Below are 72,089 nucleotides of genomic sequence, written 5' to 3'. Positions count from 1 at the left end.
ACAGGGGTGGCTCGCGGCTTGACCTCGCGGCTTGACTAAGTCGCGAGATCCAGTCGCGAGATAACCGTATGGCCAGTTGTCCTGTTTTGTCCTATAGTGCTTCAGCTTGCATGACTGTTCACCTTCCAACATGCTTGGCACGTGTGCTGCGTCTGGCGGCTTGCAGCCGCGAGTCACCTGTGAGTCCCAGTCGCGAGTCTCTGTTTTCTTGCACACTCTTGAGTAATCTTCACTCTATCTCACTCACTACCCTTACATCAAACCCACCTAAATACAGGGTTACTAAATGCTGAATTACAAGCAAATTTGATACGGAATAAAGCCAATTAGATGGTTGAATAAATTCAACCTTACATTAGCCTCCACTCATTATGTTCCAAATCCTAACCCCATCAAAGGGTTTTCTAATAGGCTATTCTAAACTCACACACATACTAACATGCTTCTAAACACACAACATGGCATATCATCCCCAAACTCTAGGATTCATCTATCAAGGCATTCACTCTTTTATCCAAAGATAGCAATACACAAATAACAGCAAGAGCATCAACACCTAGCAGTAAGCAATAAATCAAGCATAGCATCATAGCACTAATTAAGCATGTTCATCAACCAAAATTATGTTAAGCAACCAAATCAAATTCATGTTCATGTGGTTATATATGGCTTACCTCACTTACCTCATTGCATCACAGCACCTATGCATCAATGCATGTTCATGTTCAAATGCGTGTTCATAGCGTTCATCCAATCATAAACCCTAATCATGTAATCTAATCAAAAGGTATTTAAAACATGTTATGCTACTGACCTAAAACTTAAACATGTGAAAAATGAACTAAATAGAGCCTAAATAAAGGAATATAAAGGAGAGTCTGACTTTTATAAAGGAATATGAAAAATATCTAGGGCTTCGAGTAGTTGTGGGTAGAAACATAAAAGAGAGTCTAACTTTTTCTAAAGGAGAGAATTTGGGGTAAACTTTAAGGTTAGAAGGAAAAGCTCCTATCACAAGTGAGAAGAGAAGTATTATTGAAAGCTATTATCTAGGCCATTCTAACCTTTGCTATGAGCTGCTTTAGACTACTGGTGGGTCTTTGTCATGACATTGAAGTGATGATTACAATTTTTTTGGGGGGGCAACGTGGTGATAGGAGAAAGATTCATTGGAATAAGTGGGATACCCTATGTTTACCAAAGTGTAAAAGGGGTTTGGGCTTCAAGGAATTGAAAAAATTCAACGAAGCAATGTTAGCCAAGCAAGTTTGGATATTACAACATGATAAAGAGTCATTAAATTATTGAGTGTTTAAAACAAAATTCTTCCAATCGGGGGATTTTTTGATGCAACAGTTAAATTGGGCTCCTATGCGTGGTGGAGCATTCTCAATGTTTGTAAAGTTATTGTTGAGGGGGTTAAGTGGAGAATTGGTAATGGCTATCTAGCTCAGATTTATCATGATAACTGGTTGCCTGATGAGGTTATTTCTCCATGTACTGATCTACTAGAAACTCTAATTTTGATTCGAGCATCAGAACGGATTGGGACTAGTGCCATTGTGAAGATTATCAAAGTCCCTTTCCAACGACTATTCATGGTTTGAAATCGGAGTTAAAACAGTTGAAATATCCAGAAAACCGTGCAAAGCGCATCAATACACTTCTCGAGGCCATAACTTTTGACCCAACCGTTGGATTTTCAATTTCTTTAGTGTTTTGGAAACTGGACATCTATATCTTTCCAAGGACACCTAGATTAGCTCAATCGAGTCCTAGAAGACCTTCAAATACGCATTAGAAGATGGACTAAGAAAAGTTAAAACTACTGATATCAGTAGAGTGGCTTGCGGCCTTACAAGGTGCGCCAGAAGCCGAAGGGTCAGTTTCCCAATATAAATGCCCCCAAACCCCCTATTTAAAAATTTAAAAAAAAAAAGAAAAAAAAAGAGAGAGAATATTATGGGCAGTTAATGGGCTAATTCTCTCTCTCCTCTCTCTAATTTCTCTCCCAAACACATCCAAACACCTTTGATTCTTCTCTTTTTCCACAATCATCAAGGTATTGTTCTTGCACTCAATCTTCCTCTCCTTGGTTCCATACCTTGGATTTGAGGTTTAGGGGTGTGGATGTAGCATTTTAGTTACAATCCACACCCATTTCATTTTCTAGCTTTTCCTAGCTTTATCTTGCTTAATAAAATGTTTTATTGCTTTTCCTAGCAGGTTCTTGCTTCCTAGCATGTTTTTATAGTTTTTAAAGCTTGTTTCCTTGCTTATGCCATGATTTATCGCTCTGATTTTGTTGACCTAGCCTTCTTGGGCAAGTATATTTCTAAATTTAATGTTTGTGCTTAGATCTACATGCCTATATGTTCTTTGCCGCCCCTATGCTTAGATCTATGTGTTTATGTTCTCAATGCCATGCTTGTGTGCTTAGATCTATGTTGGTTGCTATGCCATGTGCTTCTATAGCCCCTTTGTCCCTTCATATCTCTATTTCTCGTGTTTTGGCCCTTATTGGTGAGGTGTAGATCTAGACCCTGTGGTCTAGGCTTACATCCACACACCTAGGCCTACATCAAAGGGTTAGGATCATTTCCTTTATGCATGTCTATGTTTGCTTGCTCGCTTCTACGCTTTACCTGCATGTTAGCCTCTCTAGATCTAGACTTTGCGATGCTTTGTGCCCTCCATGGGCTTGCGTGGTTACATCTGTCCCTCCTAGGGTTTGTTTGGATGTAATCACTTGTGAGATGCACCTCCGTCGTGTTGGTGTGCTTAATACATACCTTTTTCTGCTTCGTGCGATGTTGATATGCTTGCCTTGCTTGCTTTATGCCACCTGTTTTTCTTTCTTCACTTTTATGCATCTTTGCACGCTTCCCTACATGTTCATGCATGAGTCTATGTGTTGTCCATACTTCAATCCAATGGAACAATGGAAACTTGATCCAAACCTACATTTGTCCTCCTAGGATACCCCTTTTTGTTTAATAACATGCTTGTTTACCCTTTCATATGCCTAGCATGCTTTGTTTACCCCCGTTTGGCTCTCTTTGTTAGTGCATTCTTTGCATGCGCTCCATATTTCCCCTATTTCTTCCTTTGCTTGTCTATTGGCTTATTTCTTTTGTCTTTGCATGTACATGTATGGAGCATGGACACTTGGAGCAAAGGTGCGACCTCCTACGCGTGAGCAAAAAGGGCAATAATGCAAGCCCACAAGGGGCAATGATTAGTAGATTAGGGGGCCTAGCCCCTCCTGAGTGGTTTCCTTTCTGTCTCTCTTTCTAAGCCTTTTCTCTAGAGCATGTATTAGGATCCCCCTCCACATAACCCTTTTACCTTTTTCCTGCTCCTTGCTTGGGCCGCATTCCCTGGGTATGACAATGTCTGTTTTACATTTCTTGTACCTTGTTGGGCCATACCTTTGGAACGTTGGCAATGTCTGATTCACTTTCTTGTTATGTGGTTGCATTGTGCATGATGTATGTATATCTATATCTACTTGTATATGGGAGATTTTGCTCTTTGTATGATGAACTCTCATGGCTACGTGAGTGACCCTCTCTAGTCATGAGAGCTCTCAATCTTGTAGTATGGGTATGTGCTCAAGGCGATTGCCATAGGTGCATATTCATGCTATATTGTGTGCATAATCATCACGGCATGATTGTCCAATCCATGTCACCCAGTGACACTGGTTTCGCCGTGTATGCGACATGCATCAACACACTTGATACTTTGAAGGGCTTTGGCTCGTCTTAGTACAAGCATGTTGATACACGCTGTATACACAGATGCGAAACTCTATTGGTTCGCCATAGCACACCAAACGCGAAACTCTATCGGATTTTACCATAAAAATGAGGCATGATAATAGCTTAATTTTGCATATTTATATCATTATTAGAAAAGCATTATCATACTTATTTTGAGTTAATTCATGACTTTTACAGTTGATTTTGGAATAATGCTAAATAATCAATTTTGTGCTTAATCGAATTTTAATGCGTGAATTTTTCTTTTGTAGGATAATGAAATTAAATAAGTGGATTTGAGCAAAGAAGAAAGCTAATGGACTTTAATTTTACAAGGGCCATGATGAAGTCAAGGAAGGCCAACCCAATTAAATTCAAGTCCAATTGGAGCAAGGAATCAAAGAAAATTTGCACCTAATCCAAGTCCAATTCGGATTAGAATTCCAGTTTGCACACTAGTTAGTATTTGGAGCATAACCTTCGACTCAGATATCCAATCACGATTATTCAAGTTGGTCTGGAAAGATAACTTAAAGGGCTACAACGTTTTAGTTTACCAAAAGTCCTAATTCTGAAGTTAAATGGGCCAAAAACGTCGGTTAAGTGAAGCCTAAAAACCTGGGATTTTCTCCAAACGGGAGTTCAACTTGTAATGGGATTCCTTGACCTATTTAAAGGCTCTTTAGGGAAAAATTCAGAGGGAGCTGCTGTAGAACATAATTTAGGTTTTCTTAAAATTTCTTTACAGTTTTTAGAGTTTTATTTGTGTTATGGCTTGCTAGAAGCCTTGCTAAGGCAAGGGGTGAAACCCAACCGTTTATTGGTATGTTCTTAACAATTATTTATTGGTTTTAATGCTTATGTTTTTATGTTTTTGATTATTTTACTCATCTAGAAAAGTGTTTAGTTCTATATAATCCTTTGATTTATCATAGACTCCGGGCACGTTAAATGCTTAGTATTCCTTGCGAACTAATTCACTAGTTTTGTTTTGCCTAAAATCTCTTAATTGCATGAAACTACCTTAGACAATTAATTCTTGAGTTTTTATTGTTAAATCATCCGACTAAGATCATCTTTCGTAGGAATTTTAGTTGAGTTATAAAATAAATATTGTTAAGACTACCAATAGATGTGTTGTGTGTGGATCCCTAAACCTTAGCACCTTAATATATTGTTATTTTCTCTCAATTTAAATTACTTTCACTAAACTATTAAAATCTCTTCAATTAAACTTTATTATTTTAGTTTTATTCTCTTGTGGTTTGCTAATCAATTCCCTTTTCCCTATGGATTCGACTTCGGACTTACCAAGTTATTACTTTGCGACATTCCTGTACTTAGGAGCATTATTTAAATCGCAACAAGGCACCCTGTTGCCATATTCTCACAGTGAAAGCTTGGTAAGATTAGGGTTTTGTGTGCTATAATGCACCTAGGGCGAAGCGCTACCGGGTTTCCGCCATGAAAATAAGGCAAAATGTTGCCAGATTTTCACCGTGAAAATTTGAAATCGATTCCAAATGCACTAAGAAAGCATCGACTAGGACCATACCCATTCTGGAATCAAAACTCAAAGCCCAACACATTTAAAGCCTCAAAAGTTAATGCCAATAGCTTGTTTTCAATTGCCAATGTCTAAAAATTACGGTTTTACCAAAACAAAGGACTGTCCTTGGACAGGCGTTGTGAAGTGCCTAACATCTTCCCCGCACGTTACCAGACTTCTAAACTCAAGAATCTAGACTTTTTTACCTATCCATATTAAATTAGGAAAAACAACATTTTTCTTAGCCTAGGATCAGTAATAAAATCAAATAGAGTCAGGAGACCAATCACACCTTAGAAAAACCCAATGATTGGTGGTGACTTCACTTACCCTTGGTAGTATCCTTAAAATCGACTAAGATTCTAGTCACACACCCGAGGTACGACACACCTCCATATCATTCTTGCACAGGCCGAGAGATGAAGGCGCGCGAGTGTCGTCATGATGGTGGTCGAGCAGTCACGAGGCATCGACAGACTGGCGACTCCACTATGGACATTTAAAGAGTTTAGCCTTTAGAGCTTTTGATAGGATCCTAATATTTGGACATTGGCTTTCAAAAACATTGAAATTGGCATTAGCCTCTAGGGCTTTCTTTTTGAAAATTGCTTTTACTATATCCTAGTAAACTATTTTCAAAATTCAAAATATTTTCCAAAAATGTTTTTCAAAAAGATTTTCCAAAAACCATCATTGAGGTATTTTTGTATGTGTGAAGCTTTCCTGCTTTCCAAAAGCATGCTTTACAACTTTCCTTCACATGTACAAACCGAGGGTAGTAAGATTTAATTATTGCTGAACCTTTATCTGTGCATACATCTGTTGTGCCTGGAAAGTATTTCTCCTTTCATTTCAAAATGCATGACATCACCCTTCATATTGAATTGAACCCAGGCTCAACGTTGAAGGCTAATGTTGGATGCGCATACCCTAGATAGTTACTGGATGCCGAATTGTAGGCTTTTCTTAGGTCCATGGCTGGACATGATTATGCTGAAAAGGCCCCCTTGATCCACTCTATCCCACAACTTCTATGAAGGGAAGGATTAGATGATCGAGGTCCCTCCTAAGAATAGGACCAACTTACGAATTAAGCTATGTCTCATATAGTTGGCCTAGACTATGTCAAACTCATGAGGACTAGGAAGCGCCAAATCTGAATGAACATCCCAGCCTAGGGTAGGATATCCTTCATAGGATTGTTTTCAAAATGAGTCAAGGGGAAAGTATCTAGTTTCCGTTTGTAGGTTTGCTCCTTTTGCTTGCATCAAAGAGTCATGCTCTACTCCAAGTTCTATCCATCCTGTTTACACAACATCTGTGATTAAACCCTAGGGAAAAGCAACCCCATTGCTTACACATTAGATCAAACTCGGTCTCCAAGGGTTGCCAAACCTATAAGGCCATTCATGCATACATTAATGACCTTGTCATGTAAATGTGTACAAATAAAATTTGTGGCAAGTAGCTAAAACTCCGCACCAAAGAGGACATTGCCAAGAGTTCAAGATCTTCCCCAAGAAGGCAAAGCCATTCAGAATGAAGCCTTTTCATTGTAAATTTGAATTTCCTTGTACTGTAAAAAGCCACTGTTAGAGCCATTGTCTATAGCCCATGATCTTGGGGCATTGTAAAAAGCTAAACTTTGTAAAATCATTTACATGTAATCAAAAGAGAAGGGTCCATCTTGCAATTTCGAGCATGATATGAAAGTTCCGGTTACTTGCCAAGCTTGTGCATTAATTCTGCATCACTATAGAAACTCACCATGATAAATACCCGATCAAGGGTCCAAGCTAATATTTTGAAAATGATAGGTGCATTTTAAATGAGCAAGAACCTAAATTAACGTCTTGATCATTTTGTCTTTCCACATTGTCAAATTCTCAAATGTACCCCATTTGTCTCTCATCCCATTCTTTTCCTTTCTATGATCCTAAAGAGAAACGATTGCTCAAAGGAAACTGTCCAAGTTACCATCACACTATGATCTTATCATCACTAGATCTCATGCTAAAGAGATGTCTACTAGTGGTCCTTCCCCCATTGAGGAAAACACTCATGAGATCACTCTTCTAAAAGAGCAAATGGCAGAAATAATGTGCATGATGCAACTATTGGTTGTAGGAGGGAACCGAGATTTATCTGGTCTCATTCTAGAAGGCTCTGTGCCCTATTCTGAAAATGAGAACTGGCCACCGCTAGATTTGAATCAGGGCCAAACCACACCACCATTCACTCCACAAGGGAATAACTAGGAAGTAGATCCTTTTAAGGATAAGACCTTAGAGTCTGGCTACGGTTAGGTCAAAAGTCAAGTTGAGACCTTGACTGAGAAAATTTGTATCATAGAGGGCTCTGGCCCCGGAGGAAGTTTCGATCTAGACAGTCTGACCAATTTCCCTCAGGTCATTATGACTCCCAAGTTAAAGGTACCTAAGTTTGTCAAGTATGATGGCACTGGAGATCCTTGCGCCCATTTGTGCATGTTCTGAAGGAAGATAGCTCCTTATGGAGACAATCATCCTCTACTCTGCCAGATTTTCCTAGATAGCTTGACTGGCCTTGCAGCCATATGGTATGTGAGATTGGAAAAGACCTCCAGCTGGAGAGAGATGGCCAATGCATTCCTGGAATATTACCGTTTCAATACTGAGATAGCTCTCGACCACACAATTTTTCAGAGGATAGAAAAGAAGAATGGGGAATCTTTTCATGAGTATACCCAAAGGTGGTACAAGCTAGTTGCCCAAGTGCTTCCTCCTATGATGGAAGACGAAATGATCAAGTGTTTCATTGATAACCTTAAGCCTCTTTACTACAAGAAGATGATTAGTGCCTAAGTCACCCACTTTGCAAGCTTGATTCCTATTGGGGAGTGTATTGATGAGGGTATTAGGAGCAAGAAGATAGTCAATCCTGAGGCTTTGAATTCTATGACAATAGGTGAAGAAGGCAACCAGACGCAAAGGGAAGGAAGCCGATGTTCATATGATCGACAAAGCACCTAAAGGACCAAGGGGTGTCGTTTTTGCTTATACAGCCCTAAATGCATGACCCTATTAGCAACAAGTTCAGCCGGCCCAGGCACCTTACCGAGCATTCAATTAGAGGGGAAGGCCTAATCAACCCCGATATCCCAAGGTGAAACCACAAAAATTCTCTCTGTTACCAATGCCCATGGTAGAATTTTATGCCTATTTGTTGGAGAAGAAGCTAGTGACTCCATTATTTGTGAGACCCAAGGACGGTCCTCCTCTACCCGATTTCAACCCATCCAAGAAATGTGAACACCATTTTAGAGTCGAAGGGCATACCTTAGAAGAGTGTACACAACTGAGGCATCGAATCCAAGACCTCATTAACAACAAGCTAATACAGTTTGACAACACAGCTAGGCCGAATGTCATCACTAACCCCTTGCCTCCTCATCAGGAATGCTATCTCTACAGTGAAAGAAAGGATTTCAGATTTCTCATCCCTTTTGTTCCCTTGGAAAGCCATGCTATGGGCCCTAGCCCAAGAAAGTCACACTGTTCTGGACAACATAGGAGCTCCAGGCTTCAATTAGGAAGTCTGCTCATTCGGTCACAGTAGGGACCGACACGCCCTATTCAATTGTAGAGTGCTCCGAGCACAAGTTCAGAGTCTAGCTGACCATGGTATCATCTGGATCGAAAGCGAGGTCACGTGAAGGAGTGATTGCATGGTAGCCAGCCTATGCCCTTTAAATACCTAAATGGGAACCAGTCACAGCACTATGACGGTAGGATCAAGGCAAGACTGGGACAAATACTTGCAAGAGCACTTATGTAAGATTCCTCTAGCTCCTCCGACTTCAGTCGTTATCGAAGAGATTACAGAATCACCTGTGGATTTAGGGGTGCCAGCTCCGAAGAAAGGACAAGCCATGCCAGCCACTGAAGGCTTTACTCCTTTAGTCTTGGCATTGCCTGAAGTTAGAATCATTTCCAAGATTTATCCAGAAGGGAACTTCTGTCGTCCCCGCCATTCAAAGTTTCAATTCTCTAGTTCTGCCAAAGCCTATCTAAGGAATCTCTAAGGCTCCTGGCCTAAAAGCTTTAGAAGTTGCTCTATCCATCCTAGTCACCATTGGTTCGAAGACGTTCTCCCTGGCACTAAACCTGCAAACTTAAGAAGGTGTGGTTATCCGCATGCCAAACCCTTTCCTTACAAGGATAGCAATCGTGTCCCATGGAAGTAAGATGTGACTTTGATTTCCACCCAAACTTGACAGGAAAAGGTTTGCTCTAATATCTCTTTAGGCCTAGCCAGGCTCACTAGGAGTGGTCGATGTTATATTCCTGAGGAATTGGAAAAGAGAAGGAAAGAGATTGGCAAAAGCATAGCCGAGCTAGTCAGGAAAAGGGTCACCACTAAAGAAGCCAAGGAATTCTTGAAAACCATCTGAAAGGTTGACTACAGTGTGATTCAGTAGTTGAACAAATCTCCAACTCAGATTTCTATTTCAATCCTGTTGCTATCTTCCAAGGTCCATCGTGAAGCTCAATTAAAGGTGTTGAAGGAAACACATGTTCCTACCGGCGTTACAAATTCCTCTTTCGAGGGCATGGTATCATTGGTGTTGGCCACCAACCAAGTATCCTTTTCCGATGATAAGTTGCCTCCAGAAGGTAAAGATCATACCTTGGCTATGCATATCGTAGTCAAGTGTGAAGACATGATTGTCGCAAGTGTGCTAATCAATAATGGATCAACCTTGAATGTCTGCCCAATGGCCACTTTTGAGCACCTGAAGGTGGATATGTTGCTTATTAAGCCTAGCACTATGATCATCAGAGCCTTCAATAGCATGCGTCGAGAAGTGCAAGGCAAAATTGAGTTGATGATTGAGATCAACCCAAGATCCTTCATGGTCAACTTCTAATTTATTAAGGTTGACTCTCCATACAACAAACTTTTAGTAAGACCCTAGTTGCATAGAACAAGTGTAGTCGTGTCTACCTTCCATCAGAGACTCAAGTTCATCTTCGAGAATCAATTGATCACCATTATGGCTGAAGAACCTATGACTATCTTCCAAGAGACATCTATCCTCTACATCGATGCCAACACTTTCCCTGAAGTGTCTTTCCATAGCTTCAAACTAGTTTCCACGATTCACAATGCCTCAGAGCTTGAGTCTGGCTAGCTTGCAGCAGTTTTGATGGCCGCGAAGGAAATGCTCAAGTTTGGTTACAAATTAGGCCAAAGCCTTGGAGCCGTAGGACGTGGGAGCCTTGCTCTTGTTGAACTCTTAGATAACAAAGGAAGATTCGGGTTGGGGTACAAACCGGCTCATGAAGAACTCTTTCAAACCTCCAAATGCAAGAAAAGGAAGTGCGACACTTCAGGGATGTCTATTCCCTATATCAAAACCACTTTTTCAGCTCTGATCGAGGTCATTATGCCAAAACCTTTCAAGGAATTGGAAGATGAAGAGCCTAATCTGGCTTACATCATTCGGCTTTATCCTGAAGAGTTCTCCATGAACACTATCATATCTCTAGAAGATAATCTGACTTCTACTATCTGACTAGGGATGCCAGGCGAGGCGGCATGCCTTTGGACCATCGAGCCTTGCTTTGTGGTTGCGCCGATTGAGTAAGGAGTATTACATCATCAAGTGATTGGGCCGGGCCTCCTAATCACCTGAGATGGTTGGAATAACATATCTAGTTTATCTTGTATGCTTATGTTATTTCCTGCTTTATTTGTATTCCATGTTCATTTCCCTAGTTTGTTTTCCTAGAAACAACAAAAAAGCATTTCCCTTTTATCATTATCAGGCATGAATTTTGTTTTCCCCCTACCCATAATCCATTAATGAAATATTCAGCGTATTATTTAGGAAATTCTTGCATCTCTCTTTATTTGCTTTCCTATGAATATATGTGTGTGCAAATTATGTTATGTTTCTCTGTATATCTTCCGCTCTATAGGATCTGTTCTGATTCCCAAGTGGGTACATCGTCCCTTTGCCATAAAGAAGGTGTAGATGATGTGAATGAGATAATAGAGTCGAATCATAATGTTGAAGGAATGGAAGAGGTCCCGAACTTACCTCGAGACATCCTAGAAGCTCTAAATAGAGAGAGCGAAGGGTCCAAGCCCAATATAGAGGAGACAGAGGTGATAAACCTAGCCGATGAAGGCAAGAAAGAAAACCCATCAAGTTCGGGGTAAACTTTCCCAAGGGCATGAAAGATGAGCTCATAGCTCTGCTGAAGGAATTCAAGGAAATATTTGCTTTATCTTATCAAGATATGCCAAGACTGGATACCAAGATCTTCGTCCACAGGAGTTCGATTAAATCCCAATGCCCCCCCAGTGCGACAAGCTTTGCGAAGGATGAAATCCGAGACTATCCTGAAAATCAAAGAAGTAGAAAAGCAGCTGAAAGCTAGTTTTCTTACCACCATAGCCTACTTTAATTGGGTTGCCAACATTGTTCCTATGCCAAAGAAAGATGGGAAAGTACATAAGTGCGTTGATTATAGAGATTTGAATCTGGCCAGCCCAAAGGATAATTTTCCCTTGGCATACATCGATACCCTGATTGATAATACCGCGACCAAAATGTTCTTCTCCTTTATGAATGGGTTATCGATTTATAATCATATTAAGATGGTAGAAGAGGACAAAGCCAAAACAATGTTCACCACTAATTGGGGAACTTACGTCTACGATGTCATGTCGTTTGGCTTAAAGAATGCTGGGGCGACCTACTAGCGAGCCATGGTAACCCTGTTCCATGATATGATGCACAAGGAGATCGAAGTCTACGAGGACGATATGATCGCCAAGTTGCACACTCCTAGAGATCATTTGATAGAGTTATTCAAGTGCCTTGTCAAGTATAGGTTAAGGCTTAACTGTAACAAGTGCGTCTTTGGAGCTAGTTTAGGGAAATTGCTCGGGTTCATAGTTAGCCAAAGAGGAATCGAAGTGGACCCAGCAAAAGTCCAGGCCATTAGGGACATGCCTACACCAAAAACCGAGAAATAGGTTCGAATTTTCTTAGGAAGGATCAATTACGTAGCTCGCTTCATAGTGCAGTTGACCACCACGTGCGACCCCTTGTTCAAGCTCTTGAAGAAGGATGCAAAGATAGAATGGACAGATGAATGTCAAGCAGCCTTTGACAAGATTAAGTAGTATCTTTTGAACCCTTCTATTCTGGTTCACCCAATGCCAGGACATTCGTTGATTCTCTATCTAGCGGTGCAAGAGGCATCCATGGGTTGCATATTAGGCCAGCTAAATGAACCCGATCAAAAAGAGAAGGAAATTTACTACCTGAGTAAGAAGTTCACTAGCTTTGAGATCAATTATATCGCCATTAAGAAGACATGTTGCGCCCTAGCATGGGCCTCGTGCAAGTTGCGGCAGTATATGCTTTACTTCACCACGTGGTTGATTTCTTGCATGAACCCTATCAAGTACAACTTTGAAAAGCCTGCCCTCAAAGGGAAGATCTCCCACTGACAGATGTTGCTATCCGAGTTTGATATCGTATTTGTGACACAAAAGGCGATCAAGGGCCAAGCCATAGACGATTACCTGGCGGACCAACCGTTGAACGACCCAGATTTCTCAAAATCCCTTTTCCCAAATAAGGATGATTTGGCAATAGGGCCAGAACCAAGCAATGTAGAACCATGACGTTGGAAGCTTTATTTCGATGGAGTTTCCAATAGCATTGGAAATGGAGTGGGAGTAGTTCTAGTATCCTCAAAGGGCCAATAGATCCCTATTTCAATCAATTTGAATTTTGATTGCACCAACAACATCACAGAATACAAGGCTACATAGTAGGCCTGAAAGTTGCCTTAGAGTTTGGCATGTATGATCTAAGCATCTTTGGAGATTTCTTGTTGATCATCTCCCAAATAGAGGGAAAGTGGCAAGCCCGAGACACCAAGTTGATTTTGTATCAAAAGTGCGTCAGCTGCCTAATCCCAAAGTTTTGAAACATTAAATTTACTTATTTGTCCTGAGCACACAACTAATTCGCAGATTCTTTAGCAACCCTGGCTAGGATGGTTAAGTTGGTAGAAGGAGATGATATGCGACAATTGCGCATAGAGGTCTGCGGCGTGCCAACCTACTGCATGAATATTGAAGAATGCGTGAACTTGAAGCTGAAGTCAATGGGAAACCATAGTACCATGATATCAAGGCTTATATCAAGGATGGTAAATACCCATTCAAAGCCACGGATAGTGAGAGGAAGTTTATCAGGTGCATGGCATGCCAATTCTTTTTTAGTAGGGAAGTCTTGTATAAGATGAACTACGATACAACTTTGTTTCAATGCATAGATGTCCCCAAGGCTAACCATTTGATGGAAGAGATGTATGAGGGCCTGCTCGGAGCCCATGCTAGTGGACCCCTGTTGGCCTGAAAAATCACAAAAGCTAGCTACTATTGGTTCACCTTGGAAAGTGACTGCATTAAGCATGTAAGAATATGCCACCATTGCCAAGTCTATCAGAATAGAATAAGTGTTCCTCCTTAGCCTCTGCACTCTCTAGCCTGGGGAATGGATGTCATTGGACCCGTGATTTGGGGAATGGATGTCATTGGACTTGTGATTCTAAAAGCCTCTATTGGGTATGAGTATATATTGGTGGCTATCGATTACTTCACCAAGTGGGTGGAAACCACTTCCTATAAAAGCGTCACCTAAGCTATGGTGGCTCAATTCTTGAAACATAACATCATTTGCAGCTACGGTGTACTAGGAGAGCTCATTACCGATAATGGAAAAAATCTGAATGGGAAGATGATCGAGCAACTTGCCAATAGTTCAAGATCGAACACCGAAATTTGGTTCCCTACCATCCTCAGAGGAATGGTGTAGTAGAAGTTGCCAACTAGAACATAAAGAAGATCTTGGTGAAGATGACAGACAGCTAAAAGGATTGGCACGAGTTCTTGCCATTCGCCTTGTGTGCCTATCACACTTCTGTTCGGACTTCCACAGGTCCAACCCCGTATTCCTTGGTCTACGGCATGGAAGTCATTCTCCCCGTAGAGGTAGAGATCTCATCTCTCATAATCTTATCACAGACAGAGCTGTCAAAAGCTAAATGGGCCGTTCTCGATATGAGCAATTGAACATGATAGCTAAGAAGCGCATGACTGTGATGTGCCATGGACAGTTGTACCAACGCCGCATCAAGCAAGCATTCAACAAGAAAGTTAGACCTAGAGTCTTTGAAGACGGTGACCTAGTCTTGAGAAAGTGCAACCAGGCCATGCCTGATCACAAAGGAAAGTTTTCCCCGACCTATGAGGGCCCATAAGTGGCGAAGATGGCCTTCTCCAAAGAAGCCTTGATTCTAGCCGACATGGATGGGCACGACTTCAATATACCCACCAATTTTGATGTTGTCATATAATACTTTGCATGAGGGTAGTTTAGGAAAAAATTAAGGCAATAAAAAATGTCAATTGAACTACGTGATGACCTGATCCTTCCTAGTGGAGGTACGTAGGCAGCCACCTTGGTCCGGTCATATTTTAAAAGAAAAATCAGTTAGTTGAATCTGCTTGGGTTTATGATCAAGATCAATGGAAGAAAGCATGCACCCTCTTAGGTTGCTTTATGTTTGCAACACACATGGCCCACTGTGGTTTTATAAAGATTTTATGGCCCATGCTAATGGAAGATGTACCCCAATGGGAAAGGAAAAGATCTGTCTAGAACAGGATGTATCCTTTGGAACCTGAGATATAAATATGCATAGGCTTATATTTAATTTTATTTGTATGATCTTCCATTTTCAAAGCATTTGTGCACATATTCATTAAACATGCCTGTTTTGTGCCTTTCTAACCCTTTCATGCATTCATTATTATGAATCCTAAACACAAATCTCATAAACATAAATATATCCTAATAATAAAATATGCAAAAACATCTCTGTTTCCACTTGTTTTTCTGTTTTTAAGCATGCCTTACAAACTAGACTATGCCTTAAAAACCCAAAAGTGGAAGGCCGTAAGCAATTGCCTAGCAATTTACGATGGACCTTCCATACATGGTGGAATACTAACTATATAGCTCATGTACAGAAATGAAAAGAAACAGAAAAGACTCCCACAAGTCAAATGCGGCCCAAATGGTTTGATATCACCCTGTATAGCCTTCCAAAGGCGATGAGAAGAATTGGGTCATCCGAGGAATAGGTACGAAGCAACCCTATTGCGTTAAAGCCCAGATCTTTAACAATCTCCCTAAGTCGGCCATGTGAATGTTGAAGGCGAACCAACTCCCTCTCTATACTGGGACTCGAGGTGTAGCCTTGCCTCTCTATATCAAGCAAAGCCTGCAAGGTGCCAACCTCTGTAGTAGCAACTCTCAATGCCTCCTTCTTCTTAGCTACCTCAACCTGAAGGTGACGTAAAGTCAACTGTGGCTTACTAGGCTCATTAGTCGGCCCATACTCCAAGCTCAAAGTGGAATGGATGAAAGACCTAGCCTCCAATAGCCTTAATGCTAAATCATCAGCTTTGTTGCTTGCCTCAACACGTCTGGCCTCCATTATGGTCCTCTCCTCATCTCTCATCTGGGCCAAGACAGTGAATCTCTAAGTAAGATCTGCCAGCTCATTTTCCAAGCTAGAGACTCGGGATCTCACCTAAATACACTCTGCCTCTGTGCTAAAGGAATCGGGCTCCTCTGCTTAAGCTCTACTCTAAGGGTGGCATGCTCAGCCTCATAGGCTCTCCCCATCTCATCATAATCCTACACCGTGGCATCAAAAAGTTCCCTGCAGCAATCCCTATCCCTGATAGCCTCTATCAGGCACTCTCTTAGGTCTTTAAGACTACTCTCAACTCTGACCTCAAACTCTAGTGTATAATCCCTTAATATATCAATTAGAAGGTGAGGATTAAAAGGATCTGGAACCGATAGATCACCAATGAAGCATAGGTCTTTACTAGCCCTCCACTCTCTAAACTCAACAATGGACCATTTATGATCATCCTCGACCCCAAGATAAGTAGGATAGTCAATAGTTGATCTGCGCTCCTACCAAAAGACAAAAGCACGATCTACGATGATTGTGACAATATCCTAGAGCCTATAATCACAAGTGATGATAGAAAGATCACTAAGTCGAAGGACATGCTAATCACCCTCAAATTGCCTCAAGACCATACCTAGAAAGTACCCTGTACAACCCTAGATGCCCAACAAAGGGATGCCAAGAAAACCAACATAATGGGTCTAACCCTGCCACCTAGCAACTCCCTACTTGACTCTCCATGTCTAGTTAATGGGACCCAAGCCAAAAAAATACTGTAACCAATTAGCGGTGTCCTTAATAAAAGGAAGATTAAGGTCCACAGTGATCTTAAATCTATTCTTCCTCAAGAACCCAACAAGTTGTGCCCTAGATATCACACTCAGATGACTACAGAACCACAATTGCAGCAAATGCACACAACAACCAAGCCTACCACTACCCATCTCACGACATAGAGAAAGAGACCAAATAGTCTCAGAGAGGAGAAAGGGAATAAAATAAGTGCTTGGTATAAAGATCGCAATGATCAGTTCCTTAAGGGAACTTTCTCGAAGCATTTAACGATTCAGTTGATAACCGAGACAATCAGTGCATTCCACCGCACAACAATCCAAAATCCCACTAGGGAAATCCATGATCATCATTAGGGTTGTCAAGAAATCCATATCATCTATTGCAATTCTAATCACGCTTCGAGTCGGTCGATCAGTTTAGAACCACACAAAACCTTACACTGGGGCAGTTTATTTTGTATGGTTCAGTCCATTTTTCGCTAATTGATATGCTCAAGAATGGGTCCATCCTGCCAGTAACCTTTCCTCTCATAAAACCTACACTGGGGTAGTTTTATTTTATGTGGTCTCTCCTTTTTTTCATATCCCTTAGTGGGTTAATCAATATCAGATTTTATCAGTAAACCTGTGAAAATACGGTGCGATACAAAGTGACCACAGTGGTGCAACCGGCTCCCAAATGCTATGGTGCTACTAGCAAATATACATTTGGACCTACCAATAAGCAAAATATAGAAACATACATGTAAGGCCTACCAAGAGGCAATGCCCAATCATACATTCGAGCCTACCAACAGGCGATATCCAGAATCATACATGTAAGGCCTACCAAGAGGCAATGTCCATACATACACCAGGAGCCTACTGAGAGGCGATATCATACATTAAGGCCCACTATGGGGCAATATAATACATACATGTCTAAAGCCTACCTAGAGGAAATATAAAAAATATAGCCTACCAAGAGGCAATTTAATATATACATGTCTAGCCCACCAATGGGCAATCTCTACAAAATACAAGAAAAATGCCCACGTAGGGGCTGCATCATAATGATACAACATACATAATTGGCCTAAGGGAAATCATCATCTTTAACGGCATCATCAGCAAAGCGCCCAGCGCTGCCATCATTGGCATCATCACCTATAGTGGGACCTATATAAGGACCAGCTCGATCTATCGAAGAACTTGGGGCATACCCTGGAGCCTAAAATGGTGCCTGATCTAGTATAGGGCACCGTGCCCAATTATTCAAGGGGGCATTTTTCGATCCAGGAGGAGCAGGCATATACTCTGACTCATGTCGACGAATAGGAGGATCTCTGCCAGGAATATGAGGTGTAAGAGTATGCCAATCTCACCAATCAAAACATTGATGTACCCACGGAGTATGCCTATCTCAACCAAGAGCTGGCCCCTCTCTCTCTCTATGAAAATGGCATAGGTCTCCTTCTCTCTCTCTATACCATAGGTCCCTTTCTCGAGCTAGCGACCTGGCAATCTCCTCCTACACATATCGCTCTCTAACGGTGACTGCACCCTTAAGATCTCTTATCCTAGCCTATAGGGTATCTATATGTAGCCTTAAATGGGCCTCTGAAGCCTGACGAGCGCGTGCTATGCCACCGAGTGCTCTACCACCACTCATAGAGCAATCATCCACAATGGGTCCGGTCGAGGACTATAGAAACCAAGTGACATAATTAGTGTCCTCCATGACGAAATCCTCGAAGGAACTCGTCGCATAGTCAGGGTCGTCCAAAATCATCGCGGAACACAAATCTCTTGAGGTGGGTTCTTAGGTACTCTGAAAAGTGGAATAGCCTGATTATAGGTCCTCTTAGCTAAAAAGAACTCCCAACTCGATAAAGCCCAGAACCAGCGCCGCACATGCGACTCAGCCATAATAGTGGTGACTTCACGCCTAGCCAACAACCACATCATATGGGTTGTTGAGTATCTCACCCCAAGTGACACAATCCAGTGTAGCACCAACGATGGATGGCTATGTCAAAACAACTCTGGTGATCATGTAGAGGGACCAAGCATATGCCTTAGGATATATCGTTAAAGACAGGTAAAAGTATTGTGGATCCAGGGCATGGATGTGCTCATAGGCCCACCATGTCAAAATCTGCCAAAAACCCTCTAGGCTTCTATAGTCCTGTCGCAAAGCCTGCCTTATGAAAGTGATGAAAAATCCATAAGAAAGGGACCCCCAATCATAGGCCCCTATATTTGACACTACTCTTATGGCTGACAGCAGCTAGCAAGTCAGCATCGACCGGTTGTTGTTGAACAGGCAACTACTGATGAAGTAAAAAAAAAACCGCTTAAGAGGAATGTCGTCCAGCTTCACCCCCAAGGGCATGCTCACCCTCAACCACTCTATGTGGATCTGAGGCTCGTCGGTAGGCCCAAAGTATCGTCTCGTCACCCAAATAAGGGTATAGCCCAGAAGCTCGCTTGAGACGTTGAAGTCCATAAAATTGATCGAGATCGGATACCCACTGAATCTAAGGCCTAAGATGGTCATTCAATTAACGGGAAGGACTGCATACTCCTCATAGCTCAGATGAAAGGTGTCAATCTCTGCGTGGAACCACTACACCAAAGTCTCCGATATCGTGTGCCTCATGGTATAGAGCAGAATCCTCAAGAACTCCTTAAAGCCCTATTCAATCAAAAACACTCAGTAGCGCGCATTTAACCCAGGGTCGGATAGGCGAAGAAGGAATGAAGATATGAGGTTTAGGGGTGTGTATGTAGCTTTTTAGTTACAATCCACACCCATTTATTTTTATAGCTTTTCCTAGCTTTATGTTGCTTAATAAAATCCTTTATTGCTTTTCCTATCATTTTCTTGCTTCCTAGCATGTTTTTTTAGTTTTTCTAGCTTGTTTCCTTACTTATGCCATAATTTATCGCTTTGATGTTGTTGGCCTAGCCTTCTTGGGCTAGGATATGTCTAAATTTAATGTTTATGCTTAGATCTACAGGCCTATGTCTTCTTTGCCGCCCATATGCTTAGATCTATGTTGGTTGCTATGTCTAAATTTAATGTTTGTGCTTAGATCGACAAACCTATGTGTTATTTTTTGCCCATATGCTTAGATCTATGTGTTTATGTGCTCCGTGCCATGCTTTTGTGCTTAGATCTATATTGGTTGCTATGTCATGTGCTCTATAACCCTTTTGTCCCTTGATATCTCTCTTTCTCGTGTTTTGGCCCCTATTGGTGGGGTGTAGATCTAGATCCAGTGGTCTAGGCCTACATCCACATACTTAGGCCTACATCAAAGGGTTAGGATCATTTTCTTTATGCATGTTTATGTTTGCTTGCTCATTTCTAGATCTAGGCTTTGCCATGCTTTGTGCCCCTCATGGGCTTACTTGTGTGGTTACATCTGTCTCTCCTAAGATTTGTTTGGATGTAACTGTATACACCACATTTTGTAGCCCTTATGACTTGGGTCCCCGTTTTCCAATGATGCTGAATTCTAAGACCCAAAGTTGGTTATGGGCCCAATCAAAAGTTAAATTAACTTGAGAAGTGTTAAAATGAAAAATATAACTTTTAATGAGCAAATAAATATATTTTTGAAAAATAAGGCCAAAGGAAACCCTCGCTATTCGCACGCAAGAATCGGCCTTCGCACACATCTTTCTGCATGCATACGCAGGCCTGATCTTGCGCACGCATAGTGATTTCTAGAAACTTCACAAGGCAAGTTTTTTGCATTAATGTTGAGATTTGAAACGAATCCCACATCGTTTGAGAGTCATTCCAAACTCCCTTTTTCACACTATAAGTAACCTTACATGGTATATTTTCAAAATAGACAAAACTCCCACGAGAACCACTAAGATTCACTAGAAATAGTGAATCAAAGAGGGATTTTTTCACAAAACATTCTCAAGTCAATTTTCTTTTGATTAGGGTCTTTTCTAGCCTTGATCTTTTGATTTTAAGATTACTAATCACTCTTTTATTGGTTTGTGAATAGATTTGACTGAGGGGAATGGTCACAAATCAAGCTTGAAGAACTTTTCTTTGAGGTATTAGTTTCGAACTTTTCTTTTTCCTTTCCTTTCTTTTTTGCTTTTTAATCTTTCTGTTTGCTTTATTTTTTGTTGTTTTATGCTTTAACGTGTTTATTTAGCTTAGGTTTATATGTTCGTATGTTTTAACCCAACAAGTGGTATCAAAGCAGGCACACTCTGATTAGGTTTTAATCTTTGTTGTGTGATCCATTGATCCTTGTTTGTCATGGATAGAGGACAGTCTCTTATTATACCTCTTTTATTTTATGGCAGTAAATATGCATACTGGAAAGTACACATGAGAACTTTCTTACAGTTTTTAGATAAGAAAGTCTGGCAAGTTGTGGAAATTGGATGGGTGAAGCTAAAGGAAGCACCGGCTAATTAGGATGAGGTCAAGATCAAAGTGGCAAACTTCAACCGCAGAGCATTGAATGCCCTATTCATTGCGGTGATCAATGAGGAGTTCAAGAAAATATCCTCAACTGAAACTGCAAAGAAAGCATGGACCATCCTCCAGACAACCTATGAAGGGACTAAGGCTGTCAAGGATTCAAAGCTCCAAAGGCTCGCGACTAGCTTTGAGGAGATAAAGATGAAGGAGGATGAGACGTTTGATGAGTTCTATGCCAAGTTGAAGGACATAGTGAACTCAACATTGTGAGAAAGGTGCTCAGACCTCTCCCTAAGAGATTTCATGCCAAGATAACAGCGATTGAAGAATCAAAGGACATTGACACCATTCCTTTGATGGAGCTGATTGGCAACTTGCAAACCTATGAATTGGGTTTGACTAGACTTGGGAAAGGAACCAAAAGTAAGAATATGGAACTGAAGGCCAAAAGTAATAGGCTGATGAGTCTTCAGATGATGAAGATTCCAAGATGAAGTCCTACATCATTAGGCAATTCAAGAAGTTCATGAAGAATGCCAATATGAAAGGTTTTGACAAGGATCGTAAGCAATCCAATTCTTCTTAATTCAAAAGTCAAGACATAGGGAAGAAGGATGCTATAGATGGTAGTGAGTACACTATTCCCTCCGGACCAAAGTGCTTCAGATGTCAAGGTTTTGGACATATGAAACAAGAATCTCCAACATATCTCAAGTCGATTGGGAAAAGCAAGGCTCTTGCTATTACCTTGAGTGATATTGAGCCTGAGACTAAGTTAGATTACAGTGATGATGAGGGAATTTTGAGTGCTTTCACTGCCACAGTGGATCCTACTAAGGGGATCGTAGAAGAAGTGGATGAAGAAGAGGACTTGGTGGAATCCAAGTACGAGAAGATGGATGAACAGGATGACATCCATACAGTCTATGCAAAGTTATACAAGGTGATGGGAAAGGCATGTATAGCTCGTCCTTGCATAGTCATCCATGGAATGTAAGCTCGTCTATGGGTTGTCGTCCATAGGATGTAAAGTGCCATAGAAGCTGAGCCTAATGCTTAGCTACTGTTCATGAGTTATTAAGGAGAGCTCGTCCAAACTTAGGAAGGTCGTCCGGATATGGACGACCATCAACGCAAGGATCATCTACCTGAGCACCAAACCATATGGTGAGATCTTGATGCATCATTGCAATCTCCTATCAAGCACTTAACTTCCATTAACAGTTACAGAAAATGAAAATACATATCCTAACTTCTATAGCGGTTATAAGAAGTAAGTGTAAACCTTCTGACCTCCACAAATGTTGGGGAAGTTACAAGACAAATAACCGCTTCCATAGTACTATATAAACACTCATTTCCAGACAAATAAAAGCAAGTTTTTCCTTTTACACAATTCCTAGAAATTTGGAATTCCAAATTTTAAAGAGAGAAACTAACTTCATCATCGAAGGGATTTTGGCTTGTCAACCTCGGTCTCCTTTGATTCTTTGTTTTCCTTTTTCAGGCCCTCCAAATCATTGAAGCCTGAAACATCCAACCTATTGATTTTCTGAGCATTATCACAAGGTATCTGAAAAGCATGAGAAGTTGTATAGGCTGTCTACTAAGAAGCTTAGTAAAGTGGAGTTGGAACGAGAGGAGCTATCCACAAAGGTTGATGAAGCCAATCAAACCAATGGAGCACTAAGGTTCAAGAACAACTTCTTGGCTAAAAGAACTAAGAAGCTTAAAGCAGAATTGTTCCAAGTTCGAGCTCAGTTGGAGAGGACTTCCAATGCAAAGCTAGATGAAATGCTAAACCTCTAGAAATCAGCTTCTGACAGAACCGGCTTGGGATATGAACTTTCTAACTCTTCTCATATTGCCTCCTCTAGTAAGACTATTTTTGTCTCACCTGCTAATGATGAAAATCTTGAGAAAAATGAAACTAAAACTAAGATAGCTAGTGAGAAGAATCTAGACAAAGGCAAATCTATTCTAGAAGCACCCCTTAAGATAGAGAAGAAAGAGACTAGAAACCCTATGAGCAATAAGGCTAAAAATAAGAAGTCTCAACCCAAGAAGTCGCAGTTCTATCATCACTGTGGAGCTTTGGGACACACTCGTCCAAATTGCTATAAGTGGTTAACCACTCAACATAGCAATAGTGTGCTAGCATTTGGTGGTCAAGGTCAGATTCCACCATCTTTGGGTCCTCTTGGAGATCTTCTCAAGGCCCTCATGTTCCTTTTGAACATGAACGGTTTCAATTCTTCCCCCTCACCTCCAGAACAAAGGTTCAATTCTAGGAAATGATCTTCCTCCAAAACCAAAGTTTAGAAAGGGTTAAAGTGATTCAGTCACTTTTTCTCTCTCTCCCTTTATGTTTTTGCATTACTTGTTTGTTTTTCTTTCTTGTTTTTGAGTCAATTTAGTTTTATGCTTTGTATTTTTACATGTTTTTATTTGTTTTTTTTTATGTTTTGTTTTATTTTGTTTTACATAAAAAAAAAATGAAAAATCAGAAAAAATACAAAAATAGTGTGTGTTTATGTATATTGGTACTTGTGTACCCTAGATGGCCAATGAAACAAAGTTTTCTAAACTTTGTATCTCTTATAGCATAGATGAGTATCTCAACGCACAACTAAGCAAGTGAGCTTTGTGGCTCATGTTTGTGATGAGTATGATTAAGATTGTCTTTTATATCTCATACTCATATCACTCTTTTTGATGGGAAAGACTAGAAAATCCTAAGAGAAAGGCATAAATAACCATCTCACCACTAAAACCCGCCAATAATTTCAAACATCTATGTGCTTTGGCACAGCAAAATTGATATGTTAAACATACATAATTGGGCATTTTCTTTTCTCTCTCTTATATGCCTATGCATGCTATACTCAAAAAGAAAAATGTGCAAAGAATAAAAGTAAAAGGATCAAAATGCTTTTAATATGATTGCAAGCGTGTTTCAAGGAAATGTGGGAGTTATAGGATGTACCTTAAATGTGATAGTCCCCATCAAGTAGTTATAATTGTGTGTAAGTATAATTGATTTTCTCTAGTCTCAAATCTTCATAATATGAGACACTTATGCACTCTTGCTATGTTTCACACACAACACGTAAACTCTTTGCTACTTTTGATACATGTGCGGGTACAATGTGATTTGACCATCACAGGAGATACATGTGTTGATATATACTCACTAAACCATCTTGACTTGTTTTTTATATATAAAATAGGTTAGACTTGTTTAGTGTGTGTGTGTGTGTGTATTATTGGATCTATGAATTCTTTGCATCTTATTTAAGATGAGATTTGAGAGCTTAATATGTGGCTTGGATGTTTGTTTGAGTAGCTTGTTTGTTGCATTCATCTCTATGTGTTTTTCCCTTCTTGAAATACCTTTTTTTCTTCAAGCGCGACAGCTTCTCGACACATCCTCGACAGAGTCCTTTCTATCGAGCTTTCTTCTATAGGTCTCGACAGCTTCTCGATCCATTGAGAATTTTTCCTGTGCTTTCTATCTTCTCGACAAATTCTCGACAAATTCTTCATCCATCGAGATTTTTGGGTTATCTCTCAATAGTTTCCTTGATCCATTGAGCAAAATTCTTGTGCTCTCTGTCTACTCGATAGATTCTCGATAGATCCTCAGTTAATTGAGACCATCCTTTAGCCGTCGACAAATCCTCGATAGATTCTCTTCCGTCGAGATTTAGTGCTCGATAGATTCTCAATCCATCAAGCTGCTTTTTCTATTTAAGGATGAGACGCGATTCAAAGTTCATTCTTTTCTCATTCTCTAGATAGATTTCTCTCCTCTCTCGATCCAAACACGTCTCCTTCACTAAAATCCTTCAACCCATCAAGTTTTTGGCCCAATCCTCAAACCCTTCTTCTCACTATCTTTTCATGCATTCATGCATTTAGACCTAGGTTTTGGGTTTTTGAAAGTTTTTTTTTTTGGGGTTTTGAGATTGTTATGTATATTCTGGGTTGGATTTTGTGTTATTGATGTTATATGATCATGCATTGCACTCTGTTGAGGGTCATTTGTGAGAATCCAAATAGAAAGAAGAAAAGCCCAACGACAAGGGCAGCAAAGAATTAGCAAGCAGATGGCAAAACCATTAGGCCCAAGTGGCAGGAATAATGGATCACAAGCCCATGAAATAAACAAATGAGCCTTGAAGAGGCAAGTGGGCTTAAAGAAGCCCGAAAAGAGAGAAATAGCATACCCATGAGCAGTATATGATGTAGAAAAGTGAGAAAGGGCCGTCGCAAGCCCAAAATAATGCAAACAAAGAAAGTAAGGGGTTAATGGCAGCCCCATGAACCCCAAGGATGAGAATAAGGTAATTGGGTCAGGGAAGCCCAATGAAGTTAGTAAAAGCCCATAGGAATGCAGAGTTAATAAAAGGGCCAAGGAAGCCTAAAGAAAGCAAGTGGGCCAAGGATGCCCAAGAGAAAGACAAAAGGGGCACAGGAGCCCATAAGTAGGAAAACCAATGGCCATACCAAGCTATTGGGGGAAAGAGTAAATGGCTAGCCTAAAGAGGCCCAGCAAGATTGAGTCATTACAACAGGAATAGCAGAATAATATGGCAGGAAATGAGGGCAATCAAGAAGTGGGCCAAAGAAATATAAGGCCCATTATCAAATAAGGCCCAGCTCCAAAAAGGAGTCGGAAATCGAAAAGCAGCCCACATAAAAGGTCAAAGAAAATGGACGGTAGGCAAGCCTCCAGACCACGGTAGACGAATGAGCAGTAGGCAGATTTTGGACACATATGGAAGGAAGGCACACGCAAGACCCAGACACCACCAGCCTATACCCAGCCAATACAGGGCATGGTGAGGTCGGGGGTTAGAGATTCAGAGGGCATGGTTTGGTGGTGGGGAGAGGGGAAAAATCTATTTTTGAGGTTCCGACTCAAGTTCTTTCGTGGAAGTGTCCTGCTGGGATGACTTACTACCCAAAAGAAGCAAGCTAAGTTGGAACCACTAGGTGCATGCCATAAAGGATAGGGAGAGAGAAAGAACCCAGACCGTAGCAGGAAAGGGTACCACGGCAGACAAACAAACAAAATACCTTTCTTTGTCTGGTGATAAGGGGGTGGCACACAGATGGATCAGTGGTGGTCGGCCAATACATCTAGACCAGACAAAGGAAGTTAAGGGCTAAAACAGTAAAATCCGATCACGGCATGCACTATAAAAAGAGGATCTTGCCATGAACAAAAAATGGAGCAATAACGGGAAACATAACTAAGAAATAGGAATTCGAAAAGAGATGTCAAGAAATAGAAAAGAAATGAGTGGGAGGGAAAGAAAGAAAACAACCAGAAAGAAAATAAAGTGAGAATTAGAACAGCAGGCATGCACCGATAGATTGATTCCCTCTCTCCCTCACGAAATCTTGCTCTCTGTTAAAACCAAAAGGGGCCTCTGTGCATGAACCATTCAGGTCCGTTTCTCTCAGGGTAGTTAATCTCCATGATAGGACTTTTCTTGAGAGATTAATTGCATTGAGAAGGAACGTTCTTTCCTCACTGGTTTTGCTCCTGCGGACCAGATTTTAGTTGATTTCTTCATCTTCTGATTAACCCATACATATTACTATTTGTTCCCTTTCATTCTGTTCTTTTCTTTCTGTAAAAATGATTATTATTATTGTGATTGTGTTTGGGCGTCATTTGGTCATTTCCTACTAAGTAGCTAGATATTTTATTATTTATTATTATTATGTCTGTCTGCCACAACTTGTCTGAAACAGCTCTGCTTGCCGCAAGCTCGTTCCTGGCAAACCAGGCTTAGTTTGCGCACAAGCCGAACCAAATTGAGTTGCAGCTGGACTAGTCCCAACTCTCTTATCCAGAAAACTTGGGCCTAGTGCAGCAGGAAGCAGCCCAACACTACTAGCATAGCCCACCACATTACACACTCTAAATGCATTATAACAATGTTTTATGCGTTATAGACTTGTGTGCTTGATTATCTCTGTTATGAATGCTGATAGACTTGTGTTGTGTTTCTATTATTTCTTTCTCTCTCTCTCTCTCTCTCTCTCTCTATCAAATAGAACCTCCCTATGGCACCCAAACAGAAGAAATCCACTCTGGCTCGGAACCCTTGTCATGGTTTCAGGTCATCCTCTTCTGCTCTTCCTCTTGTTCCATCTCATATCTGGTTCCGTGATGAGAAGGTTAAGACAGACTTCTTTGAAAACTTCTAGGAACGTGGTGTTCATCCGAAACGCCAGGTTATTCTGTTGGATTTTGTCGATACTCCTCTCTCCGAAGTCATTCAAACTCAGGATTGGGAATCTCTACTTAAGAAACCCACGAGGTGTCCCGTCGTGTTTATTCAGGAGTTTTACTCCAACATACTCGGCATCGATATTGCTGTGCCTCAGTTTGTTACTACATTTAGAGGTACACGTATCATAGTTACTTCGAATCTTATATCCGAGGTAGCGTATCCTAATTGCCCTGGTTGTGAGAGTCTCCAGACCATGTCTAGAGATGACCTTCTTTCTCACTTCTGTGAGAAACCCTCTCTTTGGGGTGGTGCTCTAAACACCCCTTGCTCGAGCTTTGCTAAAGGCCCTCGCTTTCTGAACATGGTGATGAAATTTGATCTTACTCCTCTGTCATACTATAACTCCATCATCGAGCGTCGTGCTTGATTTCTTTTGTCTCTTATGGAAGGTCTTTCTATAGACTTTCCCTCTCACTTTATAACATCTATTATAGATGTCTATAGAGACACTGTTACCCGTGATAAACTCATCTTTCCTTCAGCTATCACGCAGATCCTAATGCACTTCTCCATTCCTATTCCTTTCTCTCCTTTCTTCACCATCATGGGTGCCATTAGCACTGGCTCTATTCGGCAGAGTGAGTCTCAGCTTCAATCAAAGGGGCCACGTGTGGAGATGATCGATCCTGTAGCTTCTGTGGCTCCACCTTCTTTGGCTCTGTCTTCTTCCGCTCCTTCCTCTTCCATGGTTGGTGGTGTGACCCTTAAAGCCATCATGGAGCAGCTTCAGCAGATGCAGGCTGACTTTGGTATTCGTCTTGACTATCTCACTGATGAGATGTGTCAGATGAACACTCGAGTAGGCCACATTGCCCGCCGGTAGGCTCACATGGCTGGTCTTGCTCCTTCTCCAGAGGCCTCGCCTAATGATAAGGTTGATGATGATAAGGATAATGTTGACTCTTCCAGTGATGATGAGATGATGACCTCTCAGTGACTTGCCCTTTATCATTCATGACAAAAAGGGGAAGTAGTTTTGGGTTTAAGAGTAGTCTTGTACTTAGAGGGAGAGTTAGTATAGGACATTTTTGATAGGATGAGTGTATATAGTTTTGAGGGATGTAGTGAGGACTTTATGTATTTTATTTTCTTCTTTATTTACATTAGCCTCTTATATACCGGTCTTGTGATCATTTTATTAGATACATTGTACTTTATTCTTATATACATGATGATGATGTATGTTTTCTTCACCTACCTCTACATGTGTTGTTTCTTTTTTTCTCTTTATACACATGTTTCTTTATGTATGTAATCTTTATTTCTGTTTCACACATAATGCCTTGATGAGTCTTGTTTAAGTGTTTTAGAAAGACAGGTTGTGAAATTCTACCATGCTATGAACTCTCTTCTTGCAAAGTTTTTCAAGAGTTTATGTTAGGGTTAGATTTGTTTTGTAATCCAATAAGTGGTTATGATTTTAGTGATTTAAGACTTCTCTCATGATTTTTTTTTTTTTTTGGGTGCTTTTGTCACAAATTGCCGAAGGCGGAGATTGTTAGAGACATATTTTATGTAATTAGCTAATCCTTTGACAAAATTCATTTTACTTGTAATTGGGCAGATTTAGGATGGGTTTAGGACTTCAAGAAACATGTTTAAATCAAGTGTTAAAGCCATGAAGATCTGACCAAGAAATAAGTAAAGAAAAGTTGTTCATTAAATCTCGACAACAATCTTGACAGAAAGACTTCTATTGAGGTTTATAGTTGAAGCTCGACACAAGCTGTTTCTGTCAAGACTTACGAAATCAGAACTTCCAGATTTGATTTTTGGCCCATGTTGAAATATTTTTATAGGGTTTCTTTTCTCACAACCCTAAACATATATAAAGCTTATTTTAAAGGTTTTCGCGCATGCAGAAATTGACCTAGTTCATTGTTCTCTCTGAAAGAAGCTACCGAGTCTTTACGCCAAGGGTTTTGTGACCAAGGAACTTCCTGATCTTCATTGTTGATGAATTGAAGAATTTTGTAGCCAACAACCTCTTTAAGTTGCTGGACTTAGTCACGTACTAGGATTTGTGCACATTGGTTAGTCACGTACTAGAATTCGTGCATCAAGGAAAAGATTGTCATTACAATACAAGTCCAATTGGGTGTTGGGGTAAGGGTTCAATTGTAGGTTGGTATTTCAGGATAGGCAAAGGGTTTGGTAAGATTCCTTACACTTGTAACCACTTGTGATTGATAATAGTGGATTCTTGGGAGTGATGACCTTAAAATCACCCAGTGGGGTTTTGCCTCAGTGGTTTTCCCCATTCGTAAACAAATCATCTGTGTCAAATTTATTTTCCACTACATTTAGATAATTTGGTGATTTGTTTGTTCTGCCATGCTATTGTATGAAATTTGATCTAATTAACTAACTTGGGTAATTAATTACTTAATTGCAAGGGGTCAATTCATTTTAACCCAACAACCATCATCATTATCATTGTCGGGATAAGCTAGTCCTCTTAGGCCATACAAGTCCTTTGAATACTGAGTCACCTTTAGCTTGAGATTCCCAGCCAGCCAAACCAACTCCTCATGCTCTTGAATAGTGGGCTAGAATTTGAAGGAAAACATATTAGAATGAGCAGTTGAAAGATGCAAGAGAAGAATAAATAGAGAAAGAAGTGGAAGAGAACTCACCGCTCGTGTGCCATCCAAAAAAGGGTAACCCATGACATTTGTATTATAGAGCAAGGAATGCTCCCTTGCAAAACCATTAAAGCCATAAGCATTAGACCATCCAAGGCAGATGAGGAGGATCAATAGGAATGCTAGGAGCAGGGGCATCCTGGTACAAGTATTTCAATTGAATGTCACCATGTACAAGAATGCGAAAGACGAGAGTAGGAATGGAAAAAGATGGGAAAAAGTAGTACATACCTTAACAGTAAGGGAGGGCATGAGGCAAGTATGGTTGAACTCCTCATAGTCTAACTCCTCCCTAAATTGGTTGATATAGGCCACACCAGGACTCCACATGGCATACTTAGTATCGGTCATGGAGAGCAAGGTAAGCATGAACTCCGGTGGATCCATAGGTACCTGTGGGGGCATCCTTACCCACCAATTGGAAATGCACACGCTCCGCCAAGTAAAGCACCCTTAAACCCGCATCCTTGAAAGGATAGGTGATCTCGAAGATGACAATGGCAGATGCCTCCAAGTTAGAATTTGCAACAGGAGGAACGCTGACCCATGGGTTCTAGTTAATCTGAAAAAAATGCACGATATTAGAAGGAAAACATAAGAAGCATGTGAAAAACACAATGAAATGCATTGAAATTCAAACTCACATCATTGGAAGACAACCCCTCGAGTTGGGCCCTCACTACGACAGAATCTTTAAGACTTAGGTTCAGCCTTTGAACGATAATACCATATCAAACGGCCTAACGGTAAAAAAGAAAAGGGAGGCATGAATATAGTTTGCTAGTACACAGTATACAAGATGAATATAGTTTGCAAGAATACAGTTTACAAGATGAATATAGTTTGCAGGAATACTGTGTACAAGTAAATATAGTTTGCAAGATGACAGTTTGCAAGACGAAAGAGAGTATGAACACAATTTGCAGGAACATGGGTTACAGTTTTCTTTAGCATGTACAAGAGCTACAAAAAAAAAAAAAAAAAAAAAAAAAACCCTCCATTCCAAGGCCCCACCAGCTAGCGTAGGGTTCCCCAGTTGGGTGTATCCAGGCACGAGTACAGATAGGCAAGACACGCTTGCCCCTAGTTAGCTCCCCTAGCATCTCTGAAGTCACAAAAGACTAACCACCTTAAGTATACTATCTGCCCTCCATTGGCAAAGAGATATGCCCCTAGAATGTATAGCAAGAATGCCCTAGTCATCTAAGCACAGTCCTTAGCCGTCTCCTATGGAAGAGGCCGGTAATCCGCCTTAATGTCGAAGTAGTGAATCGCGTCTGTAGAGTACCTCCTCCCGAGCAATTGATCGCCAATTGAGTGGCTAACTCGCCCTCTAAGTTTATGATGGCACCGTCACACCTAAGGCTAGTTATATGATGAAAATCACAGGGAGTCACAGTCATCTCCCTCTCAACAATATGGAAGGTATGGGTAGTGTCCCACCACCTCTCGATAGGAGATTGCACCAAGATGGCACTCATCGACCTCTCCGGCAGAAGACGAATAATGGGCTCGAAGCTTGCAACATAAATGTGAGCCTTCGTTGCCTCGATGAGGTCCCCGTACCATTTAGCCACACGATTAGTACTACCCTTACTAGAGTATAGGGACATAGCCTGGAAAATGGAGTATGGTGATGTTAGATTCGTAATTTGGATCAAGGAACAAAAAAAAGAGAGTTTTAGATTTCCAATGAGGTGCAAAGTAGTGCTAGAATCACATTCAAATGCAAAAATAATGAAGAAAAGTGTTAAATTTGCAATTAGATGAGAAACAGATGAAAAGGGAGTTCAAAATGGTCAAGATAAGGTTTCTACCTAGCAATGTGCATGCATGAGCCTAAGTTTGTGTACACACACACTAAGCACGCATATGTAGGTTGAAGACCACGTATGCATACTCTCAAGAACAAGCCCGTGTACACATGGAAAAAGGCTGCATACACATGAGCATAAGCCGTGTACGCAGGCTCAAGTCCTCGTACACATGAACCAACACAGAGAAGTGTTCTTTGACATTTTCAAGCTAATTTCAACCAAAATTCATCCTAAACATGTTCCTTCCCCTCCTAAGGTGTCAGGTTTTCATCTAAACCTATCCCATAACAAAAATCAAGCATTTACAAGTCCAAAAACACATTAAAACGGAAGATCAGAGGAAAACTTGAAAATGAGAAAAAAAATGAAAAACTCACCAATCTAGCCCAAGCATTTGCCGAAAGATGATCTTTCAGCCGGCATGTTAGCGAAGGGGGTTCCATCAGCCTCTCTACCCTACTCCAATGAGTAAGGTTGAAAGCATCGCTTGAGAGCACGTAGGAGGTCTTCTTGGACTTGGGTGCCATGGAGGAGATGTGGAAGTCTAGGGAGGGAGAGAGTCTCAGAGTGAGAGAGGAGAAGTTAGATTGTGAAAGGGAGAAAGAGAGGACAGAGGCTTTTTTAGAGAGAAAGAAGAAGTTGAAGAGTTAGAGAGAATATGAAGAGGTGAGGAAGATGAAGAAAAAAAATAGTTGGTAGGCGTTGAGGAAAAATGAAGGGGCAGAAACACACTTGGTGACTAAACTACATGTAGTTTAGGCCACCACTAAACTAAGTACAGTTTAGCCAAAAAAAAATTCCTCAAAATCCCTAGTGGGTTCTCAGAAGGTAGGAAGTGCAAAAGAAAAATCCAAGAATATGTTAAAATGACCAAAATACCCTCAGTTGGGTAAAAGACACAATGACCACACAAGCATCCACAACAGATTGAAAGCATCAAGAGTATCCCTCAACGGACCATAAGTCACCAAAAGAACTCCCTTGTGAGTTCAATTTTTCAAACAAATCCCCAGTAAAGTACAATACCATGAAGGGACTCCCCTTTGGGTCTAAGGTACAATGACAACCCCGTCGTGAGTTGTGAAAAAGATAATCCCCATAAAGTTGATGAAACCCCTCGTGGGTAGAGTCAATACAAGTTCCCCAGTGAGCCATGAAGAAAAATAAAATATTCCCCAGTTGATTACATATCTTCAAAGATTTCCTCGTAGGTTGGAATCACCACTACATTTCTCAGCAAGTTCTTTTTCCCCAATAAGGAGGCTCCCCTGAGGGTCACCAAAACTTCAAGAAGATCATGCTCCCTAGTAAGTTCCCCTTTGTGATCCCTAATGGATCATTCACCCAAGACTCCCTCATGGGTTAAAACAAACAGAACTCGTGCACATGTCCCGAGGGAATGAACATGCAAGCACATCATACAGACTTGTGCATATATGCCAAGAGAATTGAGTATGCAACCACAGTAGAAGAGATAGAGACCAAGGTTACCCCGAGGCAAGAGCCTCAGCAAAATAGGTAGAGATAGAGATGAAGAAGACAAAAGGCACAAGCCACCCAGAGAAGTTTGAGGGAAGAGCCCTAGATGCACACCGCATATATATATATATATCCTTTTAAGCTCACAAGAGCACCCTTGTTTGTTTGGTTGTTTGAGCTTGTAAGAGCACATTTGTTTGTTTTTCTTTTTAAGTGTTCTAGGATAGTGAGTCACTAACATTTTGCTTGCAATTGGCAAAACAAGTTCTGGGATTGTGAACCTATCATTGCTCATTTCTCAAGCAACAAAGGTGAGAATTTAGATATACGAATCCGACACGACTCTATGGAATTGCACCTCGCCCCATGTATGCATGTTGTGTGCCATGTGTATGGGTTGGGCCTAAGCCATACATCGAAACAAAATATTTTTTTCTCTAATTCTTTTGATTCCGTGAGCTAAGCTCTCGAATCAAAAGAAGGTCATCTATAGACACTACATTTTGTACCCCTTACAACTCAGGCCCCTGTTCCCCAATGATGCCGAAATTTTAAGACCCAAGGTTGGTTTATGACCCAATCAGATTACAAATTGACTTGAGAGATGTTAAAATGAAAAATATAACTTTTTGATGAGCAAAAAATCTATTTTTGGAAAATAAAGACCAAAGAAAACTCTCAGCCTTAAAGCCTGCATACGCAGGCACAAGTCTGCGCACGTAGGTAAGGTTTCAAAAACCTATGAAAGACAAGTTTTCTACATTAAAGGCTAAGGTTTGGAATGAATCCTACATCATCTAGGGGTCGTTCCAAACCCCCATTTCACAATATAAATAACCATACATGGTACTTTTTCAAAACACAGAAATCCCACGAGATAACACTAAGATTCACTAGAAATAGTGAATCAAAGAGGGAGTTTTTCACAAAACATCTTTAAGTAAATTTTATCTGATTGAGGCCTTTTTCTAGCCTTGATCTTTGATTTTTAAGATTACTAAGTGCATTTTTATTGATTTGAGAATAGATTTGATTGAGGAGAACGGTAAAAAATTAAGCCTAGGAGATTTTGCTTTAAGGTATTATTTTTAAGCTTTCTCTTTCATTTCTGGTTTCAATTTTGCTTTTAATCTTGTTTTTTGCTTTGTTTATGTTATAACATGCTTGTTTAGATTAGGGTTTTGCTTTCTCTTTGTTTTAAGCATGATAGGATGTTAGATTTAAGTTTTTAAGTCATTTTCTGCTTTTCTGTTTCTGGGTTAGGGTTTAGGGTGTGTCTGCGTGCGCATGCTTCTTGTATGCGTATGCAGGCTTGAAGTATGCATATGCATACAACTGATTTGTGTACATAGGCCTATGTATGCACACGCATACTTGTGCCTAGAAACCCTAATTCAAGTTTTCTACTTTTATTCCTTCTTTTATTTTACATCATATGCCTCTGTTTTAACCTTCTTACATGTCTTTAAGTTTTCTATTTCTCTATTCACATATTTATTTGTTATTGTATGCTAGATTAGGGTTTTCTCTTAAAGTTTCTTGCTTTGATACTATGCCATTCATTCACATGCTCATGCATGATGCCATAGGTGTTGAGTTGCTGCAGGGTAAGTAAAGGTAAGTCATGCATTTACAATGTATATGCATGGTCTCGTTTAGGTTTGATGACAAAATTGTGTTCTTAATGTCTTGGATGATGACATGATTTGTTGGCTCTGTTTCTACTTTGTTTTTTAATATTCATATGCTTTTGCTGTGGATGAGATGACTTGATACTAGATGTATGCTAGGGTTTATGTTATACCATGTTAGATGAATGCTAGGTTGGTTTGACATGTATGCTAGATGTATTGGCTTATGATGTGAGATAGGAGCATGATTAGGGTTTGTAGTGTGATGAGATGCCATGACGTTATGACATGTATGCTAGATGAATGTTAGGAGATGTCATGATAGATGTATGCTAGGGTTTGTAATGTGATGATAAGCATGATAGATGTATGGTTAGGGATGTTTGATGCCATGTTGATTGTTAGATGAATGCTAGCATATGTGTGAGCATAGAAGCAATATTGAGTGTGACTTTAATAGGGTTAAAACATAAAACACAATGAGGGGAAGCCAACCTTGGGGTTGGGCGGTTTTGGGTGCCTAACACCTTCCCAAGACCGTACCTTAACTCCAAACCCATATCTCTGGTAGTAAGATCAAAAAGTCATTCCTCAAAAGGTTGTTATATATATGGTTCCTAGACCATTGCAAAAAGTAGGTGGCAACTCCCTATTGTGTCCATAATACTCGACTATATGCATGCATGTTTTCAAACATGCGTATGCATGGTTAAGTATGCATATGCACCCTGAACCCAGATTTAAACAAAATTTTGTTTTTATATATTTTAATAATTTTCCATGTGTTCTTTGACTCTGTTTGATCATGTTTTAGGTTAATTAATCATGTTTATTTGTTTTCAGTGTTTGTTTTAGTATTTTTGCCATTTTTGGTTTATTTGTGATATTTTTCCTTTTATGTTTATTTAACTGTTATCTTTTCCTTTTTAGTATCTATTTGTTTTGGTCTTAATGTGTTTCCTTATAAGTTGTGATGTGATATTTAACATGTTGTGTGTATTATTTTATTTAGGTGCATGTTGCTTGTTTAGGTTAAGAATTAGGGTTCTCTTAATAAACTCTTTAATGAAATATGGCCTAACAACACATAATGGAGGCTAGCCTCTAAGCCGGGCGGTCTTAAGGGCCTAACACCTTCCCAAACTGTACTTAAACTCCAGACCCATAATATGGTATGCAAACCTATGCATGTAAGTAAGTGGTCCAGAATGCTTATTTTGGTTCCTGGACCTAAACCAAATGGCGACTCCATTTTCACCCTCCGCTCGGTTCACTCCAAGCTGAGGTGTACTTCCCACGAGAAAACCACTCATCGCAAGCGAAGATTAGGGCTCTCTTAATAAACTCTTTAATTAAATATGGCCTAACAATATATAATGGAGGCCGGCTCACAAGCCATGTAGTCTTGGTTGCTTAACACCTTCCTAAACCATACCCAAATTCCAGACCCATAATTTGGTATGCATCATGTAAGTAAGTGACCCAAAAGGCTCAATTTGGTTCCTGGACCTAAACTAGGTGGCGACTCCATTTTTGCCCTCCACCCAGTCCACTCCAAGCTGAGGCATACTTCCCACGAGGAAACCACTCGTTACGGGTGCTTGCGCCCACAAAATGCACACCACAAACTCGATTTAAAGTCATGGTAGCTTTTAAGGGATGCTAGGGTAAGTTATACTATACAAAACACACTCTTAATCTTAAGCAATGTGGGCAAGTTATATGAACTTTATAGCAATTGTTTTGACATGTTTTATACTTTCTTTTTGTACACACGTATTCATTCTTTAACGAATGGTACTACCATGCTGCACTTTGCCAACAAGGCAAACCTATCCATTGTGCACGAGTTGTTCTTTCATGTTACTCTGATTCTAGAGACAACCCTTCAAACAACATGACACCATGATTCACCAAGTTCTTGTTGAAAATATTTTGTTATAGAGAGATATTGCTTTGATACCACTGTTGGTCTTCGAGAAATGGAAGTCTTGAGAGAGTGGAAATCATATTTAGATAGTTTGTCTAGAAATGAGCGAAGATAAGATTTAAAAGATGGTTATTTACCCCAATTTGTAAGAGAACACAATGGAAGGAGTTCATCTCCTAGGCTTGTGGATTTCGATCTGTTTGAAATGAGTATGACGAGAAAAATCCAGGGAAAGTCTTATTACTATTTTACCAATAGAAGTAAGATTTTTACTCATTTTCAGTAATTTGCGGTTTTGTTGCTCTTCAAAGAAAAACAAAAGATTAGATGGGGAGAGAGAGAGAATGGTGGGTAAAGACTACTGGTCCCTACCACACCATCATTGGATTGCCATTAAAAAAAAATGTTAAGTTCCTATGTCTGATAAAGCAGATTATTATTATAAGTTTGACACAGTCTGCAGTTCTTTTCTCAGTCATATGAACTTTGTTAATTTATGATTATGATTATAATTTATAAGTTACGTTTGGATACACCTACGAAAAAAATAATTAAAATAAGTTTGACACAGCCAATATAAAGCTGCAATATATGACTAATGCTTGAAAAAAAAATATGAATATAATTTTTCTAAATAAAAAGTAGAAAATTTATATGCCCATGAATGTTGTAGCTCAGTAAGATTGTCTGCTCTCCTTTATTAGGTAAACTAGGGTTCAAATTCTTACTTTTCCATTGTTATAACTATCAAACTAAAATAAAAAAGGTATAAGATCTATATTATACAACCAAATATTTTGTCTTTACATTTTATGTGTCAATGCCACACTATAAATGAAGTCCTTTCATGACGATGGCACTGCCATAGATGATAACCAGCATGTATCAAGAACATTTAGCAGTTTGGTATGAACTTATTCAAACCAACAACGGGTCAAGTTACCATGTAACTTATCAATTGTGAATCTTACAAAGCATGGAAGAATGGAGAAGCCTTCAGTAACCTTACACCGGGCATATGACAAGATCAATGCTCAAAGGGTGAGCTGCTCCATGTTCTTAGCGTTTCTAGACATTCCAAGGCTTGATCTTCCATCATCTTGCTCATCATATGGGTTTGCCCTATATGTAGAACTTGCCTCTTCATTGTCCAAACAACCTGGTCTTTCAGTTAGGAACTGCTCCCAAAATACGTCATTTACTCTAACTGGAGCAGCTGCAGGCACTTGATTGTTATTTGAAGCCCGTTGAGAGGATGACAAAGTTGTGTCACCAGCAAGATTTATGCTCTTTGGAAACTCTGTAGTATCAGATTCTTTACTATTGGTATTAGACTTCGAATTTGGAGATTTGCCAGTTTCCTCAGCTACTTGGGGCATCCTAGCTGAATAAGGACTTTTGTTGACTTGCAATGGAGAAGATGCCAGAGTTAGATTTAAATGGCAGGAAATATGACCATCACCTTCTTCATTAGATGTCAAACTTGGCTGCAATGGGTGCTGCAGCCTTGGGTTTTCATTGGTTGGCAATTTTCGTGAGAAGGTAGAATCCATTTTAAGAGTAAACGATGCACCTGTATCTGAAAGGTCTAATGTTTCAGGTGGAAATACAAATCCTTCAGTTCTCATCTGCACACCTTTTGGTTCTCCAGATATTTTCCTCTGTGGACTATCTCCATCTTCATTGGAACTCTGTGTACTATGTGAAACCAAGTTAATGTCTGAAACAGAGGGTGATAATTCCAATCTCAGCTTACTTGAGAAGTCTTGGTGAAACACATTCCCAAACTCTGGTCTAGAACTGCTATTGTTATCCACAAAACTATTTTCCATAACAGGTGGTGACTGATCAACTTGAGGCAGTCGCCTTTTCTTATTGTATGCTGAGAAATCCATAGACTCAATCTTCCGAGCGAGAATTTCAGCAAAAGTAGGATCATGAAGAGCCTTGTCTAAGAAGGTCAGCAAACTCTCCTGCCTCTGCTCCATACTATCCACTCGTTGCTTTAGGTCTTCAAACTGAAGCTTTGCAGCTGACCGCTGCTGTTTTGACCTTAAAATATTTGCCTCGAGTGAAGCTTTCTCACGTGCAAGCCTCTCTATCTCTTCTTCAAAAGCTGCTCTCTCTGGATCCATCATAGAACCTTGTGGGTGACTATGACTGTGAATAGGTTTTCTGCGGTGGATATTTTTAAGAAGATGCTTTTGATCTTTCATGAAATCTTCATTAGCAAACTCCCATTTCTCAGGATCAATCTTCCGAAATCCCTGGTCACAAAATCACAACGAAATATTCCTAATTACCTCTCATTTTCCATGTAAAACCTCAAAAATTCTTTGCCAAAAAGTTTTGCAAAAAGTTCACCATTTTGTAACTATTTAAGCTTTTAGGAAGATTGCAGTTTACAAAAATAATTTAAAAATAAAAAAATAAAAAAACAAAGAAGAAAAAAATGGTTGAGAAAAGAGCATTCAATCAAGAAGAACAATCAAGTGGTCGAGAGTTACAGTCAAGCCCTAACCAAATAACCTAATTCAAAAAAGGAGGCCCTCTTCCAATCCCCTCAATAAATTTCTTTCTCCAACTTTAATGTCCAATTAGAGCATAACGGTTTTTGAGTAAAACAAATTTTCTTTCAACAAAAGCACTAGCATTCTCGTCCCTTGAGAAACTTATAGTAGTAGGAATTCACTTCAAACTTCAAAGGCTCTCCACAACTCCATAGCATCCTATCCTATAGTCCCAAAAACCTTGTAACTTTTTCCCCTCCTGGAAGACCCAAAAAAGCCAAAAGGGACCTATAGCTCCCACTCCTGTAAAGCCCTTACAAATTCAGTGCACCAAGGTTTGAAGAACACCTCCACCCTATCTCCCCAAGGGAAAAAAAGAAAAAAGAAAAAAACCCATCTCATGTAACTTGATTGGAAGACTATCTTATCAAATTAATCCAACAAAACAACGAAACATATCCCGAAGGTTTCTTATCAAATTAATACATGTAAGAGAATCAATAGTTGAAAAGAAAGATGGGATATTGCTATTATAAAGTTGTGATAAGCCAAACAATAAATAAATAAAAGGAGCAATTGAGCTGCAAAACCAGCACAAAATCCATACATGAGGAAGATCTAAATTCAATAATTTTTAAATAATTTAAAAAAAAAAAAAAAAGAGGAGAGAGAGAGAGAGAGTTACATAGGTATTGAGTTGGCGGATGAAGCTGGAGAAGTTGTTGTGCTTGAAATAGGTAGGGAGGAGGAGACGGGCGAACTCAGGAGGATTCCAAACGACAAAGCTATTCTTGTTGGAGCTCCACGACACGATCTCATCCGTCGTCGAGTCATCCACCATCTCGTACGTCTTTATCAGAAACGGCGCCGGACCACCACCACCTCCTCCGCTTCCACTAGTCGTTGGAGCTCCGTCCATCCTTTCCGGGAGGGATTATTGAATATTGAATATTCTATGCTTAAGGTCCAAATTGGCAACCCAACCCAGAGACAAAGAGAGAGAAAGTTTAGAATTGAATTGACTACTTCTTCTATCATTACTAGGAGTGAGTTGTCTGTGATAGACAGATAGATAGATAGATGAGACGGTGGTAAAACCTGTACGCTGTACCCGCGGGGTCGTTAAGTTAGACCTGTTGACTCTCCTTACTGCTTGCTTTCCTTCTTTTTCCTTCAACTCTACGGTTTGGTTTTTCTTTCCTTCCGTAGGTTGTTTTTTTATTTTCTAGTTATATTGTCCATTCTAAAATATCTTTCTAAAAATATTAAAATATAATTCTTTTTCAATTAAAAATGTTTATATCTACAATATTTTCACAACAAATTCTAAATGATAAGTCATTATTTGTTCTAATTTTTTTTTTTTTTTTTTTTTGAGAAAGCATTACTTGTTCTAATTTGGGTCTACTAATAAAATTACTTTTTTGTTAATCAATAACAATTTACCATATAAGATTTGTTTAAAAATTGTTGTGAAAACATTGTGCACATAGTATTTCTCACCTAAATTCATGTCAAAGTAAAAAAATTCTAATATAGATCTTAATTGATGCATGGCAAGGACTCCAATTTGACTAGGAAAACCTTAAGAACACCTAAAATAAATTTTTTTTTTAATCCTAAATATGAAAATTATATAAAAAATTATAAAATTATAAAAACTTCCCCCTATTTTGTCTTTCATTAAACCCTCCACTTAAATGAAACTTGAACTTGAGTTTTTGTCTAAACTTTTTTAAAATTTTTTTTCTCCAAATAAAAAAATACTTCAAATATTTTAATAACTATATCTGATGTTGAAACTTGTATCCTTGATATATTGTAGCTTAAGATTTCTTTCCATAGTCTTTCAATTGATTTACAACATGAATTTAACAACATCTTGAAAATAAAATCAAACTTCTCAACTCCCATCAAATCAATAGATTGTGTTGTTAACAAATTAACTAGTTCTTGGAATTTGTGAGTTATGGACTCACCGTCGTATTTTATTTCAACTAGCTTGTAACCTCATGCATATGCACATTAAGATGCATAGTATAATAATCTTACAGATATAATTTAAATATTATTGATAGTCATTCTTATATTTGTTTTAACTCTTTGAAAAGTCTTGTAAGAATGTTATTAGGTAGAAAATGTAAATTGTCCATTTTAAAAAATTTTTATGTTCATTTTTTTTTTTAGAGATAATTACAACATGCTGCTATTCCTGCAGCTCGAACCCTTTCCCCCCTAGACCCCCAAGCACTTTGTGCATGGGGAGGTGTCAATTCAACTACAAGGCCTTTGGCTATTTTTATGTTCATTAATTCTAGACTCTTTGGTTTTTGTACACAATAACTCATTTAAATGGATATTTATGATATGCTCTCACATTTGATTCCAAAATTAAGAATTAAAACTCTCTCTAAAAATAAATAATTTACAACACATGGCGCAAAATTGGACTTCAATTGTAAAATCTAATTGGATTTTCTCTAAACTTTACTTATTAATATATACTAGTGTTTAACCCGCACAATGCACGGGATCATTTTATGAATTAGAAAACAATCAACTTAATATATTATACTTAATGTGATGGTAAAATAGGGAAGGGGGTGGATGGTTAGTTGTTCAGGTAATGATGTTAATGTGCAGGTGTTCTTCTAAAAGATAGACATAATCAAAATCTCAAAAGTTCTAACTAATTGGTTCAAAGCTTTTTTAAAGGTTGTGGGTTCGAGAGAATATAGTTATTGAAGTATGAAATAAGTAGAAGAGAAGAAACAAATTAATAGGAAACAAACACTTACAAAGGGACCAAGGATCTTATTCTGTTAATGCCATCCCTACTAAAACTCTCATTGCCTACAATTGCTCAATGGTGATCTTGCCTACTATATTTGCCATTTATTTTTAAAACGGCACAAATTCTCAACAATCTTTACCCTTCCAGCAAAATTTGAAAAAAAAAAAAAATTTGTTATCCTCAAACCCAACCTATTAAGCACATCTTTCTATTTGCTTCAAAATAAAAGCATAACATTAATCTACCATATGCTTCTACCATTTTTATAGTAATATTCCCCCATGTATAATCATTTCTACTATAGCAGAAATATCAGCTACAAATCAAGATGGTAATCAAGACATATGCATATCTCTAATTTTAACAATGATTATATGGATTAAGCAAGCATAGTAAGGATAAAATATATAGATATACACACACACACATTGAATCATTAAAATCACTATTATTTCCATGGACGTAATTCACTCTACCATTAAATTCAAACCCAGAGGATATTTAATGGGCCTATATATATATATATATATATATATATATATATATATCAATCACCATCTAAATCTACAATAACTTCCTTTTGATAAAAAAGCACAAAATAATCAAATGCAGACATGTGCTATATTCATAAAAGAATACCAACGTAAAAAGAAAAAGCAAGACCTGCTTAAACCTTTCCTTAGTCTAATCAAATGCAGACATGTGCTATATTATTATTATTATTTATTTTTTAAGGAATTCCTACCAAACTAAATGACACAGTGTAAGAATTAAAGGGAATAAACTTGATGGCATCAGAAAAAGGAAATGAACATGGAATCAAAACCAAAGTTGTTATAGATTACAAATACTTGATGTTGTAGCGAAGCTAAATTGGATTTGATCATAGCTAATCAATTCTCAAGCAGCATCGAATTCCATAACGGAAAAATGAAATATCACCTTGCCAACATGGATATGACAATTTTATAGAACCCAGGGATAATGTCATCCATCACCATGTAACTAAAGCCTAGTTCACTCACACCACATGGATCCTCGGCTAAAATGTTGATGTTATTCATAAAATGTTTCTCCCACAGTATTAGCTTATTGGCATCAGGGGCATCTATGTAGTGTGAGAATAATACAAACCCTAAAAGAAAAGCATGCTAATTGCAAACTACATTAGGTCAAAATCCAAGTTCAAAGTTGAGCATGTAACTTGCAACATGATTTGAACTTAAAAGTAGAGTGGAGAAACATACCATCACCACCACACACACGTACACACACTCCCCCCCCCCCCCCCACACACACACACAAAAAAAAAAAAAAAAAGTAAAAAGTAAAAGAAAAATAGAGCCAGTAACTTAAAATTAGATCTAAATAACTTTTCCTAAAGATAGGGAAAAAAATCAACATACTTCTCAGTTTTACAATGCACAATATATACACATCTATGATACATATCCTAATTCCTACAAGACTCAATTTATTCACATATAACAAAGGAAACAGGCGTAAGATGTACGCGGGCCTGATTTTTGTAATCAGTCATCGAAAATGAGTTGCCATCTTCTTCCATACTAAATTGCACACAGTCATTGATATTAATTTTTAGGTTTATTAATTACAAATGCACTGAATTAAGAAGCCTAGCATTGAAAAGAAAAAGAATAAAAACATAAACATTTACATTTGCTAAAGGAATAGAAAGGTCAAACAGAATTGTAGAGAGCAAGTCCCAAGTAATTGGAATATATATATAAATATATATATATATATATATATATAATTTATTTAATTTCAAAAAAGCACCTTCTCATACAAAACAGAAATATAATGGAAAAGTTACTAAGGTTTATTGTACCATAGACCAAAGTCAAGGAAATAAAAGTTGTGTGCAAAACTGCATATAACTTCTTCTTTTTTTAATTATAACTGTGTACAAATAAGTGAATAACTTGATCTTCAATCTAATATTTCTTAACACATACATAAGACACAATGGTAATCAACAATAAACAGTTCACCATTTTTTTTTACACCTTCCCTCCATCCTTTCGATAGTCACTGCAACTGCCATACGATTTGCTGCTCTGACACATCTCTTCTCTGCAACATTATTTTGTAAAATTTGAAAGTTTAGAGTGTATAGCAGTTCCAATTTATAATGTTTTCTAAGTGAAATTATGGTTTCCTGGTTTTCTGTATTGCAATTTGTAATGATTCTAGTTTCATAACATAATTGAGAGCATTAACATACCATACACAAATGATACATGTTTTTTTTTATAATGACGTCCACAAAGAACACAATTGAAGGATGATTCTTTTATGGACCAATCTAATTACAATTCTAATATCATAACATGATTGGGAGCAATAATAGAACATACACCGATATATATATATATATATATATATATATTTGTAGGGATATCCAAGTGACAATAACATGATCCATAACATGAATTGTGGAAACATTTCATTAGTTAATATAAAGACATAATACATAAGCTAAGATATAGGCAATAAGAACATTAAAAAATCTTATCAAATTAATATGAAATTGAAGTATTCTAAACATAATATACAAAGTCTGAGAAAAATGATTTGGAAATTTTTCTATTATTTGAATCTTAAAACTTTCTCCTGTGTTAAAGTCAAAAACAGTTCTAATTATAAGATATCACATTAAGGAATCATGAATGAAAAGAAAAGATACCAAGTGTCAAATTTGAAGATAACTACTATAAAAATAAAAAACAAAAAACAAAAGAGTCAGCAGTGAAGTTGGATAGAGACAATTAAACATATTACACTTCTAAAGTGATCGAGTAGAGGAGACATCCAATATAAAATTTCTTCGCAAATTCACACTGGCTTTTATAAAGTGACCATTCAAAAACAACAAACCCAAAAAAATAAAATTTTAAAATAAAACTTTGGTGTGGTTTTGATTATAAAAGAATTGTGTTTTGAGTGACAAAACAAATCTTCATTGTAATCTGAATGGGAAAGCAAATTCAAAATAAGTGACCCAAATGGGCAAAATTGATTCTAGATACTTAAAACCAATTTAAGCCAAGTCAGATACCCTAAATAAAACAACTTCTAACCAAAATCCCTCAAACCCAAATCTAACCCATTTGTTTAAACTAATTAAACAAAACTACTCCTAATCAAAAAACCTAGATCATAAAGCATCCCTCAAAGAGGTCCACATTAATGCCTCAAAAATACCTAGATAAGGAAAAAGCCCAATTGCCATTTTTTATTCCTACCTTGTTCGTGTGGCTTATATTTTTTTGTAGAATAATCTATTGCTCCATTTTTAACCGGACACCATAAATAGATACCCACACATCAATTTAACCAAATACCTAAAACAAAACCAAATCTAACTCAAATACCTTAATAAAAAATATAACCCAAAAATTTAAATAAAAAAGAATCAAGCCAAATTATAAAAAATTGATCATAATTAATACACAAACTGAAAAGTAAAGAGAAAACTAACCTGTAGAGAAATTGAAAGACGTTCTCTGATTGCAAACTATGGATACATGGGTAATGGAAGTTTTTGATCTTTTTTTCCTTTTAATTGGGTTAATTGGGATTGAGGCTATACTTCCAACCGCTTGATGTTTTAATTGGGGTTTTTCCCGACGGTATATGGGTGGAGGCTAGGCTGATGGAAGGAGAACTCAATGGTTAGGGTTTTTGATTTTAAGAAAGATAGAGAGACGGTTGAATTTGTCAAAGGAAAAGGAGAATCAGAATGGAAGAGACTGTGTGTCTGTAGTTCTGGTGGTCGAAGTATGGTGAGGGGACTAGCGAAGGTAGGATCGCCTCTCTCTTTTTTTGTTACTTTCACCGTGTCTTCATCGCCTCTCTCTCTTCCTGTTTCTTTCTTTGTGTCTTCATAGCCTCTCTCTCAATTTGATTGCCTCTCTATTTCTATTTACGGGTACTCTTTAATTTTAACCGGTTATTTTTTGTTATTTATAATGAGAGGATTTTAAACAGTGTTGTAGCGTTACCAAACAATGTAATTTATCACTTTTTAACTTAAACATGGCTGAATTTCAGATAGTCACTTTTCCTACATGGCAGCACCTCCTTAATTGCAGGAAAGACTTCTGCTTTTATATATAGTATTAGATTAGATTAGATTAGAAAATTATTCTGTTCTTTAAAGAAAGTGCAGTTAAATAGTTCAAAAAACTATGAAAGGTTATTTGAAAAGAAGATGTTTTCAATTGTTATTCTGTTTGAAAATTTGTTTAAGGAAATTATTTTTCAAAAATAGAATTACAATGAGAATTTAAACATCCTAGAAAATAATTTTGAATTTACTCCACATATACTCACTCTACAATTTGAAATCATTTCAGAAACAGCATACAAAATGTCATAAAACTAATCTAAAATAGATAAAAATTGAATAGAACATTGTTAACAATTAGTCATATACAATAGAAAATTTTAAGAACATGGGTAACAAAATTATTTTTTCCTATAATTTTAACCTAATATGAGATCAAAACATATATAAAAGGTAATAACAATAAGACATAAAGAAAAAATAATTGTGGTAGTGACAAATTCATAATCAAAATCAAATTAAAAATATCAAACTTCTTCAATTTCCCTCTTGGTCTCCAATGGAAGGAGAACTCTGTTTTTCTTTCCTCTAAATGGTATTTTAAAGAGTAATTTATGAGAAAAAAAAGTAAAAAGGAAGAATGAAATAAAGCGTAACACTAATCTACCATATGCTTCTACTAGTTTTATAGTAATATTCCCCATGTATAATCATTTCTATTATGCTTTGAAGTATTGATGATGTCTCACCTATAATTTCCCATGCAAATGCCCATCCATTACAGTGATGATTCCTATTTTCTTAAAGTTCATACTAATAAAATAACCTGTAGCCAAGCAAACAGCCTATTTGGCTAATCTCACCTCATGTATTGACAGCCACAAATATCCTACACTAATTCAAGCAAGTCTAAAATAAAAACCATACAAATTTTAAAAGGAAGAAATCTAATATTAAGTAAATCAATTTCAAGTAATATCAATTAGTCAATAAATTTTTCGTAAGAGATTCAGGAAGCATGAAGTAATTCTACTATTAAAAAAAAAAAGAAAAAGAATAGCCATTAAGGCATATTGCAGGAGTAGAGTTTAACTTGATAAGCATTATGTTGTAATGCAACTCATATCCTAACAGCCCACTCAACCAAACTTTAAATCAAATAAAAATTAAATCAAGCCCCAAAGAAAGTAATGGAGAAACAAAGACATAAAAAAAATTATAGATTCAAAAAAGAAAACAAACACTGGAAGCTGCCTTCTTTTTAGTACAAAAGGCCATTTAGACTTAGAAGGGGATAAAAGAAAATATTTGATTATTGAATTTTGGAATAGAAAGTTGAGGAAAATAAATGTAAAGAAGTAGGACAGGAGCTATACTAAATATTTAAATTTTTAAAAAGAAAATAAAAATGAGACCAAATAACTTAGGAACCAAAAATTAGGATTAAGTTTGTTACACACATAATAAAGTTTATAACAATAACAGAACTGTCAAAAGTATACTATGATTAGAATCCCTAAATATAATTATAATTTTAAAAAAACAGTTGAAGAAGCAGATTAAAGAACCAAACAGATATGAAGAATGCAATTGCAGGAAAATACTCCCTTCACATAAACCATGCATGTCACTTAAAGAATTTGTCTCATAAATATGGTCATTAACAAACTCTTCATGGAAAACAAAAAATAACCTTGAGCAAATATTCAAAATTCCACAATTTCACTCCCCCTTACAAATAACAGAACAAGTAAGAGAGAAAACAAAAAACCCAAAAATTATAATGATATTATTAAGTTTAAAAGATAACCATCCATTAAAATTTAGGTAGGATTCAAAATTCTAGAAATTGTATTTCAAAGAGTTACTATTGTGAAACCTACAGTTGATACATTCTTCCATGGATCTCAATAAAAAAAATACATTTGAGCAATTCACATCCTAGAACTTCTAAGAACACTGGCTAAGTTTTTCATATAACTTTAACCCATCATGAGATCAAAACTCTAACAATGCATTCAAATCAAGAGGCACAAAACCAAAGTTTTCTGAATCTGATTTATAGAACCAAAAACAACAAAAATTAAAGCTCCATACAAAACCATAAAAGAGCTGACAATAAGAAAGGTAAATCTCAACACCGAGTCCTTTACATAACCAAAAGACCAAAAATTAAACACACATAATAGAACTAACAACAAAAATATACATCAAATTGAATCTCACATCAAATATTCACATTTTAAATTGCTACACCAGCCATTTACAAATTATTTTACAAAAAATTACAGTATATATTTAATTTGATGCACTAACTCTAGAAACTTAATATAATCTCTTACTTTGGCATAAAAAATTCAGCAATTCAAATATCTTTGTTAACTATAACAAAGAAATTGTATTTGTAAAGAATCGGTTATTGTGTAGGAGAAGATGAAGAGTTTATTGCGAGGTGACACTACTTCAATCTCTACTACCAAAACAAACAACCCTAAACAAAATTATGTTCTGCCTAGAATTGGTTTAATCTTCTTCCTCTTCTTATGTTCTGTCTAAAATTAGTTTTCTTTTAAGTATTCAGGTTAATCTCCATATTATTTTACTAAAATAATTATAGTATATATTTAATTTGATGCACTAACTCTAGAAACTTAATATAATCTCTTACTTTGGCATAAAAAATTCAGCAATTCAAATATTTTTGTTGACTATAACAAAGAAATTGTATTTGTAAAGAATCGGTTATTGTGTAGGAGAAGATGAAGAGTTTATTGCGAGGTGACACTATTTCAATCTCTACTACCAAAACAAACAACCCTAAACAAAATTATGTTCTGCCTAGAATTGGTTTAATCTTCTTCCTCTTCTTATGTTCTGTCTAAAATTAGTTTTCTTTTAAGTATTCAGGTTAATCTCCATATTTATAACCAAACTATTCATTTCCATTAAAATTTGATTTTAAACAGCCATAGTATAACTTCTCAGTTTTTTATCATGATGAGGGAAAAAAATCTAATGAGAAGATTACATATCAAATTTTAATGGAATTTCATTGAATATATATAATGTAAAACCAAAAGAACATTTCCTATTATAACCAAATTAATAAATTCCATAAATATACCCTTGAGTATAGAATGTTGACCAACAACTTTGATGGCCCCAAAACTTAAATTCTGCATTTTGATTGAACAGTACACTAAGACAACAAATAATCAAGTGAAGATTATGAAATACAATGCCTAAAAATGAGTGTAAATATTAAAGTATGAAAATGCATAACTAAAATAGGCAGGAAAATTTTCTAACATGTTCCCAATTTTCCTGAAGTTCCAAAAGATGCTAACAATATGTGAGACACTCAGCGTGATGTACAACAACTAACTTTCTTTTATCAAGGCCTTTGTTTTAATAATGCCAATCACTTCAAAGAAAAATATGCCATTTGTGAGATATAGAAAAAAGATGACCATAAGTCAGGTTAAATAACATAGACCAAAGTCTGAAATTTACTATAGCAAAAACTTAAGTGCAAAATCTATTTTACTTGGCAGTATTAAGCAATGATCATTCACCAATTTAAACTCAAGCATCAAGATTGATGCAATAATCTAAAAATATAAAAATTGCGTAGAATGTTGTTAACTATTGCAATTAGTCATATGCAATAGAACCCAACATTTGCAAATCAGAGGGCATAGAACCAAAGTCTTATTAATCTGATTTATGGATTTAACAACACATAAAACCATTTAAAAAAAAAAAAAACCACTACAACAAAACTTAAATCTCACCATGAAAAAATAACAAAACTAACAAAAAAAACCAAAAATTGAACATGCATAACAGAATGAACAACACATTCATCATAGGAAAAACGACATCAAAAGGGCCTAAAACAAAAATGGAACATAATAATAACAAAAACGAATATATTGAATTGAACAAAAACAAAATTTAATCAATACAACAATCGAACAAACAGAACTCAAGAAATTGTAAAAATAAATCGAAAATTAAGGAAAAAGGTAGCAGATTGGCATCAGTGGAGGCAGAAAGGTATTTTAATGTTCAATACCTTCTTATTCTCTATGTTCCAGGGTTTCATTTTTTAAAATGAGAGCAACTACAAACGAAAAAATTTAAATATCTACTGTAAAAACCTTAACAAAAATGGTAGAGAAGAGACATGGGAAACGAAAATATAAAAAGGGGAAAAAATTTCAATAAAAAATTTAAAACAACATAAATGAAATGACAGAACTTTATTTTTTTGGCAACACATAAATCTATGTTCTTCAACACCAAATCGATTTCAGTTTGAGAGAAATCATCAATAAATCTACACTCTATAGTAATTTTCAAAACCCTAGAAACGGTAATTGAATAGAAAACCAAAAGAGGGAAAAAAAACATGCCTACCTTCTGAATTATCTTCTAAATCGCTTTTGAATTGCCTATTATTGCAGAGGACGAACGAAGTTTTTCAGCTTTCACTGTTGCAGAAGACGAATAAATTTATTTATTTATTTCTTTTTCTTCCTTTTGGATTTTCTTTTTTCAAATGCTTGTTGATCTAGAACACGGTATTATGATCTGTGTGTCTATGGAGTTGCAGCAAAGAGGAGGAAGTCAGAGTGAGTGTGAACTTTCGATCGGGAAATATGGAGTTTGCGTTTTAGGGTTTGTGTTTTTTTTTTTTTTTTTGATAGGTGGCTTGATGTTTTTGGGTCCGTTTGGATTGAACTTATTGTTACTGAAACTGAAAACTGAAAACTGAAAACACTGTAGCAAAATAATTTTTAAATGTGTGAATAGTGCCGTGGGACCCATTTTTAATATTTTTTAATGCATGAACAGTGCTGCTACAATGATGAACAATGTGTGAACAGTGATTTTTGTCCCTTGCACAGTGAACCCATGTGATGTTACTGTTCATGCGCAGGGGAAAAAAAGAAATCTAAAAACTCAAACTGAAAAAACACAGACGCCCACCCCAAACACTCACTTTATAGATACACGTTTGATGAAAGTGAGCCTCTCCGAACGCATCGTACGGTATTTTAAAGTATAAATTGTAAACATGGTAGCATTTTAAGTGGCATTTTTTCCTAACATGGCAACACCTCTGTAGAGTCCCGATTTGTGGCCCAAACCCAAAGTATATGGGATCTCGGCCTAATGAGCCCAATATAATAAATTTGTAGAGAATGGGTCAAAGAACTAGGCCCTAATGAATTGAACAATGGCTAATATGGAATTAAATGACAATTAGGCACAAACAAAATGTATTGATATCAATAGACTTTCAGTCCGAGGAGGCCATAATTATGTATATTGATCACAGTTAAATATAGAGACAATTTTGATTACTACAGTGTTCTCTTTCTCCTTTTTTCGATCCCTTTTCCATGAAGAGTCTTTCATCTTATATATCCTCCTTTGGATCATCCGAACCCTTACTTGAGTACCTATCCCATCTGACACCCTCTTTGGTTTTTTCTAAGTTGTGGTAGCCAAGATAGTACTGTTCAGAGGTCTTCTCCACATAAATACGGTAATAAAAGTAGCTGCAATTCATTTAATGCTGTGGTGGCAGCTTTCCCTTAGATATTTTTAGGTTTCCTTCCTTCTCGTATGTTCCTGAAGCGTGTCTCTATCATTGGAGCTTCTTGGAGGATTACACTAACAAATGGAGTACATATTGTGAACCGTATTCATCATATCCGAGGAGGATTTCCTCCTCGGACAACCTCTCATTTGTTCCTCATCTTTGAGACTTTAATTGGGAACGTTTAACAACTACTTGCTTCTCTTTGGACCTATCAACGTCCTCGGACAAGGCCCAAGGCCCAATATATTATTTTGGGTCCTTGTCCCTACAATAGCCCCTCAAAACTCCGGTTTTTCCCTCCCGTCCAAAGAGAAAAAGTGGGGTTTTGATTTTTAAGAGATAAGATCAACTAATTTTTTGATTTACACGTGTGAGAATGCGGTTTTACATGCCTCATAATTGTTACTGACGTTTCATAGACTACGAGGCGTTATTAATTACTGCAGGTAGCTTTATGTCCCCCGCATCCAATGGTGAAACGCCAATCTAATGGCTGAAATTTTTCCTAGTATTTTGAGCAGGAGTATTCCCACTCATCTTCTCCCTCTATATAAAGTCTTGAGGGAACCCATTTTTCTCTTTTCTTCACAAATCTTCAAGAGCTTCAGAAAATTCCAGCGCCTTATCTTTCAAAACGCTTCAAAACTCTTAAGTCTTCATAGCTATTTCCTGCAAGAAGTCTTCGAATAATCTCTGAAAGTTTCAGAGATTAATATACGTGTTCCCATAAGTCTTTATTTCTTTGCACTCTCCTTTCTCATCTCGGCCTTTCTCCTTGGCCTTTTTGTTTATTTAGATGGGTAGGTTCAAGCACTTAGTAGACTCACCGGTCGGCATGGAGGGTTTTAGGGCTAAGTACCACATCCCACAGGGCGTGGGTTTAGAATATTGTTTCTCAGACCAAGTACTTACTGATAGGGACGTGGGTCAAGTCGTCATTCCCATGATTGCTTTCATAGAGGGAGGAATGACGCTTCCCATGGATAGGATAACCAGAGACTATTTGATTAACCATAAATTAACCCCTTATCAGTGTGCCCCTAACCTATTTAGGGTTTTAGGCTGCGTAGTCATTTTGAATGAGCAGCTGGGCTTAGGGCTCACGTGGCATGATGTGGTTCACATGTACGAGTGCCACAAGCTCGCCGGTGCGGGATACTACCTCAAATCCCAGTCCGAGGTCATCAGACTGATATCTTGTTTCCCCAAGCCTAATAGGGTATGAAGGATGACTACCTGATTGTCTCAAGGGAGTGGAGCGACGGTCTTCATTTTCTAACTCGAGCAAGAGATCCAAGTATGGTACCTTTAGAATCAGTCCCTTTGGAAAGGGATTTAGCTTTATTCTTTTTACTTGACATTTCATCTTCTTTTGGTGATAATTTTTTGGCAATCTGACCATGATCTTCTTCTTAGATGTTTTTGCAGATAAAAACCACGTTGCTCTGAGGCTTAGTTTTACTGATGTTCAGGCTCTCAATTACCTTCTGAGGTCAGAGATTTTTGTGAGCGAAGACGGGCAATTGCGAGCCGCTCATCTAATCTTGGACTATGAGCCTCTGTCTCGCATCTTCCAGGACGTAGGCCAAGCAATAAGGGTCAGAAGTTTAAGGTTGGCTCGGATTGACATCTCCAAGCCAGGATTTTTGGCTCGGAGGGATCTTCCCCCAATTGTCTTAAGTAGTAGCGATACCTGAAAAGGAGATTGCCTCATCTTGTTTATCGTTAGAGGAGGAGACAGGCAAATTCAATTTTAAAGAAGAAAATAATCCAAGGGCTCCTCTAATCAAAATCTTGGACGCCGCGGGTGAGTTAGACAAGAATTCTAGTGTTCGCACCCCAATTCTAGTAATTGGCTGCCCAAACAATTCCTCTGAAGAAGAGGAAGATAGCATGGTGATAAACAAGGGCAATAAGAGTTTAAAGGAGCTCCTAGCTTCCAGGGGCAAGGAGTCAACATCGAAGGCAGCCTCTAAGTCTCAAGTTCCCTCCAATCTTCCCCCTCCTTTTCCACAGATCCCCACCGATCTCGGCCTAAAGCCTAATCCTGATCCTAAGAAGAAAAGGCCACTCAAGACGCTTGAAAAAGGTGAGGTGGGTCCTTGGAAGGGGACGAAGCAGTAGAAGGTGATCCCAGATGCCCGAGATAGGAGATCCCAGTCTGTGGAAAGCCGAGAAGAACAAAACAGGGTTGATGTGCGTATAACACCACGCACATGGAGTCCTCTACTAGAAGTGGACGGGGCTCCCATTCCTTAGAATGCCTTGGTTCGGGAGTTTCAAAGGGGTCGAGCTGGATATATAGCTGAAGCCCTGGAGCAGCCTCTACTTCTTCCCAAGGATATGGACGCTTACAAGCGCTTTTCACAGAATGATCTCTTTCTGTCCCTGAAGAGGGACCTTGCTATGGTAAACAATTTATCCATTTATGAACTTAGACGCTAAATTGTATTTTAGTTTTTAACTCATATTATTTTTGTGGTCTTTAGGCAGATTACTCAACAAGTTTTTTGTGGCCGAAAAGTGGTACCGTAACGCTCGTAAACAAGCCGTTGCTGAGGCCCTCACTCGTGCCGATGTTGAGAAATCGTTGGGGGCTGCTAGGCAGGAGCAAATAGAGCTGTCCAAGAAACTCAAAGTGGTGGACCAAGTTCGTTTAAGTTTTAAGGCTAGCTTGAAAATAGCTGAAAGGTAGGCTGAGGATCAGAGCCAAAAATTGTACTTGACCGAAATAGATCTGGCCACACAAAAGCAATTGGTCATAGATCTTAAGGCTAAGTTGTAGAAGGCCAAGGAAGAAGCTCAACTGGCCAGGGAAGCAGCTGAGGCTGAGAAGAAGGCTGCGTATCAGCTTGGTGTGGAGGAGACACAAGTAAGGCTTGCCGAGGAGCTTTCACAGGTGTGCAGGGATTATTGCAACATGACATGGGATAAGGCCTTGACCGTTGCAGGAGTCCCTGCTGACTCTGTTTGGAGGCTGCCCGAAAATGTCTACTATCATCCAGAGATCCGCGAGGTCCCGATTGACTCCTCTCCTCCTACCCTTGCCCCAGAATCTTCCAAGCAGCCATTGGCCATCCCAGATGCCCTCCCTCTTCATGAAATTTCAAAGGGATCCAGCCAGGCTGGTGACCAACGCCAGAGGGTTGAAGGGGAGAAAGGCAAGGGCAAAGACAAAGTGAAAAAGCCCTCTGCCAAGGCCAACAATGCAGCTAAGGCAAAGGAAGCAGAAGCCGAGACTCAAGAAGCTGACCCCAAGGCCAAGGATGCTCTTGCTACTCAGCCAAGCCAGAAGAAAGATCCTCTTGTTAAAGCTTAGCCCTTAGGATTCCTTTTTTGATTCCTTTTTGTAGTAGTTTAATTTTTTTTTATTGACATTATGCCAATGTGTTCAATGTATTTTCTTTATCACTTAATGAGAATGTTCTTCATTTCATCCTTTGTTCTTTTGCCTCATGTAATTTGAATTTTATTATTTTTATACATAGCATTGAATTGATGTTACTGTTCCTTCAATTAAAGCCAATAATAATACGCTGCTTAATAATCTGATTAAGTGTCAAGAGTAAAGTTGTGAATTAAGTGTGTATATTATGAATTGAATCTTAGGTAATGAAGGTTGATATTCATAGACTTATATCATGTGAAAGAAAATAAAAGAGGCAGACAATCTGTATATTGCTCATAAATATAAGTTTGAATTTGCCTTGGATCTGTTTTGGCTTTAGGTTCTGTTTAAACGCTTATGTACATGCCTTTGAGTATTAATTTCACCCCAATATATGGTTCGAGAGACCTAACATATCTTAAGATTTGTTTAATATTTGAACAGTTGTCAAAAGTAGTTAATTTCTCCTAGGCCTGTGGTCCGAGGAGCCATGCAGGACTTAGGTTCTGTTTAATACTTGAACAGATGTCAAAAATAATTAATTTCCCCTAAGCCTGTGGTCCGAGGAGCCATGCAGGACCTAGGTTCTGTTTAATACTTGAGCAGATGTCAAAAGTAATTAATTTCCCCTAAGCTTGTGGTCTGAGGAGCCATGCAGGACTTAGGTTCTATTTAATACTTGAACAAATGTCAAAAAGTAATTAATTTCCCCTAAACTTGTGGTCCGAAGAGCCATGCGGGACTTAGGTTCTATTTAATACTTGAACAAATGTCAAAAAGTAATTAATTTCCCCTAAGCCTGTGGTCCGAGGAGCCATACAGGACTTAGGTTCTGTTTAATACTTGATTGAGTAATATGGAACACAATGCTTTTACACAACAAGAGAATTTATTTGATAAAAGAAAATTTTATTAATAATAATACCTTTTCAGGTTCTTTACATTCCAAGGGCGTGGTATTACACGTTCATCTAAGTCTTCAAGGAAATAGGCCCCTATACCAGCCATAAAGGTGATGCGGTATGGTCCTTCCCAATTGGGTCCTAGCTTTCCCCATGCTGGATTCTTTGCAGTACCCAGAACTTTCCTCAACACCAAATCACCAGGTACTAGTGGCCTTAGCTTTACCTTGGCATCATAACCTTGCTTGAGTTTGTGTTGGTAGTACGTCAATTGGACCATCGCATTTTCTCTTCTTTCTTCGATAAGATCCAAGCTCCTTTCTAGCAAGTTATTGTTACTACTTGGATTGAATGAGTTGGTTTTTAGTGTTAGGAAGCCTGTCCTTAAGGGAATAACAACCTCGGCTCCATAAGTCATCGAAAAGGGGGTCTCCTTTGTTGATCTGCGGGGCGTAGTTCAATACGTCCACAAGACATGTGGCAATTCTTTTACCCATTTTCCCTTCCCATCATCTAACCTTTTCTTGAGTCCACTAACTATGACCTTATTAATAGCCTCGGTTGCCCATTTCCCTGAGGATAAGCCGGAGTAGAATATCTGTTTGTAATTCCCAATTCACAGCAGTATCTCTTGAAAGACTTACTGCCAAACTGAAGACCATTATCCGAGATGAGGGAATGAGGGACCCTAAATCGAGTAAAAATATTTTTCCAAATAAACTTTTTAGCATCCACATCTCTAATATTTGCTAGCAGTTCAGCTTCAACCCATTTAGTAAAATAGTCAATGCCGACCAACAAATACCTTTTGTTCCCTGCTGCTTTGGGGAAAAGGCCAACTATATCTAAGCCCCATTGAGCAAAAGGCCAGGGGCTAGACAAGGGGTTTAGAACTCCTTCTACCTGATATATGTTTGGTGCAAATCTCTAACACTGATCACACTTCTTCATATACTCTTGTGCTTCTTTCTGCATATTTGGCCACTAGTAGCCCTAAGTGATGGCTCTGTGAGACAAAGATCTGCCTCCTGTGTGGCTTCCACAAATTCCTTCATGCAACTCCTCAAGGAGTAGCTCTATCGCTTCAGGGTGAACACAGAGTAGATATGACTCAGAAAAAAAGCGTTTGCACAATTTTTGGTCCTTGGATAACCAAACGAGGCGCTTTTCTCCTTATCTTTTTAGCTTCTGATTTGTCTTCTAGCGAGATGTCTTGTCTCAGATTGGGCCCTACCCTGATTTGGTGAACATGAACCACTGGTCCCTTGACCTCCGTGGGTTTACACAAGTCTTCTATAAGGATAACCCGAGGTAGGCTCTGCGCCGAGGAGGTTGCCAGTGTGGCTAGAGAATCGGCATGTGTGTTTCCACCCCTAGGGACATGCAAAAGAGTGAAGGATTCAAATCTTGATTACAGATGTCTAACTTGACTTAAATACCCTTGCATCCTCTCATCTCTTGCTTCTAGCTCGCCCTTCACCTAGCCGACGATCAACCTCAAGTCTGAGAACATCTATACCGCCTTTCCTCCCATTCATTGAACCATAGACATTCCCTCCAGCAAGGCTTCGTATTCAGCTTCATTATTCGTGGTCGAGAAGCCCAATCTTAGTGACTTTTCTATGGTGAGCTTCTCGGGCGAGATCAGAACTAGCCCCACTCCAGAGCCCCTTTAGTTTACCGTACTATCAACATATACCTTCCAGCATGAAGGTTCTTGTAGAGATATTATGCCAATCGATTTTCCATCCATGTTATGTGTTGTTGATATTTCTTCTAACGAGGGTTCAATGAACTCGGCCACGAGGTCTGCCAATACATGACCCTTGACAGAGGTACGAGGCATGTATTTAATGTCAAAAGCCCCTAGAACTACGCCCCACTTTGTAATCCTCCCCGTGTAATCAGCACTTTGAAGTATGGCCTTCAGTGGAAGTTGAGTTAGGATGACGATTGTATGTGTTTGGAAATAGTGGGGAAGGTTTCTTGTACCATGCACCACTGCTAGGATAGCCTTCTCCAACAGTAGATAGCGAATCTTGGCCTCATGTAGTGATTTGTTCACATAATAGACTGGCCGTTTTACTCCATTATCAACCCGTATCAACACCAAACTCACAGCGTGGGGGCCACTACAATATAAGAAAACAAGACTTCATCCGTCTCAGGACTAGACATAATAGGCAGTTGAGATAGGTATTCTTTAAGGTGCTAAACTGCCAAAGCACATTCTTCAGTCCATTCAAATCCTTTCCATTTATTCATCAATAGGAAGAAAGGTCTGCATCTATCTGCGGATCGAGAAATAAACCGGTTTAAAGCAACAGTCATTCCAGTTAGTTTTTGAACTTCTTTGGGATTCCGAGGTGGTTGTAGATTGTTTATCGCCTTAACTTGGTCGGGATTAACTTTAATTCCCCAATAGGTTACCATGTAGCCTAGGAATTTTCTTGATTTCACACCAAAAGAACATTTGGAGGCATTAAGGTGCAACTTGTGTTCTCTCAGTATTTCAAAAATGCTTCCGAGGTCTCCCACATGCTCGGACACCACTTTGCTCTTCACTACCATGTCGCCTATATAGACTTTAATATTCTTGCCCAACTGAGGTTTAAACATCTTAGTCATCATCCTTTGATAGGTGGATCCTACATTTTTCAAGCCGATGGGCATTACCTTGTAGTGGTAGTTTCTAGTGGGAGTAACAAAAGGTGTCTTTTCTTGGTCCTCTAGTGCTAGCGGTATTTGATGGTATCCTTGAAAAGCATCTAAAAAGCTCATCCAAAAATGGCCTACAGTAGCATCTACCAGCTGGTCTATCCGAGGCATAGGAAAGGGATATTTTGGGCAAGCCCTATTTAAATCCGTGAAATCCACACAGACTCGCCATTTTCCATTCTTTTTCCTTACTACCACAGTATTGGCCAGCCATTTAGGATAGAAAACCTCTTTGATAGCCGCCGCCTGCTTAAGCTTCATCACCTTATCTTTGACAGCATTAGAATGTTCTCTGGATGAGCGCCGAGGAGGTTGTTTTTTGGGGGTAACAAATGGATTAACATTCAGGTGGTGACAAATGAAACTTGGGTCCACACCTGGGGCTTCATAAGCATTCCATGCAAATACATCCACGTTTTTTCTCAGGAATTCGATTAGCTTTTGTCTTTCTTGGGGAGGTAGCTGGGAGCTGACCTGAAAGAACTTCTCCGGATCATCACCAACAGTAACCTTTTCTAGATTTTCGCACTTCACTTCCTCAGTTGATTCATTGTTGGACAGTACCGGGGTTCTTAATTGCTATGAGTTCCTTTCAGCAGAGGCCGAGGACTCCGCATCAGGCCTATGCAAGATGGCAGCCACCATGCACTGTTTAGCCATGGATTGATTCCCTACAATTTCTTTAACTTGGGCGTTGGATAGATATTTCACCTTCTAGTGGAGGGTAGAAGAAACGGCTTCTAAAGCATGAAGCCAAGGCATGGCTACAATAGTTGTATAAGATGAATAAGCATCCACCACAATGAAGTCCACTTCCACCACATCCGAATCGGTTTGTATAGGCAGTCTAATCTAACCTCTTGGAGTAACTGTCTTCCCCTCGGAACTTACTAGTGGGGAATCGTACGCTGTCAGGTCCCGGGGTTTCAAATTCAGCCCTTTGTATAGGTCGGGGTACATTATCTCGACAACACTTCCTTAATCTACCAACACTCTTCTCACATCGTACCCTCTATCCTGAGTGTGACCATCTAAGCATCGTCATGGGGTTGGATAGTTCCGATCTTATCATCGGTCGAGAAACCCAAGACTAACGGGGCCTCTATTCTAGCTCTTTTTGGTTCTAAATTACTGTCTTCGGTTGGTAACCGAGCCACCGAAATTACTCTGAAGGGACAGGGTCCGGTCCTACCGGGGGCAGCGAAGATGACAGTGATCGTTCCTAGAGGAGGTCTTGAAGAAGAATCTCTTCATGGATCCAAACATGTTTGCCCTGCTTGGGCACTAAAATGGACCAGCTGGTCCAAATGATCCCATAGATTCCTACAGTCTTCCGTGGTGTGCCCCTGATCCTGATGATATTGGCAATAAAGGTTTTGATTGCGTCTCAAGGGGTTTTCGGCCATCTTGTTTGGCCATTTGAAGAATGGCTCGTTCTTAATCTTCTCTAGAACCATTATGCACTGGTTCTTAAAATACTGCATTAAAGGTCTGAGTGTTGGTAGACCCTGATTGTCTAGCAAAATCTCTCCGGGGCCGGTTATTATTGAATCAGTCCAACCTGAAATCCCTCCTCTCTTGAGGGATAACCTTAGCCTTTCCTTTACCTAGTGGTTGATCTTTCTCAAACCTTTTATACTTATCAATACGGTCCATAAGTTGGCCCAGGCTGGTGATTGGTTTTCCTATTAGGGACTTCCTTAAACCATGCTCGGCTGGGAGGCCGCTCTTGAAAGTACTGATGGCGACATCTTCAAAGCCACCCTCTATCTTATTGTAAATCTCCCAGTACTTGTTCGAGCATGCTTTCAAGGTTTTCACTTCTCGCATGGACAAAGACAGTAGGGAGTCTAAGGGCCGAAGGACCCTGGTACATGTGATAAAACGGGAGCCAAACGCCTGAGTGAGCTCCTTGAAGGAATTTATAGAACCCATCTTCAAGCTGTCAAACCATCTCATTGCCACGGGTCCCAAACTAGATGGGAACACTTTGCACATCAAGGTTTCGTCCTTAGAATAGACAGCCATTCTCTGATTGAAATGGCTCACATGCTCTACTGGGTCTGTTCACCCATTATAAATGGTGAATGTTGGCTGATGAAAATGCCGAGGAGGAGCTACTCTTTCGATTCTACGAGTGAACGGTGACTTGGCAATCTGGTTCAAAGCTTTGCTCATAGCAACATTTCCCAATCCTTTGTTAACGGGGCTTTTGCATCGGCATTCACTATGATGCTCTTCTTCATATGAGAAGGATTTGCTAGGGGGAGTCCTTGATCTATGTCGATAACTACTATCCTTCTCATCATCGGAGGAGGAATCAAACAGGGCGGGAGTTCGTTTTCGTTGTGCATGGCGTAACTTCTTCTTAAGCTGGTCAATTTCCCTTTGCATGGCTTTATTGTGTTATTCTTGGCATGGCTTTATTGTGTTGTTCTTGAGAGACGTGACTCCCAACTAAAGAGTGGCTTTTGCTTGTGTGTGTAACGTGTGCGCTGCCCTCCCTATCTCTCCTACGTTCAAGATTGGCGAAAGGATTTTCACGTTGAGATGCCATGGATTCTACTTGATGTGAGCCTGAATTTGCCATATTTAACCGTTGTTTTCACTATCACACAAGTTCTTCCCACAGACGGCGCCAATTGTAGAGTCTCGATTTGTGGCCCAAACCCAAAGTATATGGGATCTCGGCCCAATAAACCCAATACAATAAATTTGTAGAGAGTGGGTCAAAGAACTAGGCCCTAATGAATTGAACAACGGCTAATATGGAATTAAATGACAATCAGGCACAAAAAAATGTATTGATATCAATAGACTTTCAATCCGAGGAGGCCATAATTATGTATATTAATCACAGTTAAATACAGAGACAATTTTGATTACTACAGTGTTCTCTTTCTCCTTTTTCCGATCCCTTCTCCATGAAGAGTCTTTTACCTTATATATTCTCCTTTGGATCATCTTCACCCTCCACTTGTTGGGCCATTCGAATATTGCATGTGAAATCTTGAAGTCTTGGCGTAAAGCAAGGCCACAGAGTCCCTTGCATGTGCACGGCTTTTGAATTCCTTATTCTGATTGTATTATGAATATAGAATAGTGTAAGGTGGTTATTTTCATATATAAAGCCTCTAGGTTAGATTGTTTAAGGGGACGGCTAGGACTGGAGTGTAGGCAGCAGAACGTGTTTTTTTTCTATGGCTTTTCTCTTGCACTGTGACTATTTCTTTCTCTATTTTATTTGTCTAGTTTAATGTTTAGTATTTTATTCTTGTGTTTTATTTCAATTACTATGAGTAGCTAAATTTATAATTAGGGTTGAGGATGAAACCTTGTTAAGGATTATTACTAATATTTATATGATTTGATTTTTCCCACAATAGTTGTTCTTTAATGATTTAAATTGTTCTTGCTTCATATCAATTGACTAAGATGAGATTCTAGATATGAGTTCAATCATGTTTTTCTCATGATTTAGGATTTATCTTAATTAATTGAATGCTTGGTTTATTATTTCTTGATTATAAAACTGGATATCTCTTGTGATTTGTTTGGCTACAGATACAATTGATAATTTGATTTTATACTTAAGAAGCGAAAAAGAACATGCTTTAGATATTTAAATAGAAGTTTTAATGATAATATTTTCCATGGCAGCAAGATTGATTCCTAGATTATCATGTAGTGGTTGGGAAAAATTAATGATCATAAATATCTACTAATATGACTTACAAGGCGGATTCCAAAACCTTAATTCCTTTCTCTTGATTGTTTACATCTTTTTATTGTTTTATATCTTTTGCTTAGTTTAATTATTTGCTTATTTTATTTAATTTCAAAACAACCAATTTTTATTAAACTAGATTAGGATTAATTTGGTTAAGGTTTAATTAATTTTCCTACATTCATTCAAGTCCCTGTGGGTTTGACCTTGTTCTTGTCAAGCTATAATTCGGTACAGTTCGTACACTTGCAAGTACTTTAAAATTTCACAACAAGTTTTTGGCACCATTGCCAGGGACTTGGTTAGGAAAATAAATTAGGTCTTAATTGAATTTTTCCTTCTACTGGTTGTAGTTTAAATTTATTTTTTTAAATAGAAAAAAAAAAACAAAAAAAATATATTTATTTCTTTGTGCTTGGTGTAATTGGATACGTGATAAAGAAAATCGTCTTGTTAGTTTTGATTATTCATCCACAATGGGAGAAATAGGAGATGATTCAAAAACTCTTAGAGAGTTGTTCTCACCCATAACCACCAACCCTCCATCTTGCATAGTATTGCCTGCAATCACTGTTGCACATTTTGAGTTGAAGCCACAGATAATCCACCTTCTTCCTACTTTTTTATGGATTGGATAAAGAAGACCCTTATATGCATGTAAAGGATTTTCTTGAGATTTATGCTACTTGTAAGTTCCAGAATTTCATTGATGACTCTGTTCCCTTGCGTTTATTCCCTTTTTCCTTGAAGGATAAGGCAAAAGCATTGGTTAATTCTCTGTCACCTAGATCTATCACTTCATGGGAATTGTTAGTCACAAAATTCCTCTCTAAATTCTTTCCAATGGCCAAGACCAATGCTTTGAGGAGAGAAATTGCAAATTTTTATCAGGATGAACAAGAGAAATTTTATGAGAGTTGGGAGAGATTTAAGGACTTGATCTTAAAGTGTCCTCATCATGGTTTCGAAACATGAAGACTAGTACAATATTTTTATAATGATTTGACTCAGACAAATCGTAACATAATTGAGTCTATGAATGGTGGTGGATTTTTAAGTCTTGTAGATGATGAGGCATAAAAATTTCTTGAGAATTTTTCTGAAAGTTCACAACAATGGGATTTTTCCAACCGTAAAGAAAGATCTACCCCTAGAATTAAGAAAGGAGGATTGTATGAAGTCAGTGAAGATTTAGACATAAAAGCTAGGTTGGACAATCTCACTTGTAAGGTTGAGGTTTTAGCTTTAGGTAAAGGGATGAATTCTGTCAATCAAGTTCAAATTGAAACATGTTCTATTTGTGCAAGTCCTATGCATACAACATAAATGTGTCCTTTTGTAGCTGGGTACCCTGATTTTTATACTGAGCAAGCAAATGCACTGAATAATTATGTAAAACCATTTGCTAGCCCATTTTCAGAGACATACAATCCAAATTGGAGGAACCATCCTAATTTCTCATGGAGGCAAAATCAACCTCCCACAAATGTCGGTGGACAACAAGTTCATCAACAAAGTCAATTTCGTCCACAAAGTCAATTTCGTCCACTTACTCAAGCATGTCCTCCCATTCCTCAATCAACACCTCAATTTGTGGCACCACCAAGACAACAACCATCTTTGGAGGAGTCTCTCAAAACTTTCATGCAATCAACTAGCCAAGCCATTCAAGAGATGAAAAGTTCCAACCATTTGAATACTCAAGCTATTTCAAAGTTGGAAAATCAAGTGGGCCAGTTAGCAACCCAAGTTGGAGAGAGGGAAAAAGGAAAGTTTCCTAGTCAACCTATACCTAACCCAAAAGGATAGTATGCCATCAATGGTTCTTCTAGTTCTACTCATGGACAAGAACATCTTCAGTCTATTACTACCCTTAGGTCTGGTAAGCAAGTTGATAATCAAGTGAAAATGATAGAAGTGGAGGATGATGAAAATATTGTGTTAAAGGAAAAAAGAACTCATAGTTCACATGATGATCATGGAGAAAAGAAGGACAACCCACCATTCACTCCAATTCAGGATCTTAGTTCCCCCCTTGATAAGAGGTTTGTTCCTAAAGCTCCATTTCCTCAAAGGTTAATCAGTCCATAGAAAAGTGCATAATTAGGAGACATTTTAGCGGGTTTTAAGCAAGTGCAAATAAACATTCCATTTCTTGATGCAATTCAGCAAGTTCCTGCTTATGCCAAGTTTTTAAAAGATCTTGTGACAATGAAGAGAAAGAAAAATGTCCCTAAAAAGGCATTTTTGACTGAGCAAGTCAATTCAATCATTTAGAATAAATATCTAGTGAAATGTAAGGACCCAGGATCCCCTAAAATTTCATGCAAGATTAGGGATCATCTCATTGAGCGAGCTTTGCTAGATTTGGGGGCAAGTGTAAACTTATTGCCATATTCAGTATACATACAACTAGGTTTGGGAGAGTTAAAACCAACAACCATGACACTTCAATTAGCTGATAGGTCTATGAAAATCCCTAGAGATATTGTTGAGGATGTGCTGTTTAAGGTGGATGCATTCTATTTTCCTGTTGATTTTGTTGTGTTAGACACTGAGCTTGCTCTAATTGCCAATACACAAATCCATGTCATTTTGGGTCGCCCTTTCTTAGCCATATCCAATGCTTTGATCAATTATTAGAGTGGTGTAATGAAGATTTCTTTTGGAAATATGACTATTGAGCTTAATATCTTCCATATAAGTAAACAAGTGCTAGACAATGAGGATATCTGTGAGGTTGACATGATTGAGAGTCTGGTCCATGATACTTTCCTATGATCAAGTTATGAGGATCCTCTAGAGGCTTGCTTAAATCTTTTTGGTTGCAATTTTCATATTGAACACTCAATTGAAGAGGTCAATGCAGTGTTAGATTTTGTTCCTCTCTTAAGTATTGATAGTTGGCAACCAAAAGTGATCCCTTTTCCACTTTCTTCATCCCCACCCCCATCTACTTAAGTATTGATAGTTGGCAACCAAAAGTGATCCCTTTTCCACTTTCTTCATCCCCACCCCCATCTACTATGGAACCACCAAAGTTGGAGTTGAAACCATTACCTGACACACTTAAGTATGCCTTTTTAGGTTCTTCTGAGACCTTACCCATCATTATAGCTTCAGATTTGGATGACCTTAGGGAATGCCAATTGATAAGTGTACTTCAAGAGCATAAGGAAGTTATAGGTTGGTCAATTTCTGATATCAAAGGTATTAGTCCATCTGTGGTTATGCTTAGAATTCACTTGGCAGAGAATGCTAAAACTTCACGTGAACCCTAGAGATGTCTAAACCCTATTATGCAAGAGGTAGGGAGAGCTGAAGTTTTGAAGCTTTTGGATGTGGGTATTATTTACCCAATTTCTGATAGTAATTGGGTGAGTCCAGTTCAAGTTGTACCAAAGAAATTTGGCATAACAGTTGTCAAGAATGAGGATGATCAGTTAGTTCCAACTTATGTGCCATGACAAGAAAAGATCATTTTCTTCTTCCTTTTATAGACTAAATGTTGGAAAGGTTAGCTGGTCATGCTTATTATTTTTTTCTTGATGGATATTCTTGATATAATCAAATTCCCATTGCATCAAAAGATAAAGAAAAAAACTACCTTCACATGCCCCTTTGGGACATTTGCCTACCGTCGCATGCCATTTGGTTTATGTAATGCTCCTAGTACATTTCAGAGGTGCATGATTAGTATTTTTTCTGATATGGTGGGACAATTTTTGGAGGTATTTATGGATGACTTTTCAGTATTTGGATCCACTTTTGAAGAATGTTTGCACCACCTATCCTTAGTGTTAGTGCGTGTAAGGAGAAGAATCTTGTTCTTAATTGGGAGAAAGGGAATTGTTCTTGGGCATGTCATATCAGAAAGTGGTATTGAGGTTGATAAGGCCAAAATATATTTGATTTCTAACCTTCCACCTCCTCAATCTGTTAAGGAAATTAGATCATTTTTCGGTCATGCAGGATTCTATCGAAGGTTCACCAAGGATTTGAGTAAAATCTCAAGGCCCTTATGCAACTTACTTGCCAAAGATGCCCCATTTGTTTTTGATGATGAGTGTCTCCATGCACTCAAGAGACTAAAAACTGAGTTGACTTCTGCATCTATCATTCAACTACCTGATTGGAAAGTGCCTTTTGAGATTATGTGTGATGCCTCTGATTATGCAATTGGTACTGTTTTAGGAAAGCAGGTTGGAAAGGTTCCTCATGTGATTTATTATGCTAGTAAGACTCTAAATGATGCTCAAATGAACTACTCTACAGCAGAAAAGGAGTTGTTAGCAATTGTTTTTGCCTTGGATAAATTTAGGTCCTATTTGTTAGGGTCTAAGGTCTTAATTTATTCGGATCACGCTTCACTGAAGTATCTTTTCTCCAAAAAAGATGCTAAAGCTTGACTTATCCGATGGATTTTATTGTTACAAGAATTTGATCTTGAGATTCGAGACAAGAAGGAAACCAAAAATGTAGTAGCTAACCATTTGTCTATATTAATCACTGAGCACACTAATGAAAATTTACCTATTCTTGAATCTTTCCCTGATGAACAGTTGTTGCATGTATCCCAAAGACCTTGGTATGCAAATATTGAAAACTATCTTGTCACTAATCAAATGCCTTCGCATTGGACTAACAAAGATAGATCTAAATTTCTGGCTGAGGTTAAGTATTTCTTTTGGGATGATCCATACTTGTTTAAGTACTGTTCTGATCAAATAATTAGGAGATGCATATCTGAGAGTGACCAAAAAAATGTTATATCCTTCTGTCATGATCATGCTTGTGGAGGCCACTTTAGTTTAAGAAAGACTGCTGCCAAGATTTTGCAATGTGGATTTTATTGGCCTTCCATTTTTCGTGATTCCCATGCATATTGTTTAGCCTGTGAGAGATGCCAAAAGTTGGGGAGTACTGGAAAAAAAAATATGATGCCATTGAACCCTATTTTGATTGTTGAGGTATTCGATGTTTGGGGTATTGATTTCATGGGTCATTTTCCTAATTCTATTGGTAACTTATACATCCTTGTTGCTGTTGATTATGTTTCTAAGTGGGTTGAGGCCATTGCATGTAGAACTAATGATCACAAGGTTGTAGTCAAGTTTTTGAGAGAGAATGTGTTTGCACGGTTTGGTACACCACGTGCCATTATTAGTGATGGAGGAAAGCACTTTTGCAATAAAGGTTTTGAGCAACTAATGAAGAAATATGGCATCACTCATAAGGTTGCAACACCTTATCACCCACAGATAAGTGGTCAAGTAGAGATATCTAATAGGAAAATCAAGAGAATATTGGTGAAAACAGTTAACCCTACTCGGAAAGATTGGTCTTTAAGACTTAATGATGCATTGTAGGCATACCGTACAGCATTTAAGACTCCCATTGGAATGTCTCCCTATCGAATTGTGTATGGAAAGGCTTGTCACCTCCCTGTTGAGTTAGAGCATAGAGTTTATTGGGCTATTAAGCAATTAAATTTTGATCTTGACAAAGCAGGTGTTGAAAGGAAACTCCAATTCAATGAGTTAGAGGAAATTCACAATGATGCATACAATTGTGCCAAATCATATAAGGATCGAAAGAAAAGGGTTCATGATAAAAACATCTTGAGAAAATCATTTGAACCTGGTCAGAAAGTTCTTTATAATTCTCGTTTGCATCTCTTCCAAGGTAAGTTACGATCTCGATGGATAGGTCCATTCATAGTTCACACTGTTTATCCCTATGGTGCTGTTGAGATTGAGAATCCTAAAAATGGTGATATGTTTAAAGTTAATGGCCAACGTTTGAAACCATTTTTAGAACTTAAGCCTCCAGAAGTTGAAGAAGTCCTCTTGGATGATCCTTTTTATCAGGATTGATCCCAATTGTGATTATCAGGTTTGCATTTTTTTCTTTTCTTTTCTTTTTCTCTTGTTTATTTTCTGCTTCTAGATTAGACTTTGTGTTTATTTTCATGTTTAGCTTTATTTTCTTTTGTTCTAGCTAATATTTTATAGAAATTAAAATTTATAACAATCAGCTTGATCAAGGTACGTCTCCTCCTTCTCCTTACCTTACTTGTTTCTACTTGGTTCTCATGTTGCATATTAATATATTGCTCTCTTTTTATTCAAGACATATATTTGAGAGTATCATTTTTAACATTGAGGACAATGTTTGGTTTAGGTTTGGGGGGGATGTATATAGATTTCTATCTTTTGGTTTTGTTTTGTTTAGTTGTGTTAGGACATATGTGATTCACTTCTTAGGAACATATGTCACTATTTTATGTAATTGGCTAATCTTTTGACAAAACGCACTTTTCTTGTATTTGGGCAGATCTAGGATGTATTTAATACTTCATAAAACTTTGTTTCAAGATCAAGTGTTGAAGCCATACAAGTCTGTCCAAGATTCAAGTTGAAAAGTTCTTGTCATCAAAGCTCGACAGCTAGCCATCTATCGAGCTTAAAGAGCTGTTCAATCCCGTGGCTCAACAGCAGCTCGACAGATAGGGTATCTGTTAAGGTTTATGAAAAACAGAATTTCATTTCTGTTTTAACTTTAATCCGTGATTGTTTGGGCTTTCCTTTCTCACAACCCTAGACATATAAAAGTATATTTTAAGAACCGTCAAAGAGTTCACAAGTTGCACAAGTGTTGAGCAAAGTTTGTTCAAGTAATTTGTGACTGGAGACACAGTTTTACCCTAATTTATCATTCTTGTGAAGAAGTTGTTGTGTTTGTGCACTGTACAATTTTGTGACCAAGCATCTTCTTGATCTTCATCATGGGGATGAACTGAAGAACTTTGCAGTCAACAACCTTCTCTAATTGGTGATTGAAGTCACGTACTGGGATCCGCGCAATTGGTTAGTCACGTACTAGGAGCCGTGCATTGAAAGGAGAAATTGTCACTACAGAACAAGTCCAATTGGGTATTGGGGTAAAGGTTCAACTATAGGTTGGTATAAGGTACTACGATTCCTTTACTTGTAACCCTTTGTTGGGATAATAGTGGAATTTCAGGAGTGGTAACCTTAAAATCACCCAGTAGGGTTTTTGCCGTATAGTTTTTCCCCATTCGTAAACAAATCACTGTGCCAATTTATTTTCTACTGCATACTTAGTTTAATTGGTGATTTGTTTATGCTACCACGCTTTGCATGTTAATTAACTTAATTAATTCACTTGGCTAAATTAATTGGTTAATTTATCACAAGGGGACAATTCGTTTTTTGGCCTATCAAGTGGTCTCAGAACAGGCACACTCTGGTTAGGGTTAATCTTTGCTGTGTTGATCCTTTGACCCCTGTTTGTCATGGATAGAGGACAATCATTAATTATACCTCCTTTATTTGATGGCACTAACTATGCATACTGGAAAGTACGCATGAGAGCTTTCTTGTAGTCTCTAGATAAGGTGTAGCAAGCTATGAAGATTGGCTGGACTAAGCCAAAGGAAGCGCCGGCCGATTGGGATGATGCCAAGATCAAGGCTGTAAACTTCAACAGCAAGGCATTGTATGCTTTGTTCAGCGCAGTCACTAATGAGGAATTCAAAAATATATCCTCCATTGAAACTATAAAGGAAGCATGGACCATCCTCCAGACAACCTATGAAGGAATTGAGGCTGTTAAGGATTCGAAGCTTCAAAGGCTCACTACAAGCTTCGAAGAAATCAAGGTGGAGGAGGATGAATCTTTCGATGAGTTCTATGCCAAGCTTAAGGACATAGTGAACTCGGCCTTCAATCTTGGGGAAACCATTCCTGAACCCAAGATTATGAGGAAATTGTTCAGATCTCTACCCGAGAGATTCCATGCAAAGATCACGACGATCGAGGAATCAAAGGATATTGACAAGATTCCTTTGACAAAGCTGGTTGGCAATCTACAGACTTACGAGCTAGGGTTAACTAGAATTGGCAAATCAGGTAAAGGCAAGAGCATGGCACTGAAGGCCAAGAGTAGTGACATGAATAAGTCTTCAGACGATGAAGATTCTAAGATGAAGTCCTACATCACCAAGAAATTCATGAAGAATGCCAATGGGAAGGGCTTCGACAAGGATCGTAGGCAATCCAGTTCTTCTCAGTTTAAGAGCCAAGACAAAGGGAAGAAAGATGCTAGGGATGGCGGTCAGTACACAGTTCCCGCAGAACCTAAGTGCATTGGGTGTCAAGGCTTCGGTCATATGAAGCAGAAGTGTCCTACATATCTCAAGAGCATTGGGAAGAGCAAGGTACTTACTGCTACTTTAAGCGACACCGAGCCTGAGGATGATTCCGACAATGAGGATGACGGAATCCTAAATGCCTTCACTGCCACTGTCAATCCTATTGAGTGGATTCTTGAAGATGTGGATGAAGAAGAAGAATTGGTGGAGTCCAAGTTTGAGAAGATGGATGAACAAGATGACATCCACACAGCCTATAAAAAGTTGTACAAGGTCTTAGAGAAGCATGAGAAGATGTATAGGTTGGCCTCCAAGAAGCTTAGTGATGTGGAGCTTGAGTGAGAAGAGCTTTCCACAAAGTTTGATGAAGCCAATCAGACTATTGGAGTACTAAAGTTTGAAAATAATTTCTTGGCTGAGAAGACCAAGAAGCTTGAAGCAAAGCTATTTCAAGTCAGAGCTTAATTGGAGGGGACTTCATGTGCAAAGCTTGATGAGATGCTAGAAATCTGCTTCTGATCAAATAGGCTTAGGGTATGGTTTCTCTTCTTCTAATGTTGCTTCTACTAGTACTACTGTTTTTGTTCCTCCTAGTAATAATGTTGAAATTGAGAACAATGATATGAAAATTGATTTAGCTAGTGAGAACATAGACAAAGGTAAATCTATCTTAGGAGCACCCTCTAAGCAAGATAAGAAGGAAGTTAAAAACCCTAGGGCTAAAAAGGCTAACTCTTAAAAGCCTAAATAGAAGAAACAGCATCTCTATCGTCATTGTGGAGATGTGGTCATACTCGGCCAAATTGTGGAGTTTCTAAAATTTGTATCTCTTGTAACTTAGATGAGCATCTCTATGCACAACTAAGCAAGTGAGCTTTGTGGCTCTTGTTTGTGATGAGTAAGATTAAGTAATCTCTTGTACTTAATACTCGTATCACTCTTTTTGACGGGAAGGACTAGAAAATTCTAAGAGAAAGGCATAAATAACCATCTCACCACTGTTGCCCACCAATCATAAAATGACATCTGTATACTTCGGCATAGCAAAAGTGCAATGTCAATGACATTTGTGTGCTTCGGCATAGCAAAATTTCAAAGTCAATTGCTTAACATAATTGGATTTTTCTTTTCTCTCTCATATATGCCCATGCATGATTTGGTTAAAAAGAAAAATATGCAAAGAAGAATAAAAAGCAAAAAGATCAAAATGCTTTAAATATGATTGCAAGCGTTTATTCTAGGAG

The 72,089-nt window shown here is 38.4% G+C and overlaps 3 protein-coding genes, 1 long non-coding RNA gene and 1 other non-coding gene across 6 annotated transcripts; 1 reads left to right on the top strand and 4 right to left on the bottom strand.

The window, feature by feature from the left end:
- Positions 1-37,676: 37,676 nt before the first annotated feature.
- LOC115995479 (heat stress transcription factor A-5) lies at positions 37,677-40,627 on the bottom strand. Of its 2 annotated transcripts, none has more exons than XM_031120060.1 (3): positions 40,532-40,627; positions 40,119-40,391; positions 37,677-39,190 (listed from the first exon to the last, which is right to left on the bottom strand). In XM_031120060.1, exons 2-3 carry the CDS (start codon positions 40,350-40,352, stop codon positions 37,958-37,960), a joined length of 1,467 nt encoding a protein of 488 aa, XP_030975920.1. In that variant the 5' UTR covers positions 40,353-40,391; positions 40,532-40,627; the 3' UTR covers positions 37,677-37,957. The 2 variants fall into 2 exon arrangements, with proteins under 2 accessions (XP_030975920.1, XP_030975921.1); XM_031120061.1 differs by having other exon boundaries at positions 40,119-40,386; positions 40,532-40,623.
- Positions 40,628-44,135: 3,508 nt separating this feature from the next.
- On the bottom strand, positions 44,136-46,124 carry LOC115994117. The gene is made up of 2 exons (XR_004093123.1): positions 45,733-46,124; positions 44,136-44,324 (listed from the first exon to the last, which is right to left on the bottom strand). It is a non-coding gene; the product is annotated as an uncharacterized LOC115994117 (long non-coding RNA).
- A 7,703-nt stretch (positions 46,125-53,827) lies between these two features.
- Positions 53,828-55,253, top strand: LOC115950036. The gene is made up of 3 exons (XM_031067289.1): positions 53,828-54,023; positions 54,424-54,584; positions 54,720-55,253. Exons 1-3 carry the CDS (start codon positions 53,828-53,830, stop codon positions 55,251-55,253), a joined length of 891 nt encoding a protein of 296 aa, XP_030923149.1.
- Positions 55,254-60,493: 5,240 nt separating this feature from the next.
- On the bottom strand, positions 60,494-60,970 carry LOC115950035. Its single transcript, XM_031067288.1, has one exon. The coding sequence runs from the start codon at positions 60,968-60,970 to the stop codon at positions 60,494-60,496; it is 477 nt and encodes a 158-aa protein (XP_030923148.1).
- Positions 60,971-63,525: 2,555 nt separating this feature from the next.
- Positions 63,526-63,634, bottom strand: LOC115951039. Its single transcript, XR_004083177.1, has one exon. It is a non-coding gene; the product is annotated as a small nucleolar RNA R71 (small nucleolar RNA).
- Between the last annotated feature and the right edge of the window lie 8,455 nt (positions 63,635-72,089).

This window comes from Quercus lobata, chromosome 6 (genome assembly GCF_001633185.2).
Source record: "Quercus lobata isolate SW786 chromosome 6, ValleyOak3.0 Primary Assembly, whole genome shotgun sequence".
NCBI classification, from domain to species: Eukaryota; Viridiplantae; Streptophyta; class Magnoliopsida; order Fagales; family Fagaceae; genus Quercus; species Quercus lobata.
Note: the sequence above shows the minus strand (reverse complement) of the source record. Positions and strands in the feature narration are given on the sequence as shown.

What these genes read in the sequence shown, in the direction of transcription:
- LOC115995479 (XM_031120060.1), bottom strand. Translation starts at nt 40,352, where the DNA reads ATGGACGGAGCTCCAACGACTAGTGGAAGCGGAGGAGGTGGTGGTGGT. An exon ending in TCCGCCAACTCAATACCTAT is followed by an intron (nt 39,191 to 40,118) that starts GTAACTCTCTCT and finishes TTTTGTGACCAG; the next exon opens with GGATTTCGGAAGATTGATCC.
- LOC115950036 (XM_031067289.1), top strand. Translation starts at nt 53,828, where the DNA reads ATGGTGATAAACAAGGGCAATAAGAGTTTAAAGGAGCTCCTAGCTTCC. An exon ending in ACTCAAGACGCTTGAAAAAG is followed by an intron (nt 54,024 to 54,423) that starts GTGAGGTGGGTC and finishes TGTGGTCTTTAG; the next exon opens with GCAGATTACTCAACAAGTTT. An exon ending in AACTCAAAGTGGTGGACCAA is followed by an intron (nt 54,585 to 54,719) that starts GTTCGTTTAAGT and finishes GCTAAGTTGTAG; the next exon opens with AAGGCCAAGGAAGAAGCTCA.
- LOC115950035 (XM_031067288.1), bottom strand. Translation starts at nt 60,970, where the DNA reads ATGGCTGTCTATTCTAAGGACGAAACCTTGATGTGCAAAGTGTTCCCA.